The 72,089-nt window shown below is 39.1% G+C and overlaps 1 protein-coding gene and 1 long non-coding RNA gene across 5 annotated transcripts; one reads left to right on the top strand and one right to left on the bottom strand.

Annotated features, from left to right (window-relative positions):
* Window positions 1–36,318: 36,318 nt before the first annotated feature.
* Window positions 36,319–37,012, bottom strand: LOC107810377 (uncharacterized). The gene is made up of 2 exons (XR_001653631.2): window positions 36,881–37,012; window positions 36,319–36,553 (listed from the first exon to the last, which is right to left on the bottom strand). It is a non-coding gene; the product is annotated as an uncharacterized LOC107810377 (long non-coding RNA).
* A 168-nt stretch (window positions 37,013–37,180) lies between these two features.
* LOC107810378 (uncharacterized) lies at window positions 37,181–45,483 on the top strand. 4 transcript variants are annotated; one of them, XM_016635153.2, is made up of 7 exons: window positions 37,181–37,475; window positions 40,884–40,933; window positions 41,015–41,261; window positions 42,858–43,010; window positions 43,133–43,238; window positions 43,324–43,438; window positions 45,215–45,483. In XM_016635153.2, exons 2-7 carry the CDS (start codon window positions 40,886–40,888, stop codon window positions 45,248–45,250), a joined length of 705 nt encoding a protein of 234 aa, XP_016490639.1. In that variant the 5' UTR covers window positions 37,181–37,475; window positions 40,884–40,885; the 3' UTR covers window positions 45,251–45,483. The 4 variants fall into 4 exon arrangements, with proteins under 4 accessions (XP_016490639.1, XP_016490641.1, XP_075110494.1 ...); XM_016635155.2 differs by having other exon boundaries at window positions 37,256–37,475; window positions 42,864–43,010; XM_075254393.1 differs by lacking the exon at window positions 37,181–37,475 and adding an exon at window positions 38,097–40,794 and having other exon boundaries at window positions 42,864–43,010.
* Window positions 45,484–72,089: the final 26,606 nt, after the last annotated feature.

Raw genomic sequence — 72,089 nt, 5'->3', positions numbered from 1 at the left:
TTCGCGGCACCCAGATGAATGGAATACCGCAAGCTATGGGCCTCCTCCAGAATCAACTCCCGAAGTTTATCCACATTGGGCACACAAATTCGGCCCTACATCCTCAACACCCCATCATCACCAATGGTCACATCTCTAGCATCATCGTGCTGAACTCTGTCCTTAAGGACAAGCAAATATGGATCATCATATTGGCGCTCTCTGATGCGATCATATAAGGAAGACCGAGAAACCACACAAGCCAACACCCGACTGGGCTCCGAAATATCCAACCTCACGAACCGATTGGCCAAGGCCTGAACATCAACTGCAAGAGGTCTCTCCCCAACTGGAATATATGCCAAACTCCCCATACTCACTGCCTTTCGGCTCAGAGCGTTGGCCACCACATTGGCCTTCCATAGATGGTACAATATAGTGATATCATAATCCTTAAGCAACTCTAACCACCTACGCTACCTCAAATTGAGATCCTTTTGTTTGAACAAGTGCTGGAGGCTGCGATGATCAGTAAACACCTCACAAGACACACCATACAAGTAAGGCCTCCAAATCTTTAACGCGTGAACTATGGCAGCCAACTCCAAATCATGAATAGGGTAGTTCTTCTCATGGGGCTTCAACTGACGAGAATCATAAGCAATAACTCTACCCTCCTGCATCAATACACAACCAATATCGACCCTCGAAGCATCACAATACACGGTATATGAACATGAAGCTGACGGCAAAACTAACACTGAAGCTGTGGTCAAAGCAGTCTTGAGCTTCTGAAATCTCTCCTCACACTCGTCCAACTATACAAATGAAGCACCCTTCTGAGTCAACTTAGTCAAGGGCGATGCGATAGATGAGAATCCCTGAACAAACCGGCAATAATAACCCGCCAAACCAAGAAAGTTGCGAATCTCTGTGGCTGAGGACGGTCTGGGCCAACTCTGAACCGCCGCTATCTTCTTTGGATCAACCTAAATACCCTCACTGGACACCACGTGTCCCAATAATACCACTGAACTGAGCCAAAACTCACACTTGGAGAACTTTGCATAAAGCTTCTCCTCCCTCAATCTCTGCAACACAGCCCTCAAATGCTCCACGTGCTCCTCCTGACTATGCGAATATATCAGAATATCATCAATGAAGACTATGACAAACAAGTCAAGATAAGGCCGGAACACGCTGTTCATCAAATGCATGAACGATGTTGGGGCATTAGTCAGCCCAAAAGCCATCACCAAGAGCTCATAATGACCATATTTGGTCCTGAAAGCTATCTTGAGAATATCCGAGTCCCTAATCTTCAACTGGTGATAGCCTGAACGGAGATCAATCTTTGAGAACACTCTTGCTCCTTGAAGCTGGTCGAATAAATCATCAATGCGAGGCAAAGGGCACTTGTTCTTAACTGTTGCCTTGTTCAATTGCCTATAATCAATGCACATTCTCATAGTGCCATCCTTCTTATTCACAAATAGAACCGGCTCGCCCCAAGGCGACATACTAGGCCGAATGAAACCCTTATCAAGGAGTTCCTGAAGCTGCTCCTTTAACTCCTTCAGCTTCGCTGGTGCCATACGGTACGACAGAATGGAAATGGGCTGAGTGCCTGGCACCAGGTCAATACCAAAATCAATGTCCCTATCCGGTGGCATGCCCGGCAGGTCTGTAGGGAACACATCGGGAAAATCCCTCACAACTGGAACAGAATCAATACTGGGAGTCTCAACTCCGATATCCCTCACAAAGGCTAGATACGAAAGACATCCCTTCCCAACCATATGCTGGGCCTTCAAGAAGGAGATTACCCTACTAGGAACATAATCAGTCAAGCCTCGCCACTCGATTCGTGGCACACCCAGTATAGCCAATGTGACTGTCTTGGCATGACAGTCCAGAATAGCACGACACGGAGATAACCAATCCATGCCCAAAATGACATCGAAATCCACCATACACAATAATAACATATCTACACGGGTCTCCAGACCCCCAATAGTCACCACATACGATCGGTACACATGGTCTACAACAATAGTATCGCCCACCGGGGTAAATACATGAACAGGAGAAACTAGAGACTCATGGGGCATACCCAAATAACGAGCAAAGTATGATGACACATAAGAAAAGGTAGAACTGGGATCAAATAATACAGAGGCATCTATGTGACAGACTGAAACAATACATGCAATAATAGCATCTGAAGCAATAGCATCGGGTCTGCCCGGAAGTGTATAGAAACGGGCCGGACCACCACCTGATCAACCTCCCCTCTCTGGGGCGACCCCTAGCGGACTAGGCGGGTGGTGGTGAAGTAACTGGCGCTGAAGCCGATGACTAATTCACCCGAACACCTCAAACTGGAACCAACATAGCACATAAACGTGCAATTGACTAATTAATAGTGGACTCCCCCACTTGGCTCGAAACCATAGATAAAAACATACACAATAACTCATAACACATATACTTTATTGCTGCCATAATACCATAGTGAGATTAAACTTAATCCTTCATAAGCTCGTGGAACACGGACCATCTGGTACTTTATATCTTCTGCAAATCTTGCATTCACTCTCGTAGTAGTCAAGCCTACTCTCTTGAGCAACCCAAATTCAAATTGTAAAACATATGTTTCCCTGGTAATAAAGATCTTACAATAAATGACACAAGGGATTACGCAAACTTCAGGACAATCCACAGGAGATAAGCCCACCTGCTTTGCCTCAAACTAACATTTTTGTATACCTTCCACCATCATAAACATTACGCAATCACTTAAACTTCTTGAGTCTGAACTCAGACCGCAATATGAAATTTACTCTACTCCCAACTAGGAAACATGGAAAGATTCTTCACACACCCATAACTCGGGGCTATACCTCAAATCAAGATAAAAATCGAACACTTAATAATCTTTTTATGCTCCAGCAGACCATTCCCGTCGCTTCCAAATCATATGAATACATCTCGCAGTCACATCACACTCATCACGTAACTATCCAGTCATCACCTCCCTTAATAGGGACACAACAGAACATATGGATTCAAAAATACGTGCTCACAAAATCAACAACTCAAGGCTCAAGCTATAGGAAAAAATCTGGCCTCAAGTCTTCCCGATTGGCCCAACATCAACACACAGAGATCACATCTCGCCCCTTGATCGGGGAATCACAAGCCATCGATGCACATTGGATACTGAGCGCTCATGCGTGCATACGAACACGTGGAAGGAATTCAAAGAGTTACTTTTCAAGCTGAATCAAGGACACACGAGAAGAATTCAAGAATGTGAAATTTTTCCTAAAGGTTCTGCAGCCTCTCGAGGATAAATACAAATGTCTCCGTACCGTTCTGCGAGACTCTACAAAACCTGCTCATGACTCGTGAGACCTATGTAACTTAGGCTCTAATACCAACTTGTCATGACCCTAAACCCAACCCGGTCATGATGGTGCCTCTCGTGAATACAAGGCCAGCCGACTCACTTCCAATTCACTTTAAACAATTAAAATAATAACTACTAAGTCTTTAATCAGAAATAAAATCCCAAAATAAGCATTTAATAGTATAATTTGTGAAAAAAAAAGCCAACACAGCCCGACATTGGGGTGTCACCAGTCATGAGTATCTAAAACAATACAACCAGTCTAAAAGTCTACTCCACTACTAAATAACTGAATCAGAAAAGAAATAAGATAGAGGGAGGTTGCACCGGGGGCTGCGAATCGCCAAGCAGCTACCTAGTAAACCTCTGAAGATCTGCTGGAACTATCAACCCTCAGTAGCAGGACCTGTAGCGCCCGAATCTGCACACAGAGCTGCAGGGAGTAAAGTGAGTACTTCCAACTCAGTGAGTAATAAGAATAAACGAAGACCGAACGATAAAAAATCACGTTAAACACAACATTTAGCTATCAGAGGCATAACAAAATCAGTAACACAATTTAACAATGAAATCTCATAAAAACACCTTTTTAAGCAGTCAACAATAGATAGGAAAAACAACTAGGAATGGTAAACACATAAGAACTGCCCCTCGGGCACAATAACATCAAATCAGCCCCTCGAGCAATATCACAGAACAATACCATCCCCTCGGGGTATATCTTATATCACAATGGGTACCCGTGCTCACTGGGGGTGTGAAGACTCCTGGAGGGGCCCCTTACGGCCCAATCGCAATATCATGCCATCTCGTGGCATCATAAACAGGCTCTCAGCCTCATATCAATATCAAGCCACCTCGTGGCATACAATCTCAGGCCCTCGGCTTCATTATCATAATTAGTGTATCACTACTGCGGCGTGCAGCTCGACCCAAAAGTATCCTTACAATACAGGCCCTCGGCCTTACTCAGTCAGAAACTCATAAGCCCTTCGGGCAGTAGTAAAAATATGCAGCTCAGCTCAAAATATCTTTAAAACATCATTTAAGGTTTCTAAAATAGATTAACATAGCTGCGTTTTGAAAACATTCAAAGATCTGGCATGACTGAGCACAAGTATGAAATCAAAAAGTGAGAAAAATATCATTAACGATCCCCTAAGGGTTCAAGCAGTTGGCACGAAGCCCAAATATGACATTTGGCCCAAAGTATAATAATATCAAACAATTAGCTACCAAATATACAGAAAAATAGTCATTCGGGATGGACTAAGTCACAATCCCCAATGGTGCACGATCCCACGCTCGTCATCTAGCATGTGCGTCACCTCAACACAGTCGAACATTGTATAATTCGGGGTTTCATACCCTCAGAACAACATTTAAAATCATTACTCACCTCAAACTAGCCCGAAAAGCTATTCTGCAACACGCTTGCCTCTCGAACCAACTTCCGAGTGCTCCAAATCTACCAAGTTCAGATTTTTATCATCAAATTATACTAAACGAATGAATTCCAATTGAAAAATATCAATTTTACCCACAAAACCCGAAATCAATCGAAACCCGACCCCCAGGCCCACGTCCCGGAATTGGACAAACTTTATACCAAAATGTTCTTCATTATCTCACGAGTCTGTACATATAAAGAACTCGAAAATCAGAGTTCGTTTTGACCCCTCAAATCATCCCTAGAAAGTCTTATAATCTCAAGCCCTAACTCCACATTTTTCTATTGATTTTCATGAATTAAACATTGATATTTTGTTCCTTAATCACAAATAATCGAGTTTTAGGGTCCAAAATCCTTACCTCAATAAAGAACAATGATTTCCTCTTTTCAAAATCGCCTCAAAGCTCTTTTCCTGTTCAAAAATGGTGTAAAAGGGTTTAATGGTCGCAGAGGGTTTATTTAAATACTGCTCACGCATTTACTGTTCACCCGAGTACTGTTCACCCAAGTACTGTTCACCCGAGTTACTGTTCACTCGAGAAACTGTTCATGCTGCTGTGAAAATATGCAGCAGCTTTTCTTCTAGTCTAAATTGATCCGTTAACCTTTCGAGATCCACCCGAGGCCCTCGGAAATCTCAACAAATATATCAACATGTCCCATAACATCATTCGAACTTGGTCGAGCCTTCAAAACACCAAAAACAACATCAAAAAACCAAAATCACATCAAATTCAAGCCTATGAACTTTGAAATTCCTAAATTCCACCAACGACGCCGAAACTATCCAAAACAACTCCAATTGACCTGAAATTTTGCAGACATATCCAAAATGACATTACGAACATGTTCTAACTGTCGGAATTCCATTCTAACCTCGATATCCTATTTTCCAGTGCCGACCGGAAATTGCCAAAAATTATCTTTCACCAATTCAAGCCTAATTCAACACCGGACATCACAAAAATATTTCGGACACGCTCCTAAGTCCCAAATCACCTAACGAAGCTATCCGAGCCATAAAATCTGCATTTCGAGGTCGTTTACTAATAAGTCAACTCTTGGTTGACTTTTCTAACTCTAAAGCTACTTTTAGAGACTAAGTGTCTCAAACATTACCAAAACCATTCCGGATTCGATCCGACCAACCCGATACCACATAACACGGATAAACAAAGCATAAAAAAGCAGAAATGGAGAAAAATAGAGCGGTAACTCATGAGATGACTGGCCAGGTCGTCACATACCTCATTTCATATCTCCTCGATTTGCATGCGTAGTCCGGACATATTTTCGGAAAGCCTTTTTATGGAAATTGATGAAATAATAATTTTTGGCCTAAAAAGTTGATTTTTGTTGACTTCGATCAATATTTTGGGTAAATAGATCCGGACCCATATTTTGACAGTCCCGATAGGTCCGTAATAAAATATGGGACCTAAGCGTATGCCCGGAACCGAATTCTGAGATCCCTAGCCTGAGAAATGAATTTTTGAAGGAAATTGATAAGAATGAAAATGTAATAATTTAAAGGACTTGATCTTGTTGGATCGGACCCGTATATTGGTTCCGGAGTTTGGTACAGGTCCGTTATGATATTTAAACCTTATCTGTAAGATTTGGTGAAAAACGGAATCAATTTGACGTGATTCAGACCTTTGGTTGAGAAAATAGATGTCTTTGAAACTATCTTAAATATTTCATGCAATTTGGTGCTAAATTCATAGTTCTAGGTGTTATTTTGGCGATTTGATCTCAGAGCAAGTTTGTATGATGTTTTAAGACTTGTGTGCATGATTGGTTTGGAGCCCCAAGGGCTCGGGTGAGTTTCGGATAGGCTACAGAGTATCTAGACTTAGGAAAAAGACCTGGTGTTGGATAGTTGCAGAGATTGCAGGTCTTAGCTCTAAGGAGTGCGGCCGTGGAGTGACATTCGCGGACCATGGTAGAAGAACGCGACCGTAGTGGAAACTTTGCAGATCGCGGGTTGAAGAACACAACCACAGTGGGGAGGCTTCGCAGACGCGGTAGGGTAAGGCTCAATTTCGCGGTCGTACCCATAATTTCGCGGACCGCGCCCGGAATTTAGCGGATCTAGAGAGGATCAGAGGGTGCTATATAAATGGGACATTTCATTTATTTTTCACTTTTTTTCAAAATCCTAAAACATAAGAGGCGATTTTTCAAATACTTTTTGTCACGAATCAAAATCCACTAAGGGTCGTGATGGCACCGGAAACCATTGTCGGGCAAGCCAACACCAAATAACTAGAAATATCTCGTTTTTAGATATTTCTAAAATCACTTCTTTTATACATTTAGACAATAAATAATAAATCCCACTGAATAAATAATGGTGCCTTTAATAATTTTAAAATACTGAATAATCTCATAGACATCCTAGAAATCGGTGTCACAAGTGCATGAGCAATCAATAGGAAATCAAATGAAGCATATTAACTGTCCGGAATACGGATTTGGACATGAAGTAAATACAATACACTAAAAGAGACTATGCTGGCTGCGGGTCGCCTCGAGAGATGCAGCTCACCAAAGTCTTTGTATCATCTGTGCTGCTACACCCTATGACGACCTGGCCGGTAGTCTTAATAATTAACGCCCCGATCCCTTATTAACTGCTTTCCCCGAGTTTATTTCTGCTATTTTGATTTGCCAGGATGTTCGGTTTTGAGTTTCGGAGAGTTTTGGGACACTTAGTCCCCAAATGAGAGCTTAAGTGTTGGAAAGTCGACCGTAGTCAGAACAGTGTGAAGACGGCCTCGGAATGGAAATCCGATGGTTCTGTTAGCTTTGTTGGGTGATTTCGGGCTTAGGGGCGTGTTCGGATTGTGATTTGGAGGTTTGTAGCTTAATTAGGCTTGAAATGCCGAAAGTTGAATTTTTAAAGTTCCGATTCGATAGTGAGATTTTGATTCGAGGGTCGGAATGGAATTTGGGAAGTTGGAGTAGTTCCGTAGTGTTGAATGTGACGTGTGTGCAAAATTTCAGGTCATTCGGACGAGGTTTGATAGACTTTTTGATCGAAAGCATATTTTGAGGATTTTGGAGTTCTTAGGCTTGAATCCATGGTTAATTCGAAGTTTTGATGTTGTTTTAGGTGTTTTAAGGATTGGTACAAGTTTGGATAGTGGTTTGTGACTTGTTGGTGCCTTTGGTTGAGGTCCTAGAGGCCTCAGGATGATTTCGGATGGTTGACGGAAAGATTTTGGAATTTAAGTTGCAGCTTCAGCTACTGGTTCTGTCATAACTGCACCTGCGGTTTGGGTTCCATAGGTGCGGCACCGCAGAAGCGGCTAACATGCCGCATAAGCAAAATTGAGGGAGGTTAGCAGGTTTCGCAGATGCGGGAGATTTTCCGCAGAAGCGGAACCACATCTGTGAGTTGGAGACCGAAGGTGCGAAAAATGGCCATTAAATGAAAAGTCGCAGATGCGACCTTGGCTCCACAGAAGCGGGACTGCAGATGCGGTGTCAGCCCCGCAAATGCGGAAATCGCTGGGCAGAACATATAAATTCTTGCCTTCGCGAAATTTAGCCATTTTTCATCTTTTCAAAACGGGAAGAAGCTTGGGGAGCACTTTTCAAGAGGGATTTTCAGAGGAGTTCATCGTGATAAGGTCTTTGGTCCATAAACTCGTTATTGGATTGACTTTTATCAATTTAAGCATGAAAAATTAAGGAAAATCAGTGGTAATTGGGGGGGTTAGGGCTTGTATAATTGGAGACCTTTGAGTGATGATTTGAGGGACAAATTGAGGTCTGATTTTGGTACTTTTGATATGACTGGACTCGTGAGAGTGAGAGATTTCTGGAAATATAAATTTTACCCGATTCCGAGACGTGGGCCCGAGGGGCGTTTTGGTCATTTTACATAATTTCGCGTATTAGCTTAGAATTTAATTGTAGAATCAGTTACTTGAAGAGTTATTTACATTATGGAATTGAATTGAATAGATTTGGGCCATTTGGAGTCGAGTACTCGTGGCAAGAGCGTGGTTTCGGATTGATTATTGAGCCGGTTCGAGGTAAGTGGCTTGTCTAACCTTGTATGGGGGACCTTCCCCTTAGGATTGGTATATTTGGTATTAAAATGCCTTGTATGTGAGGTGACGAGTGCGTACTTGTGCTAATTGTTGGAAATCCGATTTTCATTAAGTAATCACTAGTATGTTCTCCTTTCCTGCTTCTATTACTTGCACTATTAAACCTGTTGTTAGCGTAGGAAAGCATGTCTAAGTGACTTACTTGCTTTAATTGCTCAACCTGCCTTACCTGAATTCTATACAACATGCTAGGCTAAAATCACTTATTGCCTTAATATGAAATTTTGCTATTTTTGTATATTTTCCTGTTGCTGCTGTATTTTTATTTTGGGACTATGAATGTGGGATTCCGGTAGCTCCCCCTTGTCTATTTATTTTGGGACTACGTATGTGGGATTCTGGTAGATCCCCCTGCACAGTTATATGGAACTACGGGAATGCACCTCGTAGATTCCCCCAGTACTGGGTATTTACATTTGGGACTACGGAACGGGATTTCGGTAGATCCCCGCGCACTATGAGTTGGACTATGGGACGGGATCCTGGGAGATCCGTTGGACATGTACATATGTCACTACAGGACGGTATCCTAGAGATCCCCGATTGTTATTATTGGTGTTGAGCTGTATTTCCTTTCCGTGTTTACCTTGTTTCTGTAAATTGTTGTTGTCCTGTACATCCTGTGTTATTTTACTGTTGTACTTATTCATATTGTTCTGTTCTATACTGTTGATCTTTATATTTTATTTAATCTCAGTAGGGTCCTAACCTTCCTCGTCACTATCTAACCGAGGTTAGGTTAGGCTTGGCACTTACTAAGTACCGCTATGGTGTACTCATGCCTCTTCTGCGCATGTTTTTCATGTGCAAATACAGGTACTGCGACTCAGTCCTATCACCCTTGAGGGAGACGATTGCTCTAGAGACTTCGAGGTACATCTTCCGCGTCCGCAGACCAAGAAGCCCCTTTCTATTCTAGCTGCTAAACACTGCCCTTCTGTATTTTCTTTCTTGTTAGATATTCTAGAGTTAGACTGTTAGATCTTCCAAAGGCTTGTGTTTCCGTGAGTTTCCAAGTTTTGGGATAGTATACTTGGTTCGGAGAAATGTTGTGTGTATATATGCTGAGCGGTACTTTTTAACACTGTTTATATCATCCTTCATTCTGTTTTAATTTTTTTATATTCCGCATTTTGGTTATCTTCGGCAATTTAGGCTTACCTAGTTGTAGAGGACTAGGTGTCGTCACGATGGTTCACGGAGGGCAAACCGGGGTCGTGACAAGTTGGTATCAGAGCTCTAGGTTCATAGGAGTCATGGATCACAAGCCGGTTTATTAGAGTCTCGCTGATCGGTACGGAGACGTCTTTACTTATCTACGAGAGGCTATGTAACTGTTAGGAAAATTCCACTTTATTTTGATTTTCTTGTCGTGCGATATTTTGACATCACAATTCTAAAATTCTATCTTCTATTCTCTCACAGATGGTGAGGACATGTGCTACCCAAGATGATCAGGCACCCGCGCCCCCTACTGTAGCCGTCAGAGGCCGGGGCCAGGGTAGAGGTTGAGAATGCACACGTGTTGCATCCAGAGCACCTGCGCAAGCTGCCGCCGAGGTACCACCAGTAGTCCCAGCTAAAGTCCAGGCACCTGACACGCCTACTGCTACTATTACTCCAGCTCTTTAGGAGACTCTGGCACAGTTCATGAGCATGTACACCACTATAGCTCAGGCAGGGTTGCTTCCCCTTGCTGCGGCTATATCTCAGGCCGGGGGAGGAGAACAAACTCCTGTTGTCTGCACTCCTGAGCAGTGAGTGCATGTTGAGCAGGTCCCTGAGATTATTCTTGTACCGCCTGCAATGCCAGTTCAGCCCGAGGACAGGGCAGAGGCTTCCAAGGAGGAGCAGCTGAGGCTTGAGAGGTTCAAGAGATACAAGCCTCCTGTATTCAGCGGTCGGAGGATGTTCTGGGATTTCTAGATGAGAGTTACCGCATTCTCCGTACCATGCATATATCAGGATTGAGCGGGGTATCCTTCACTGCTTTCCATCTTCGAGGAGCCGCCTATGAGTGGTGGCGCACCTATAAGTTAGACAGTCCGGATGAGGCTCCTTCACTGACTTGGACTCAGTTTTCAAATATGTTCCTGAGAGAGTATGTTCCTCAGAGCCTCAGGGATACATGGCGCGCAAAGTTTGATCATTTGCGCTAGGGTACTATGACTGTCTTAGAGTATCCTGTCTGTTACACCAGTTTGGCTAGGCATGCACCAGCCTTGGTTTCTACTATTCGCGAGAGGGTTTGCCGGTTTATTGAGGGCCTTATTCCCAGTATCAGATCTAGCATGGTTTGTGAGTTGGAGATGGATATTTCTTATCAGCAGATGGTGAGAATTGCTAGGAGGATTGAGGGTATGAATGCTAGGGAGAGAGAGGAGAGGGAGGCCAAGAGGTCTCGAGAGTCGGGCCATTTCTCTAGTGTCTGTGCCCCAGCAGCAGGTCATCATGGTAGGGGTTATATGAGTCGCCATGTTCATTCAGTTCTTCCAGCCGCCAGTGGTATCCCAGCTCCTCTTGGACCTCAAAAGCCTTATTATACACCATCGGTATCTAGCGCGCCTCCTGTGTAAGGTTCTTTTAGGGGTCAGTTTAGCAAACCTGTCCCGAGCCAGTCATAGCCACCACGTCCTCTCAGAGCTTGTTTTGAGTGTGGTGACACACGTCATATGGTAAGGGATTGCCCCATACTTGGAAGGGGTGCACCTCCACAGACTTCTCAGCCACAGCGTGCCCCGCAGAGTTCCCAGGCTATGGTTATAGCTCCAGTTGCTACCCCACCTGCTCAGCCAGCTAGAGTTGGAGGTCAGGGAGGTAGAGGTCGCCCTAGAGGGGGAGGCCAGGCTAGATACTATGCCCTTCCTGCCCGTACCGAGGTTGTTGCCTCCGATTCTATCATCACAAGTATTATACTGGTTTATCACAGATATGCATCGGTTATATTCGATCCAGGCTCCATTTATTCTTATGTGTCTTCTTATTTTGCTCCGCATTTGGGTATATCTCAGGATTCTTTGAGTTCCCCTGTTTATGTTTCTATTCCTGTGGGAGATTCTCTTGTTGTGGACCGCGTTTATCGGTCGTGTTTGGTTGCTCTTAGTGGTTTTGAGACCAGAGCCGATTTATTGTTACTTAGCATGGTTGATTTTGATATTATCTTGGGCATGGACTGGTTGTCGCCCCATTATGCTATTCTTAATTGTCACACCAAAACCGTGACGCTGGCTATGCCAAGTGTATCGCGTGTTGAGTGGAGGGGTACTTTAGATCACACTCCCAGTAGAGTTATTTCTTTTCTTAAAGCTCAGCGTATGGTTGAGAAGGGGGTGACGCGTATTTAGCTTATGTGAGAGATGTCAGTATTGATATGTTACATCCCGCATTTTCGTATGTTAATGTTTCGTCGTAAGTTAATCAATGTAAGTTCGGGGATGGGATTATTTTTGAGATTTTCAGTATTATGCTATTTTAAACAAGTGATAAGTAAATTCATGAAGGTGAGAAGGGAAGCAAGTCAAAGAAAATAACGTCCAAGTTGGCATGTTGGAATAAAATATGGCCCGAGCTAAAATATCCGGTATTTTATAGACTAGTGTCATACAAGGTACTACATGACCATGCAAGTAAGGTGTATAAGGTATGTGAAAAGGGAGTAATATTTTAAGCAAATGGAAATAATTCTCAATTATGCGGGTAATAGATTAATTACCGGGTAATAAAACATTACCCGATTAACTAATAAGTGGATAAAAAAATTAAATATCTCACCCCTACCCCACGTGGCAACAAGCCACATTATCAAGAAATGACTAATTCATTCCTTGATTAGGTGTCAAATGGACACAAATCCCTTTGATTCTTTGCAAGACCTTGGATATCCAAGTATTTGGACATGCACCTAACGTCTTCAGTCAATTCTCCATCTTATACATTTTAATTAAAAATTGTTTCAAATGATAATTTTCCTCTTCTCTTTAATTTATTACCGTTCAACAATTAACCAACAATATTTACCGAGCTTCAGTCTTCATTTTGAGTTGGTGATTTGCATTAGAGTGATCACTTGAACAAATATCATTTTACCATGAGATTTGGTTTCACCATTGAAGACTTTGCATTTAAAGTCTTAAGTACAGAATATTGTTCTTGCTTTTTGAAATTCAATACCAAACGTTGGCCTCTTTTTCCATGAGATTTGGTTTCACTCCATTGTAAAATATTCAAAAACAACAATTTGTCTTTGGTTTAAAACCAAAGAAGTTGAGGCAGAAGCAAGTAATTTCGTTCAAGTTTCAAATAATTCAAGGAACAGGTATGTTAAGGCTATCCCTTCTTTCTTTTGGCATGATCCATACGATATGAACGAAACGTGCAAATGCACAAATTCCAAAAGTGACTCTACTCATAGAAGTAATAGAAATATCTATGTTCTTTAATTTCCAGGTGTCATAATATTTTATCATTTGTTCATGAGTCTCAGAAAAATACGAAAGTTGAAAGGATGTTACTTTATGATATTGCTCAAGGGGCAAAATGGTCTTATGACATTCTGAATGATTTTAGTGATGTACTTTTCATGCATTGCATCCACGTGCATTGACCCATGACCAGATGGCATTATATACGCGTATATATGTAAATATATGTATATGGGATATGGGAAAAGGTTATGGCGTTATATACGCACCACCACCTGATCAGCTGGTATATGATGATGATGTTGCCCACAGTGGCTGAAATATGATTCAAACGGCGTTATATACGCATATATGGGTATGTATTCAAATGGCGTTATATACGCATATATATGTATGTATTCAAACGGCGTTATATACGCGTATATATGTATGTATATATATGTATATGGGATATGGGAAAGGTTATGGCGTTATATACGCACCACCACCTGATCAGCTGGTATACGATGATGATTTTGCCCACAGTGGCCGATATGATATGATGGGATGCCCTCAGAGGCTGATGATGTTATGAAACATATACCTATGCACGACAAGACATTCATATGCATATGCATGACACTGAAAGTAATTTATGATTTACAAAGTTATTCAGACTTATGGGTTGAGTCATGTACTCCATATGTCTTCCATGTCTCCTATGTATTTATTTATGTGTCTTACATACTCGGTACATTATTCGTACTGACGTCCCTTTTGCCTGGGGATGCTGCGTTTCATGCCCGCAGGTCCTGATAGACAGGCCGAGAGCCCTCCAAGTAGGCTATCAGCTCAGCGGAAGATGTTGGTGCGCTCCATTTGCTTTGGAGTTGCGTATTTGGTTAGTATGATTTAGACGTCTATTGTTTGGTATGGCGGGACTTTGTCCCGACGTTTGTGGCACTTATGTACTTTTAGAGGCTTGTAGACATATGTCGTGTACGTGAAAGATTGTACGGCCCTGCCGGCCTATGTTTTGAGTTTATAAATAATCATGTTAGCCTATTAGGCCCATATGTCACATGTATATGATGATGTAATAAGAAAGGTACATTACGTTGGTACTCGGTCAAGTAAGGTACCGGGTGCCCGTCGCGGCCCATCGGTTTGGGTCGTGACATGATACCCCTTCAGTTGATTCAATCTTAGTAGTACGGGATTTTTCCGATGTGTTTCCAGCTGGCCTTCCGGGCATGCCGCCTGATAGAGATATTGATTTTGGCATTAATCTGTTGCCGGGCACTTAGCCCATTTCTATTCCTCCGTATCTTATGGCTCCTCCTAAGTTGAAGGAGTTGAAGGATCAGTTGCAGGAATTGCTTGATAAGGGTTTTATTTGGCCCAGTGTATCACCTTGGGGTGCTCCTGTCTTGTTTGTGAAGAAAAAGGATGGTTCTATGCGTATGTGTATTGATTATCGCCAGTTAAACAAGGTTACAGTGAAGAACTGTTATGATTTGCCTCGTATTGATGATCTATTCGACCAACTTCAGGGCGCACAGGTGTTTTCTAAGATTGACTTGCACTCAGATTACCATTAGTTGAAGATTCAGGAGCCAGATATCCCGAAGACTGCTTTCAGGACTCGGTATGGTCATTACGAGTTCCTTGTTATGTCATTTGGGCTGACCAATGCCCCAGTAGTCTTTATGCATTGGATGCACAGTGTATTCCGGTCGTATCTTGACTCGTTCATCATTGTCTTTATTGATGATATTCTGGTGTATTCCTAGAGTCGGGAAGATCATGAGCACCACCTGAGGACTTTGCTTCAGACTCTGAGAGAGATGAAGTTATATGCTAAGTTCTCGAAATGTGAGTTTTGGTTGGATTCGATGGCATTCTTAGGCCACGTGATATTGAGTGAGGGTATTTAGGTGGATCCGAAGAAGATAGAGGCCGTGCAGAGTTGGACCAGACCATCCTCAGCTATTGAGATCCGTAGTTTCCTTGGTTTGGCGGGTTACTACTATCATTTTATGGAGGGATTTTCATCGATTGCAGCCCCCATGACCAGGTTGACCCAGAAGGGTGCTCCGTTCTAGTGGACGGAGGAGTGTGAGGCGAGCAATCAGAAGCTCAAGACAACTTTGACCACAACCCCAATTTTGATATTGCCTACATGTTCGGGGTCTTATACGGTCTATTGTGATGCCTCGAGGGTTGGCCTCGGAGCGATGTTGATGCAGGACGGTAGGGTGATTGCCTACGCATCCAGACAATTAAAGATACATGAGAAGAACTACCATGTTCACGACCTTGAGTTAGCCGCCATTGTTCACGCCCTGAAGATTTGGCGCCATTATTTATACGGGGTTCCCTGTGAGATTTATACTGACCATCGGAGCTTGCAGCACTTGTTTGAGCAAAAAGATCTAAATTTGCACTAGAGGATGTGGTTAGAATTGCTGAAGGACTATGACATCAATATTTTGTATCACCCAGGCAAGGACAATATGGTGGCCGATGCTTTGAGTCGCCGGGCGAAGAGTTTGGGGAGTTTGGCTTATTTACCAGCATCGGAGAAGCCTATGGCGATGAATATTCAGGCCTTAGCCAGCCAGTTTGTGAGATTGGATCTTTCGGAGCCTAGTCGAGTTCTAGCTTGTGTGGTTTCTCGGTCTTCCTTATTTGATCATATCAGAGACCGACAATATGACGACCCTCATTTGCTTGTCCTCAAGGACAAGGTTCAGCACGGTGATGCCAGAGATGTGACTATTGGTGATGATGGGGTATTGACGATGTAGGGTCAGATTTGTGTACCCAATGTTGATGGGCTTCGGGAGTTGATTCTGGAGGAGGCCTATAGCTCACGGTATTCCATTTAACCGGGTGCCGCGAAGATGTATCAGGATTTGAGGCAGCACTACTGGTGGAGGCGGATGAAGAAGGATATAGTTAGATTTGTAGCTCGGTGCCTCAACTGTCAGCAGGTGAACTATGAGCACCATAGACCAGGTGGGTTGCTTCAGTAGATAGAGATTCCGGAGTTGAAGTGGGAGCGAATCACCATGGACTTTATAGTTTCGCGCCCACGGACTTTGAGAAAGTTCGATGCTATTTGGGTGATTGTGGATCGGCTGGCCAAGTCCGCTCACTTTATTCCTATGTGTAATACTTATTCCTCGGAATGGTTGGCAGAGATTTATATCCGGGAGATTGTTCGACTGCATGGTATTCTAGTGTCCATCATTTCAGATAGAGGTACTCAATTCACATCACGGTTCTGGAGGGCCGTTCAGCATGAGTTGGGTACTCGAGTGGAGTTGAGTACAACATAATACCCTTAGATGGACGGACAGTCCGAGCGCACTATTCAGATTCTTGAGGATATGCTCCGTGCGCGTGTGATTGAGTTTGGAGGGTCTTGGGATCAGTTCTTGTCATTGGCGGAGTTTGCTTATAACAACAGCTATCAGTCCAGCATTCAGATGGCACCGTATGAGGCTTTATATGGGAGACGGTGTAGATCCCCGGTGGGTTGGTTTGAGACGGGTAAGGCCAGATTATTGGGCACAGACTTAGTTCAGGATGCGTTGGAGAAGGTTAAGGTGATTCAGGATAGACTCCGCACAGCCCAGTCCAGATAGAAGAGTTACGCGGACCGGAAGGTTCGTGATGTTTCCTATATGGTTGGAGAGCGGGTTCTGCTTCGGGTTTCGCTTATGAAGGGCGTTATGAGATTCAGGAAGAAAGGAAAGTTGAGTCCGAGATTTATTGGCCCTTTTGAGATATTGAGGCATGTTGGGGAGGTTGCTTATGAGCTTGCCTTACCTCCCAGCTTGGCAAGGGTTCTTCCAGTATTTTATGTTTCGATGCTCCAGAGGTATTAGGGTGACCCGTCACACGTGTTGGATTTCAGTTCAGTCCAATTGAACAAGGATCTAACCTATGTTGAGGAGCCTGTGGAAATATTGGACAGACGGGTTAGAAAGCTGAGGTCAAAGAACATTGCATCCATGAAGGTTCAATGGTGGGGTCAGCCGGTCGAGGAGGCGACCTGGGAGACTGAGCAGGATATGCGCAGCCGTTATCCTCATCTTTTCACTACTTCAGGTATGTCTCTATACTCATTCGAGGACGAAGGAATGCTTAAGTGTAGGAGGATGTGACAACCCGGCCGGTCATCTTAAGAATTAATGCCCCAATTCCTTATTAACTGCTTTTCCCGAGTTTATTTCTGCTATTTTGATTTGTCGGGATGTTCGGTTTTGAGTTTCGGAGAGTTTTGGGACAATTAGTCCCCAAATGAGAGCTTAAGTGTTGGAAAGTCGATCGTAGTTGGAACAGTGTGAAGACGGCCTCGGAATGGAAATCTGATGGTTCTGTTAGCTTCGTTGAGTGATTTCAGGCTTAGGGACTTGTTTGGATTGTGTTTTGGAGGTTCGTAGCTAAATTAGGCTTGAAATGCCAAAAGTTGAATTTTCGAAGTTCCGGTCCGATAGTGAGATTTTGATCCGATAGTTGGAATGGAATTCCAGAAGTTGGAGTAGTTTTGTAGTGTTGAATGTGACGTGTGTGCAAAATTTCAGGTCATTCGGACGAGGTTTGATAGACTTTTTGATCGAAAGCGTATTTTGAGAATTTTGGAGTTCTTAGGCTTGAATCCATGGTTATTCAAGGTTTCGATGTTATTTTAGGTGTTTTAAGGATTGGTATAAGTTTGGGTAGCGGTTTGTGACTTGTTGGTGCCTTTGGTTGAGGTCCCGGAGGCCTCGGGATGATTTCGGATGATTGACAGAAAGATTTTGGAATTTAAGTTATAGCTTCAGCTGCTGGTTCTGTCATAACCGCACCTGCGGTTTGGGTTCCGCAGGTGCGGTGCTGTAGAAGCAGCTAACAGGCCGTAGAAGCGAAATTGAGGGAGGTCAGCAGGTTCCACAGATGCGGGAGATTTTCCGTAGAAGCGGAACCGCATCTGCGACTTGGAGACCGCAGGTGTGGAAATTGGCCATTAAATGAAAAGTCGCAGAAGCGGGACCGTAGATGCGGTCCCAGAGCTACAAATGCGGAAATCACTGGGCAGAACATATAAATTCTTGCCTTCGCGAAATTTAGCCATTTTTCATCTTTTCAAAACGGGAAGAAGCTTGGGGAGCACTTTTCAAGAGGGATTTTCAGAGAAGTTCATTGGGTTAAGGCCTTTGGTCCATAAACTCGTTATTGGAGTGATTTTTATCAATTTAAGCATGAAAAATTAAGGAAAATCAGTGGTAATTGGGGGATTAGAGCTTGTATAATTGGAGACCTTTGAGTAATGATTTGAGGACAAATTGAGGTCCGATTTTGGTACTTTTGATATGACTGGACTCGTGAGAGTGCGAGGTTTCTGGAAATATAAATTTTACCCGATTCCGAGACGTGGGCCCGAGGGCCATTTTGGTCATTTTACATAATTTCGCGTATTAGCTTAGAATTTAATTGTAGAATCAGTTACTTGAAGTGTTATTTACATTATACAATTGAATTGAATAGATTTTGGCCATTTGGAGTCGAGTACTCGTGGCAAGAGCGTGGTTTCGGATTGATTATTGAGCTGGTTCGAGGTAAGTAGCTTGTCTAACCTTGTGTGGGGGACCTTCCCCTTAGGATTGGTATATTTGGTAATTGAAATGCCTTGTACGTGAGGTGACTAGTGCGTACTTGTGCTAATTGTTGGAAACCCGGTTTTCTTAGGTAATTACTAGCGTGTTTCCTTTCCTGTTTCTATTACTTGCACTATTAAGCTTGTTGTTAGCTTAGGAAAGCATGTCTAAGTGACTTACTTGCTTTAATTGCTCAACCTGTCTTACTTGAATTCTGTGCAGCATGCTAGGCTAGAATCACTTGTTGCCTTAATATGAAATTTTGTCATTTCTGTATATATTCCTGTTGCTGCTGTGTTTTTATTTTGGGACTACAGATGTGGGATTCCGGTAGATCCCCCTGCACAGTTATACAGAACTACGAGAATGCACCCAGTAGATTCCCCTAGTACTGGGTATTTATATTTGGGACTACGGAACGGGATTCCGGTAGATCCTCGCGCATTATGAGTTGGACTACGGGACGGGATCACGGGAGATCCATTGGACATGTACATATGGGACTATAGGAAGGTATCCTGGGAGATCCCCGAATGTTATTATTGGTGTTGAGCTGTATTTCCTTTCCGTGTTTACCTTGTTTCTGTATAGTTGTTATTGTTGTCCTATACATCCTGTGTTATTTTATTGTTGTACTTATTCATACTGTTCTGTTCTACACTGTTGATCTTTATATTTTATTTAATCTCAGTAGGGCCCTGACCTTTCTCGTCACTACCCAACCGAGGTTAGGCTTGGCACTTACTAAGTACCGCTGTGGTGTACTCGTGCCTCTTCTACGCATGTTTTTCATATGCAGGTCCATGTATCGCTACTCAGACCTACCATCTTTGAGGTAGGCGACTGCTCTAGAGACTTCGAGGTACATCTTCCGCGTCCGCAGACCAAGAAGCCCCTTTCTATTCTAGCTGCTAAACACTGCCCTTCTGTATTTTCTTTCTTGTTAAATATTCTAGAGTTAGACTGTTAGATCTTCCAAAGGCTTGTGTTTCCGTGAGTTTCCAAGTTTTGGGATAGTATACTTGGTTCGGAGAAATGTTGTGTTATATATGCTGAGCGGTACTTTTTAACACTGTTTATATCACCCTTCATTCTGTTTTAATTTTTTTATATTCCGCATTTTGGTTATCTTCGGCAATTTAGGCTTACCTAGTTGTAGAGGACTAGGTGCCGTCACGATGGTTCACGGAGGGCAAACCGGGGTCGTGACAACCCCATTAGGCCGCTAGAGGTACATGTGCCTGTGCAACAAAAATGCACAGCAAGTGTAGTATGAGTACTAAAAACAACATGTACTTAGTAAGTATCCCGTCTAATCTCAAAGAAGTAGAGACGAGAGATCGACTTTGACACTTACTAGTGGTCCAATAATGATACACTAATAATATAATAAATTAAGGAGTTTTATAAACATGACTGTAACTCAATAGAATGAAGAAATTAAACAATTCTTTCTTCTATAGGAAATTCCTAAATTCCTTTTTATTATTTATACATTTATCTCAGGCCAGGGAGAACAAATATCAAATTTATAATTTCTAAGGCAAACATTACAAACATGCGCAAATCATACTGAGGTCGTACGACCCGATCCAATAATATTTAAAATGTGCACTGCTAGAGGGTCGAATGGAGCGAACCATAGATGCATCTATTTAATCTACCGAGGCATTCGACCCGTTCCATAATAGATAAATACATTCAAACAATCAAATCAAGAATTCACCAAGGAGCAATTATTCAGGCAAAGGCAAGTTTCTCTTTTAAAGGTCAAGAAATGATGTCTAGCCTTTTAGAAATTTATTTATACATTCAATATATGTTTAGGCATTTTTAAATTGACAACAAGGTTGCAAATATTACAAGTAAAGCCTACTTTTGGGCCCTAGACTATCCGGACTTAAGCATGATAGTAGCTACGCACCGTCTCTCGTCACCTCGTGCGTACGTAGCCCCCACAATTAGGAGCACATAACCAATTAACTCACCTATGTGGACAATTCCCTCTTACAAGGTTAGAAAGGAGACTCACCTCGCTCCGAAGTTCCATAACCGGCATTCTACGCCCTTCCGAAGACTCACATCGGTGCACAATGCTCCACAACTAGCCAATAATTATGCACATCCATTAATATATGTTCAATTACTCATAATAATCTAATTTATAACAATTCCTAACCCCAATCGAAAAGTTGACAAAATCACCCTTGGGCCCAAATGCCCGGATTCCAAAACTTTTGGGAGATAAAGTTTACCCACAACCTCACGAACTCAAATATATAATTTACTCTTAATTCCATGTCCAAAATCGTGGTCAAAATCCAAGAATACAAATATTCTAGGTTTTCCTCAAACTCCCAAATTTCTACCAATTTACATGCTAAAATCTATACAAAATCAATGTATTTAACTCAAAACTAACATAACCCACTTACCTCATGCTTGGTGGTGAAAATGGCACTCCCAAGTTGCTCCAAATCGGCTCCCATGGAGGAAAAATGGTGAAAATGAGTCAAACCCTTGCTTTTAAAAGAACACACTGCCTAGCCCGCTTCTCGCACCTGCGGTCCACCTGCCGCTTTTGCGGCTCCGCACCTGGGGAAATTTCCATCGCATGTGCGGTCTCAGCTAACTCGCCAAGGACCGCTTCTGCGGAGCCAGAACCACTTCTGCGGTCTCGCTTCTGTGGAAGTTGTGTCGCATCTGCGCCCCCAGCCAAGCCCAGCCATTTCCACTTCTGCGACACCAAAGCCGCTTCTACGGCTTCGCACCTGCGACCAAAACCTCGCAGGTGCGGTTACACCAGATACCAGCTGCTTCAATTCTTCTTCAAATTCCAAATTTGATCCGTTAACCATCCGAATCCACCCGAGCACTCTGGGACCCCAACCAATTATACGAACCAGTCCCAAAACACAATGCGGACCTGCTCGAGGCCTCAAATCACATCAAACAACGTCGAAATCACGAATCGCACTCCAGTTCGAGCTTAATGAACTTTAGAATTTCAACTTCTACTTTCGATGTCTAAACCTATCAAATCACGTTCGATTGACCTCAAATTTTGCACACAAGTCATATTTGACACCACGGACCTACCCCAACTTTTGAAATCGGAAACCGACCTCAATATCAAAAAGTCCACTTCCGGTCAAACTTCTCAAAACCTTCAAATTTTCTATCTTTAGCCAAATGACTCCAAAATGACCTACGGACCTCCGAATTCACTTCCGATCGCGCTCCCAATGCCAGAATCACCATATGGAGCTATTCCCAGACACGAAATCCCAACAGCATCGATAGCATTGAAATGCACTTCAACCCAAATTTATGAAATTCTTTCAAAAATGCTAACTTCCACAAATGGCGCCGAAACGCTCCTGGGTTACTCAAAACTCGATCCGGGCATGCGTCCAAGTCCTAAATCATCATACGAACTTGTTGGAACCTTCAAGTCCCAATTTCGAGGTCGTTTACTCAAAATCCAATCTTAGTCAATTCTTTCAACTTAAAGCTTCTGCAATGAGAATTCTCTTTCCAAATCAACTCCGAACTTCCCAGAATTCAATTCCGACCATGCGTACAAGTCATAATACCTTAAGTGAAGCTACTCATAGCCTCAAACTGCCGAACGACGCACTAGAGCTCAAAACGACTGGTCGGGTCGTTACATTCTTTCCCACTTAAACATACATTCGTCCTCAAACGTGCTAAGAACTGCGTTGGAGCTGTACGAAATCACCGTTTAACACCTCGTGCACCTACCCGTGCTACCACAGTTCAGTTGAGCTCATTAGCTCAAGAAAATCTGAAGATATTCCCTCTTTCTCAAGCAAATAAGCTTAGAACCCAAATTTCAACACCCGAACTTCTCTGTCAGGCCTGCTTCCAACCAATGAACACCATATCAATCATCAAACATTGTACCAAAACATGATTGCACACCCTTGCTAATTTCACACCATGCACCACATCATTCATAAACCATAATAACACTCCCTGATCACAATAACCGATATTTTACGAATCTGGTGCTCACAATGCACCCCATGACATATATAAGTCCTGTTTCAACTCTTACAATATCGCCACGACGGAAGAGATATGTAGAAATTCATAACTAACTATCGAGTCAACAAATCATTGAGGCTATACTCCTGACAAGAATCAGTACCCCATTCTGAATCAAATAATGGTATTTGCTCTTTAATATACTTCATATAATCCGATCATACTGATCCTAGATCCAATAATCTCGTCTCACCAGCACGAACTACTCAGGCAATAAGCCACCCCGGTCATGATCAAACGTCCCATTTGATGTCGTAACGTGCTAATAGGCTGTAAGCTTGAATGTGATACATAAGGAAAACGAACTCAGGAAGGGACTACTCAACATTGCACTGTCGCGGTGTGCAACCCGATCCACACATAAAATTCACATAAGAGGATACACATCGAGCTAAATTGCTCATTTCAACAAAATACCGAATATCGGTCAACAAGCACGTTAAGTACATAATACCATTCCCTGGGGAGACATATAGCGCCATAAGCTAACAAACTCAAGCATAACAGAGGTGCGATACATGTTCTAAAACTAAAGAGACATCCTGCTCACATAACACCATCGCTACGCGGAACCTCAACACATAAGAAAATTATCGAGTCGTTCACAACTCACACGACACAAAATAGCATTACATAAAATAGCCAATGACGAAATAACATCCCACATCCGAATACTCCTTAATAAGTAGCGTTATGCTAAAATGAACACATCCGGCCTGATATAGAGCCAATATTCATACTTAAATCCATTCACAGACTTCAAGCCGATTCTGATCGTACCGAACTAGGTCCATAATATTTCCTAGTCCATAATAACCCCCTTTTTCCCATAACACACAAGAACAACCATCATAACTAGAGTAATCCTCCACAGTCCATAACCCAATAAATTGAGTGCCTTCTAGGCATCAATTCTCAAATTAATTATATCACCACAATCTTCATACTTGGTTTAATTTTTCAATCAATCAAGTGACTATATGCCACACTTATACAACCTTCCCGTGGGGCACGCTCCCACGACCTTCCATAACAAATAACAGGTTTGTACATCCATGCCACCGACCGCACTAACGCTGAAAAATGATCAAGAATCCTTAACCAGGATGCAAAGCCTCCGACACAAAATGCCGATCTCAGGTGATGCTGAAGACAATACCAACCTACTCCAAACATCCAAATCCCCTTACTGCTCATCCGAGCTCGTGACATCCTTGTCAATACTGAACCGCAACTTTGATCGTCACTTTCAAATTTCGTACCGCTCACTGCATCTAACAAGCCAACATGAGATAGTATAAGAATTTCATCACAATTCCTGAACCACTAATATGGTAAACACTTCATCATATGGAAACTTTTTACTTAAACTCATTCCAAGAGAACCATAGCAAAACACGAGTGAATTCTCATAATCGTAGAACATTCAAATACTCCAGTAGTGGTCTAAACCACCATAACTCTTCCGGGATTTGCCTACACATAACAAGCTATAATACTTGAATACTTCCAAATAAAATCAATTACGGCGGCCATCGAGCCTCGCACGTACCGCCACCACTATGCCAATTCAACCATGGATAACTAGTCTAACTTCTTCTAATTCATCCTTAACTTGCCTTAGAGATAATAATAGCTCCATTCCTTACATCGCCAACCTAAATCCGCACTCACCTTGAGTGACCCCATTCCGTAGGACCACATTGTCTCCAAACCCTTGAATTGTTTCAAACCCTCCTTGCACGCACATTAGTATCTTCGACTGATGCACCCATTTTGATAATCCCTCTATGAATCCAAAGTCCTTTGTCTCTTTTTCCTCCCGATGCTACACTACAAGTCGAAAACATCATAGATCATTCCGAGCCTCTTATCATAATCTGCTACCAAAGCTCAATTCTTAACCATACTGCGAGCTTAAATCCTTAGGCACCGCATTTTTAACCTTTGAATTCACTAGAACTATTGTTGAGAGTAATCCACTCTGGCTTGGTACCAAATATAATCAACTCCGAGGCTCCGCTGGCACATGTACACCCATCTCGATGAAGCACCCGACTGAATCACTTCCTTATAAATCACCCCCGTACGAAACACTAATCCTGAGTCTTCCCAAAGCTTGAACATAAGCCAATCAGGCCAACTATAGCACACCTTTACCAATTCCTTTGCTCAAATTACCACTTATGTTCTTTTTCCTTAGCCGAAATAACTTACCAATACGCCGATAACCCAAAACCTCACAAGAAGATAACCATACAAATCAATCGTAGGCGATGGGACTCTCCCACTTAGCTTGAAGCTATTATTACACAACTCTGGAACCCACCAAGATTCTTTCTTCATTGTTGACATGATCTTACACGACCAACCCACCAAATTCCTCGAAATCCTTCTGTTAGCATTTCATGAACACTTTGAATCTCCAGCAACATTCACATATTTGACTTCTTACTGGATAGCCAGTAAAATCCTTCGCAGAAGCTTCGCCAACCACGCGACCGCTGACCTGCTCACAAGAGATAACCCACTTGTAGAAATTACATGTCGGCATCTTCCAACATCGTTGACGGGGTATAATCACTATGACATCAATAACTTATCCTGAGCCCGTACTGATTCACCAACTGTACCAGTCCGTTCACTTCTTATGGACATCAACTAGAAGTGAGACAATATCCTCTAATTTCAAGTTATATTGCATCCTTCATATGTATCAAGCAATTCCCTTTCTGTTGCATCCAATCCCCCGCCGTATAATAGCCAATATTTTAAATTAAGCCCGTGGACCCAATCGCCGTCCACTAAAATTCCCAAATCACTCTAAATGTTTCCTCAAGGTGTGCAGTTATCCTGCCACTGAACCCATATGTTTCTCTACCACTCTCCCATTTTGGCCAACCCCTCTTCTTTAAGCAACTACTCGACTTCCGCTTCTTACACCTGGCCTTCTAGAAATTTAACCACCGTATGACACTTCCCACACGTCCTTCCTCATCCTTTGTTGCTCAGCTGATGCCTTAGATCAAAACCTATCTCGGTAGCACTTGAACCAACAGACCGCTATTAACTCTGAACCCTTCCAAAGATCATCTTTCCCGAGTGTTGATACCCAATTTTTCCCATAATATTTTCAAAACTATGCCTTGGCACCAATTATTATTTTTCATAGAATTTTTGCATTTTTAAAAATATTTTAGTTAATTTGTCTTAGCATTTTATTTATAAAACAATCATTAATTGCATCACAAAATAGTTTTATAATAATTTTTTGTGGCTTAATTTATCATTTGCATTAAATTTCAATTATTGCACAAATAGCCACATTGGTATTTTCAGGATGCAATTGCAATTACTTTGCGATTATAGCCTATGCATTCATTATTACATTATTTTTTACCGAAAATAGCCTTTTATATTTTTTAAATATTAAGTAATTACTTTAAAACATTTCCATGCATGAAAATTATTATACCATTTTATAAAATTATTTTAGCATTTAATTATGTATTTAACAAATAGCCCTTTTTTCATTTGAAACCTAGCCTATTAACTAGCCCAATGTTAACCCCTTATAAACCAGCCCAGGCCCAATACCCACCTGCCCAACCCAACATCCGAGTAAATCCTGGCCGTTGATCATTGTGATCAACTATCCAGATTCCCCCTTCCTAAAATAAACTAACCTATACTCTCCCAAACCCTAATCATTTTAACACCCTCCCCCGTCGTCACCTAATCCCCTCTTTTCTCAAATGCTCTCAAAACTAAACCCTAATCCACCTTCGCCGGCACTCATCTATGGCCATCCATGGTGGTTTCTCACCACCCCCAGGCCTCTAATGACCTCTCTTGTACTGGTATCACCATCTCTAGGATCCTCAAGGGACCAGGGCTAGTTTGCTTATGCCTTTGGTCTTTGCTCGCCTATTTCAGGTTGTTCCAGTTCGATTTTGAGTAAGATCTTCCTATATCGCCTTAGATTTATGGATTTCTAAGCTTGTTTCTTCACCTCTGTGTTGTTCTTCTCGAAACCCTAATTTTTGTCCTTTGAACTCCTCAGATCTATGCAAGATCTGAGATAGATCGAACCTATTTCGTATGAGTTTTACAAGAACCTTCTGATTTTCGAATGGTTTTCCATTTTTCTAAACTAGGGTTTCCCGAAAATTTCTTTTTTAAAAAACTTTTGATAATTTTGAGTGTTTAATCTTCTATTTCTTATGTGTTTTAATCGATTTCGTAAGGTTTGCTCTAACCCTAACTCGTTTATGCTAAAAATCCTACTTTTTCAATATTTTGTTTGGTTTCTAAGTTACTTGTGTACCGACTTTGTCTTATGCTTTGGTTCCTGTGATTTTTCTTTAGCCTAATTAGATGTCTTGTGATTTTTATCCTAATATGCCTCTACTAAGGTTCTTGGTTCGACTCCTTACTGATTCTATGTGTCTATATTCATTTTTGCCTATTCATGCTAAACCTATATTTTCACCCTTAAATCAAAGTTGATTTGAATTCTTGATTTATCAATCTGTTTCCTGACTATTCCTTTCTTGCCTTATTTGAAATTGTCTACGATACTTGCTGACTCTTTGCATGATTCTTTCCTTAATTAAACCCCTAACTCTCTATTCTGAAGCTCTTTATTTTTTGTTTGATTTGAACTCTTTCCTTTAACAAGACCTCTGATTCTTACTTCTTTACTCCGTTTAATTGAAACACTTGCCTTCATTAGTTCCTATCATTACCGTTGGTTGATTTTTCTTAATTAAAGGAGAAAAACTATGTTGAATCCTTGTGTGATTGATTCTGAAATTCCTTAATTGTTGATTGATGATTACTTTACGTTATTTACTCTACTCTCGAGCTACTATATAAACTCTCTTATTTTAACTTCTTAGACACGAACACTAGTTCATATATACTCTCACTCTCTCAAAGGCTCTCTATTCTCTTCTGTTACTTGCAATTCTCACTAATCCAGCCGGATGTAAGCCAAGGCTAGCTATTTGCACCCTCTCTGCTCTATACTTTATATTCTCTCCTTAACTGGTATGTCCTGATTCAATTCTCATTCCAAAACTATGTGTTTTCTTTGTTGATGCAGTTCATTAGTTGTGATTTCTAGTTCTATTTACTATTCTACTGTCATGAGCTCAATATGCAATCAGCATGCCCAGATTATACTGCCTAATTACTGTATCACTCAGCATGTTTAAGTTTGTTCTGTTAAAAGCTATAACTAGTATACTGTTTAGCATGTCCAATTTTGCTTTAGATAATTGCATGAATCATATTTGTTCACTAGTATGTCCAAGCTGCATTGTTTGTTTACTGTCTCACCCAGCATGTTTAAATTCTGCTTGTCCTACACGTGATTAGTATTTCTAAAACTTTGAATGCTTCATGAAGTGCTTGTCTAGTTTGTTCATCTAAGTCTTACCTACTCTACTTCACTAATGAGATCCTGTTAAGACACCTAGTCCTTTCAAGGGTACTCTAGTTGTGTGTATTAGTCATGTCTAAGACCTATGTGTTCTCAACATATCTTTGTAACTAATTGGTAAATTTCATAACTTCTTAAGAAATCTGTGTATTTGTTTGCTATCACTAATGTGCATTCTAGGTGTCCCCTACCTTTTTCTCCTTGTGTGAAGTCTGTTTGCCAAAGTATTTTCTGAAGTTGTTCTGGGATTGGTATTCTGATTTCAAGATGTTCTTTCTCATGCTTTTCCAATTACTATTTTACTCAAACCAGTACAGGTTTTCAGAAAACTCTTTTCATTCCTAAGACCTTTCTTTATACTATTTACCAAACTCTTTCAAATCATTATGCACTCTCACATTACTCTTAGATTACTAAGTTCTGCCCCTCTGGTATGTGTACTGCTTTGATACCCCTGAGATATCTCTGAACTCTGGCATATCAGGGCTGGCACTTCCACACTGCACATAAATCAATTCTTACTTGAGAAAGGTCTGGGTGTGAGCACTGCCGGGGATCCTTGAGGTCCTTAGGGAACTCTGACACACATAGACATGAAATTGGCTATGGAACTGTGGGTGCACTTGAGACTACTGAAGGCTTGGAAATTACTTTGGGCCTACTTCAAGCTCCCATTAAATTCTTGGTTTGTAATAACTAATTGCAAATAAATATTGTGGTAGCTAGTGAAAAAGAGGGATAGTTGTACACTGTGGTTAAAAGTTGGGTAGATAACATGCCTATAGGGTTTATTGTGATTTACATGTGCTATGTTAGACAATCTGCCTATAGGATTTCTTGGTTGAAATAAATTCTACCTGCTCTATTTCATATAATTAGATATCATGCCTATAGAGTGTAAAGTAACTGAGGTTCAGTTTCCATTACAACATGTATTCAAATTCATCTCCTTAGAAATCATGCCTATAGGGATTTCGCTTTGGTCAAATAAGTTCTTCTTGCTTCACCTTATGTTTAATTAGAAATCATGCCTATTGGATCTAAAACCAGTTTAGTTAGACCTAAAATCAGTTTAATTTTAACTCATGTTTGTAGATTCTGAATCAGTTTAATTAACTAATCTATTCATTTCTTTAATAAGTTTTCAACGCTGCATTAATTAACATCACTAGAAATCATGCCTATAGGATCCTAATGACCCGTTTAAAATTGTTTGCTGTTTTACTACATTCCTGATCAATGATTAGATATCATGCTCATAGGACATCACTATTATATGCCTAGGCAAGCCTATAAGGCGATTAAAAATTATGCGACTGTAAAACTATGCTCTATTATTTGTGACTTCTCATGTTCAATAGGTCTAAAAAAAATCAGTAGGCAAACTAGGTCTTTGACACTTTGGGCCTAACTCAATACTGCATATTCACTGCTCAACTAGGTATCCTGTTTTAGAATTCCTCTTAAATTGTTTGAAAACTATTGTTTGAGACGTGCACTTACTTTTTCTGTTTGTGGAGGTAAAATGTGAGCCTTTAATTGTTCCCTCTTTAATGCAGTCCTAATTGTTTTTGGTTGACGCCTAGATTTTTCTCCTTTAAGTACCTTAGGATGGTCTAGAACTACCTAAATTAGAGGTCCTAAATACCTCCAGGGCCACAAGGAAGGGACGGGTAATGCACGCATAGGATATCTTTCAAGGTTGCTAGAACGATTTAGGCTATGACCAAGGGGAGAGAATTGGGTACTAAGGATATGATGACTACGCGCTAATGTCACGTGTACCCCCTCATTGAGGAGTGATTACCAGGCATTATGTAGGTATAATCCTGTAGGCTAACCAACCTAGGACCCCTCTTACCCACCTCCCATTGCTTAAATGAATTTACTTTTTTTTACATATGTTCAAGTTGTTCAAACCTCTCTCTTGCTCCCATAACCTGAATCATACATGTATTTAGAATGTAAAAACATGCTTTTATTTGCGAATATTTGGTGAAATTGTTTACTTGTAAAAAGACTAATTCATATAGTTTAAGTTCGGACGGGATCCACCATTGTGTACCGCAAGGGTTTCCTAATACCTTCCCTTCAAGGTTATTTCGAGCCTTTACCCTAATCTCTGATAATGTAGACTAGTTACGTGAGTTAACCGCTCTAGGTGCCCTAATGCACCATAATCCGTTAGGTGGCGACTCTTCAAATACCCAAATCCCAAAAGGAAACAAATTGTTCCCCCATGAATGTCAAAACCCGGACTCCGCGAGGAAAAAGAGGGTGCGACGCTGAGTTGTCAACATTAGAAACATTGATTCAATCCCAAACCACCGCACCTCGCGATCTCTGACAGCCGCTTCTCCATTGTTATCTCACAATATCCTGCCCCAAAGGCGAATTGTAGAAGATCATAACATCGGTGAACTTAGCATATTCAACGAGGACAACGACACCTTACCACAGATGAAAATAACACCACGCTCGCAAATACCGAGTCTCGTTACTCCATCAACCCAATCTGAACATTCTTAGTCCGATTGCTCTTCCTCCGCTGGAAATAAAATACCGAATCTCTGAATCATGCATTGAGTAAACCTCCCTTCAAGTCATTCACTGCCCGACACGTAGGCAAGCATCCTACTATCACATCAGTACTGCGCGACAGCCGTTCATAAGCATCGTGGCAACCCTCAGAGCTCTTAGAAGCACAACTACTAAGCTGAAACGATAGAATATTCTTCCATAAGGCGACGACAATAGCTCAAACAACCATGGCGGGAGAAACATCCCGCACCATATTTGTAGTACCATTACAATTACTCACTTGCCGATTTATGGCCAGCGCTTCGTGTCGCATAAGATTGAATTGAAAGGAAATGAAGGCATAAGCCTAAAAGGGAATCAAATTGCACGATGAGGAAATCAAGAAGGGAAGTGCTCCTAACAGCCTTGTAGCCTCTCGAAGATAAGTACAGACGCCTCTGTACCGATCCGCGAGACTCTATTAGACTTGCTCATGACTCGTGAGAACTAAGGGAACCTAGTGCTCTAATACCATGTTGTCACGACCCAAAATCCACTAAGGGTCGTGATAGCGCCGGACACCATTGTCAGGCAAGCCAACACCAAATAATTAGAAATTTCTCGTTTTTAGATATTTATGAAATCATTTCTTTTATACATTTAGACAATAAATAATAAATTCCACTGAATAAATAATGGTGCCTTTAACAATTTTAAAATACTAAATAATCCCATAGACATCCCAGAACCCGGTGTCACAAGTGCATGAGCTATTTCTAGGAAATCAAACGAAGTACAATAACTGTCTGGAATATAGATTTGGATAGAAGGCAAATACTATACACTGAAAGAGACTATGCCAGTTGTGGGTCGCCTCGAGAGATGCAACTCATCGAAGTCTTTGTATCATCCATGTTGCCACGCCCATTAGGCCATTAGAGGTACATGTACCTGTGCAACAAAAATACACATCAAGTGTAGTATGAGTACCAAAAACGACATGTAGTCAGTAAGTATCCCGTCTAATCTTGAAGAAGTAGAGAGGAGAGGTCGACTTTAACACTTACTAGTGGTCCAATAAAGATACACCATTAAAATAATAAATCAAGAAGTTTTATAAACATGATTGTAACTCAATAGAATGAAGCAATTAAATAATTCTTTTCTTTATAGGAAATTCCCAAACTCCTTTTTATTATTTATACATTTATCTTAGGCCACGGAGAACAAATATCAACATTTATAATTTCTAAGGCAAATATTACAAGCATGCGCAAACCGAGGTCGTACGATCCGATCTAATAATATTTAAACTGTGCACTGCTAGAGGGTCGAATGACACGAACCATAGATGCATCTATTTAATCTACCGAGGCGTTCGGCCCGTTCCACAATAGATAAATACATTCAAACAATCAAATCAAGAATTCATCAAGGAGCAATTATTCAGGAAAAGGGAAGTTTCTCTTTTAAAAGTCAAGAAATGATGTCTAGCCTTTTAGAAATTTATTTATACATTCAATATGTGTTTAGGCATTTTTAAATTGACAACAGGTTGCAAATATTACAAGTAAAGCCTGCTTTTGGGCCCTAGACTATCCGGACTTAAGCATGATAGTAGCTACGCAAGGACTCTCATCACCTCGTGCGTACGTAACCCCTACAATTAGGAGCACATAACCAATTAACTCACCTATGGAGACAATTCCCTCTTACAAGGTTAGAAAGGAGACTCACCTCGCTCTGATGTTCCATAATCGGCATTCCACACCCTTCTGAAGACTCAAATCGGTGCACAATGCTCCACAACTAGTCAATAATTATGCACATCCATTAATATTTGTTCAATTACTCATAATAATTTAATTTATAACAATTCCTAACGCCGATCGAAAAGTTGACAAAATCGCCCTTGGGCCCAAATGCCCGGATTCCGAAATTTTTGGGAGATAAAGTTTACCCACAACCTCACGAACTCAAATATATAATTTACTCTCAATTACATGTCCAAAATCGTGGTCAAAATCCAAGAATATAAATTTTCTAGGTTTTTCTCAAACTCCCAAATTTTTACCAATTTTCATGCTAAAATCTATACAAAATCAATGTATTTAACTCAAAACTAACATAACCCACTTACCTCATGCTTGATGGTGAAAATGGCACTCCCAAGTTGCTCCAAATTGGCTCTAATGGAGGAAAAATGGTGAAAATGATCCAAACCCTCGCTTTTAAAAGAACACACTGTCTAGCTCGCTTCTCGCACCTGCGGTCCACCTGTCGCTTCTGCGGCTCCGCACCTGCGAAAATTTCCATTGCAGGTGCGGTCTTAGCTAACTCGCCCAAGACCGCTTTTGCGGAGCCAGGACCGTTTCTGCGGTCTCGCTTTTACGGAAGTTGCGTCGCACCTGCGCCCCCAGCCAAGCCCAGCCATTTCTGCTTCTGCAGCTCCACACCTGCGGCCAAAACCTCGCAGGTGCAGTTACACCAGATACCAGTTGCTTCAATTCTTCTTCAAATTCCAAATTTGATCCGTTAACCATCCGAAATCCACCTGAGGCCTCCGGGACCCCAACCAATTATACTAACCAGTCCCAAAATATAATGTGGTCCTGCTCGAGGCCTAATATCACATCAAACAACGTCGAAATCACGAATCACACTCCAGTTCGAGCTTAATGAACTTTAGAATTTTAAACTTCTACTTTCGATGTCTAAACCTATCAAATCACGTACGATTGACCTCAAATTTTGCACACAAGTCATATTTGACACTACAGACCTACCCCAACTTCCGGAATCGGAAGCCGACCCTGATATCAAAAAGTCCACTTCCAGTCAAACTTCTCAAAACCTTCAAATTTTCTATCTTTAGCCAAATGACTCCAAAATGACCTACGGACCTCCGATTTCACTTCTAATTGTGCTCCCAATACCAGAATCACCATACAGAGCTATTCCAGACTCGGAATCCTAAACAGACATCGATAGCATTAAAATGAACTTCAACCCAAATTTATGAAATTCTTCTAAAAATGCTAACTTCTACAATAGGCGCCGAAACGCTCCCAGGTCACCCAGAACCCGATCCGGGCATTCGTCCAAGTCCGAAATCATCATATGAACCTGTTGGAACCTTCAAATTCCGATTCTGAGGTTGTTTACTCAAAAAATCCAATCTTAGTAAATTCTTTCAACTTAAAGCTTTCGCAGTGAGAACTCTCTTTCCAAATCAACTCCGAACTTCCATGAATTTAATTCCGACCATGTGTACAAGTCATAATACCTGAAGTGAAGTTGCTCATAGCCTCAAACTGCCGAACAACGCGCCAGAGCTCAAAATGACCGGTCGGGTTATTACATTTTTTCTTCCTCAAATCATAAGTAAGTGATTCTTAACTCATTTATTTCAATCTTTTACTTCTTTTCACAAGATTTTATCCTAGAATCTAGGGTTTTCATGGTGGAATTGAGGATTTTTGGGTAGAACTTAGGAATTTCGAAATTTAGGAATTTAGACCTCAAATTGAGGTTGGATTCCAAAACCAATTGTATATCCGGGCTCGGGGTGAATGAGTAATCAGGTTTTGGTCCGAATTTTGGGTTTTGACCAAGCGAGCCCGGGGTCGGTTTTTGAATTTTTGGGGAAAATATTGGAAAACCTATAATTATGTATTGGAATTAATTTCTTTAGCGTTAATTGATATTGTTAAGTTAATTATGAATAGATACGAGTGGATTGGAGGTGGAATCGAGAGGTAAAACGGTAATTGAGCTTTAAACTGCCCGTTGGATTGAGGTAAGTGTTTGGTCTAACCTTAACTTGAGGGATTAAGGATCCCCGACTTAATTGATATGTGAAAGTCCATGTATGTGGCGTATATGTGAGGTGACAAGTACCTATACGCCGCCAAATTATCTGTTTAGCATGTTCCCTTCCCCGTTCCTAGTATATTGTTTCCTGTTTTAACTGCTACTTGCTTATTGATGCGTCCATGTCTAATTGCTTCTTGTTAAATGTTGATTTCTCTATTGAAGGTATTAGTTGCCCGTAGTTTCATCATATTACATTGTTGGTTTAAGTTGGCTTATTGATACTTCAAGGTACACTTTGGTTGGTCTCGCTGTGTAGTATTAACTGATGAAGTTTCTGAATTGTATAAATTTTCCATTGTTTTGGTTTGAGGTATAAATGTTGTGGAGGGTTTTGACCTAAATTATGAAATACTTGTTCTTATGTTGTGATTGGTAATGATATGGTGGGATCGGGTTGTACGCCGCAATAGGAGGAATAAGGGTGAATTGTTAATGATATGGTGGGATCGGGTTGCGCGCCGCAACAAGGAGTAATAAGGGTGGACATGTGGGATCGGGTTGCACCGCCGCAATATGAGGAATAATGGTGCTATATTGAGGAGTAATAAGGGTGGACTGGTGGGATCGGGTTGCACGCCGCAACAAGGAGTGATAAGGGTGAATGTTCATATTGTTACTTGTTATATGGTGGGATCGGGATGCGCACCGCATTATTTTGTTATTTATGTATTCTTTCTCTGTTGGGATTTCATTCCGTGGTATTGTAACTCTCTTAAGGATTGATTATACTAAGTACTGGCAAATTATTTGGATTTTGTATTTATTTGCTGCAAGTTACTGTTCCATTTCGTTATGTATTACCTTTTTGCTTTATTATAAACTGTTGCAGGTCATATTGTTTAAGCCCCGCCTTAACCTCGTCACTACTTCGTTGAGGTTAGGCTCGACACTTACTAGTACATGGGGTCTGTTGTATTGATATTGCACTCTGTACTTTCTGTGTAGATTTTGGAGCTGGTTGTGACTGATCGAGAGATCAGGTGCAGGCACTCGTCAGGAGACCCAAGGTAATCCTGCAGGCGTCCGCAGGCCCTGGCGTCCCCTTCCTATGCTCTACTTTTCTATTTTATTTTCTTTCGAGACAGATGTACTTTTCTTTCAGACTAGTATTTGTAATAATTCGTAGAACGTTCGTGGATTGTGACACCAGTTTCTGGGTGGTAATAGTTTTGGAGTTGTTAATAGCGTATAGAGAATCAGTTAATCATGTACTTCCACTTTTATTTATGTTTGAATTAGCTTTTGTTAATCTTAACTATGCAAATGTAAAGGAAAAATGTGATTATAACTCTAACGTTGGCTTGCCTAGCGAGTGCGATGTTAGGCGCCATCACGGTCCCGACGGTGAAAAATCCGAATTGTGACACATATTGGCTTCAATTCCAAACGAAAAACCAAAACACCAATTGATAGCATATTATACATTAAAAAAATGAGACCATAATAGTAAGTCTCTTAAAACCTTGCACAAGACAAAAAAGTTTTCAAATTTTAGTCCTATTCTTCATCTTGACACATCTTGCATTCAGCAATCAACCACTGGATTGTTGATGTTGAAGATGCTAGCCATTTTTTATTCCTATTCCAAGAAAAGGAAGAATAATTGAAGACGGAAAAGTAAAACCTGCAAAAGAAGGGAGAATGATGCTTACTTTGAATTTCAGAGACAACAGATCCAAAAAAGAAAATGCATTGGCATCCAGAAAATAGAGAACATATTCATTAGAAGTTGAACTCCTTTGATTCCGTATGAAAAGCTACAACTATTACAACCACATAATAACAAATATTAAAACAATCATAAAATCCCCAACTTAGAATCCTAGGTTACAATCATAAAATTCACCCATTAATAGAATTAGCTTTCCATCTAAACTTATAAAATAATGAAAAGAAAATTTCTATTCGACTATTGCTTCTCCGACATATAGATTTCAGCACAACTCAGTACCTGAAGATGAAAGACTGAGAAATAGAAATTGAAGAAGAAGACGATGAGTAGGCAAAGCTTTTGAGGAGAGAAAGAAAGATGAAGCAAATGCAAAGAGATTGTCTTGGAGAGTAAATGCGGTGGCTATATGATTGAGAGACACGTTTAAAGTCTAATATAATCTAGAATAACCTAAAAGCTACACATAGTATTTGCATAGCTAGAAAAAGGCCACGTATAAAAATCATGTGCAATGACTTAAGTGCCCTCAAACTTTGTTAAAATGATCCCAAGCACACATGTTTAAACTCTTTCTCTTCTATGATATAGAAAAAATAGAAATTATAGATAGAAATAATACATGGATTAAGTGCTGAAATGACAAATTTAGCCCGAATCGTTTCACCCATAAAGGCTTTCCTTTCGCTCAAACTGTTTGGAGAGCAAGAGTTGGAGATGCTGAATCGCCGATGCTGCTCACTCACTACTGGGCTCTTCCTCTTCTCAATCAATTAGAGACAATACTACTGGGCTCTTCCTCTTCCTCTTCTCAATCAATAAACTGAAATATATTTCTCTCGATCCAGCGCCTACATGTTGTTCTCTCCTCCTTGAGGTTAGAAGTTTTTGAAACCCTAAACTTTTCTTTTCTTCTTTTTTCTCCTTTTGTTTTTTCCTCTTGTGAATCTGGCGAGAGGCGAATTTCTTGGTGAATTTTCTCAATATTTTCAAGTAAATTTGAAGTTTGATTACACCCAAATCTGATGCGGGGTTTGTTTTGTTTGTCCAAAAAAAAAATCCAATAAAAGAGGATTCTTGGATATATGCTCAGTTTAATAATATAAAGCTTTCGGTGGTTTTTGTGTAGCTACTTTGTAAAGTCTGTATGTTGTATTTTTTTGTTACCTCGTAGAATATCCACAAATGTACATATATGTGGATGTTGTGGCCTTAAAGGAGGCTATTTTTGTATATCAAATGTACATGGAAATTTTTGACGTTAGTGTTTTTATAAAGTAGCCAACTCAAATGCACATGAAGGTCAAAGCTTAACTAATGTATTTAGCTACTTGCAGAGAAATTGATGTTTTTAATGTACTTGTCTTCAAATTCTAGAAAATAATCTTGGTATGGTTGGTGGAAATATTTATTTGATTTATGGTTAAACAGAAATGAGAAATCCTGAGGATTCTAACTTCCTTTCACTTGCTTCTGCCCATATTTCCTCCAATTGTAGCCATCTTCTGCTTTCTGTTCTGTGATGGTTGAGTGTAATGTACTGGAGCTGGATTACTCTGCATGTTCTCATGGGAGAAGCTCTGAATTGGAGCCACTTCTGTTTTCACCCTAGTAATTTTCATTTTGCTGGTTGGCATGTTGTTGCCTTGTCATTAAGTCTTCCTGTTTTATCCAATTAATTTATCACAAACCAATTTTAGAGATTTACAATGGAAAGGAAACTTGAAAGAAAAGAAAACAAAACAATTTATGGTTGTTGATGTAAGGCTTTAGTCATCTATGTTTTATTGCAAATTTCAATCTTGCTTCCATGTCATGACCCGCAAAATGCACAAAATATAGTTTCATCGGAAAAACTATCTTTCCAGCAAAGAGATAGACATAATATGGATTCTAGCTAAGAGATATACTTGGATGGTTCAACAATTAGCTGTTATTTAATCTGATAAGCTGACACTTTTTAAAGTTTCATAAAAGAAACAGCTAAATACTAGTCATGTTATACATATTTTACAGAAGATAATAAAAACAATTACCCTCAATTCCTAGCAACTTGGTGTCTGCTATATGAATTTTCACTAATCATGTCGCTCCTTTTAAGCTCATCTCACACCAATATTGTACATAAATAATGTGAACTCGAAAATTCCCAACAACTAAATATGATAGGAGAAGCCCCCCCAAAAAAAAGAAATATACTGATGAGTTTATTGGAGCAGAAGACTGAAACATTGATGATGAAGTAGAAGTCATACTTTGGAAAGAGAAATAAAAAATACTTGAGTTATCCTCCTTTGAATTCAAATTACCAGAACTCCCTGTAGTTGGAGATGGGAGAGTCTGCTGAAAACAATTCAAAATTAATAAAAAGGAAATTCTTGGTCAGACAAGTTACAAAAATTGAGAAAAATTAGTAGTACTTCAACAAAAATGTTAATCATTTTAAAAAAAAAGAAGCAGCAAAGAACTTGCATTGGAATTGCTAAACAGAATTGTTGAGTCCCATGCGCCGATGGACTTAAAGGAGGAGGATAAGCAGGATAAGAAGAAGGAGAAGTTGGTGATGAAGATGAAACCATTGGCAAAGAAGAAGGTGGAAATGACTTGAATTTTGGAATCTCATCTTTGTTTTGTTGATTCATTCTTTAATCAATGAACCCCCAATTCAATGAATTCTTTTCTTGATTCATTGAACTGTTGTTACTCCTCATGTTGTTATTATCATTATCAGAAAGTAGGTCACTGAAAGAAGAAGAAGCCATGAATTGGGAGGATAAAAAGGAATAGTTGTTGGTAAAAGAATTCATAAAAGTGTTCATATTTCCACATGAAGAATCCAAATAATTTTTGCAAGAAAACAAAAATAGGATAAGAAAGAATTCAAGCTTTTTGAAAGGTTATTGGATTCTAGTTTGAAAAAAATTTAAGAGGAAAAAAATGATAAGTGCTTAGATTTTTTAAACAAAAAACGTTGTGTTTGTTTGTGCATAAATTCTTAGATCTTATGTGGATGTTGTGGCCTTAATAGTGTACTAGTCCTATCTAAATTGTTGCATCATATGGCTTTGAAGTGTACGTTGCATCTTATGGCTTTGATTGCAACTGTGTTACTCGGACACTTCAAAAATGTTGTTGGGTATGTGTCAGATCCTCCAAATTTAGTGCACTTTTGGAGGATTCGACACGGATGCGACAACACTTTTAGAGAGTCCGAGCAACATAGGATTACAATGCTTTTACGTGCCAACTATATACCTTGCCTTGCCTCATGTTTTAAGAATAAATTAGAACAAGTTGAACTAAAGAAGTTACTAGAGCATGTAAACACCAAACATAAGGAGTGAAAATATGCCTTCAACTTGACATCAGTTCAACTATAGGACGAGGAAATGAAAGTAAGTAACACGTAAAGTTCCAGTTTATATTGTTGCGTAAATAAAAATGCAGAAAAAATAAGCCAAGGGTATAACTGTTAACAATTATTTTATTTTAAAGTTTATATAATGTATATTAATTTTAATACAACAAAATCAAACATCCAAAGAAATAATTTTTGCATAATTAATTCTGTATAACTTGTCCCTGCATAACTAATCATTATTAATATCTACATAACTCTAACTAGCAACCAAACGACCCCTTAGTTAATATGTGCAATCAAGTCATCACCAAAACTTATTTGGTTTGAGAGTCTCCTAATTATGATAGAAATAGCACGCACTAGTCACTTTTTGTCATGTCTTTGAAAAGTAGCTTTGTGTTGGAGTTTCAATATCATAAGGACTGAAACGTGACTATTTGTGAATTTATTCTTTACTATATGGAGTTTCAGTCTCGATTGGATATCCACTTTTTTTTTGGTAGTATTACTATATGGTATTCGATACTTCTGACCCAACTAATTCACCATCAAAGTGAGAGCAACTTCCTGCTAGAAATTTCTGAGTAAAAATGAGAGGATTTCTCATATCCATCCCACGATATTGTGGTATTCACCCCTATATTCATTTAACCAAATGGCGGGAAATGAGAAAATAAAAAAAACCCGAATCTCAATCTTGGCCCCCCCACCCCACACCCCCAGCTATAAAACCCTTACTCTTCCCTTCCCTCTATTTCTTCACTTTCTCCTTAAAATCCTAAATACAAAAGCAGAACTAATGCAATTCCAAATATCCATCGAGATCGGCAAAAAGGTGCATGATTTCACTATTTCCCCAACCCCCGTTTTCTCAGTATGTAAATCTTGAATTTTACTGAATTTATTTCTAATTTTCCATCACAGAAATGTCCACTTATGCAGAAGATTTCTCTCAATTTGGTATTTCAGTAGAGGTAAATCCCATCCATTTCTACACTTAATTCAAAATTTTCACAATTTTGGGTTTATTTTTGTGTGTATATTACTGTATACAGGAAAAAGACAAACTTGTAGCAGAGGTGATTCGTTATGTATTATTCAAAAGTGAACAAAATTCAGGGTGTCCTATAAAGAGGGAGGATTTAACACAATTGATTACTGGCAAGAATTACCGTCAAAGAAATTTACCTGCTTTTGTTATTAATGAAGCAAAATTGAAGCTTTCCTCCATTTTTGGCTTTGAAATGAGGGAACTTCAGCGCTCTCGTTCGTCTACTCAAAATGCTCGCTCCTCTCAGCAAGGTCTTGTTTTAATTATTGCTCTTAATACTCCAATTATAAATATGAGAACTTTTCTCTTTTGGGTCGTTTTATTTGAGGAACCAGGAGGGGTTCAAGATGCCTCTGAATTTACTGACCATTTTAGTTAGTGGGTTCGAAAATTTAATATTTGTGCATATTTTGTAAATATTTTAATATATATAAAAGTAGTGATACTTTCTTATTTGCCATTTTGCTTCTTCAATGTTTTAGCTGTATTCAGTAATTAAAACTCCAAATTATGTGCCCCAAACTTTGGTCTAGTTGTAAAAGTGCAACACGTGATGTATGGGTTAGGTGCAAGTCAAGGGTTTGAACTCCATTACATACTAAAGTGAAAAACCTAATATTTAAGTAGAGAAGGGTCGAGGAGCTGTCCGGGAATTTCTCGGTTATCAAAAGAAACTCCGCATATGTGAATCTTAGTGTAGCATAGGCCTTTAAAGGGGCGATATGCCATTTTTTCCGTCAATTAGCTAGAGTGTCGTCTAAATTCGCTTTCTGCAATATTTAAGAAAAAGGGCCTTTGTCAAATATTCTTGTTGTTTATCTTAGCCTCGGGCCTTAGATTCTGGTTACTGTTATTGCATGTCATTCATCTTTTGGTTTTTATGCTTCTGTTACTATTACGGTTTCTGCTGGAGTTACTAATGAATTCTTTTTTCTTGTTTTTTATTTTATTTTCGTCTTTCTGAGCCGAGGGTCTATCGGAAACAGCCTCTCTGCCCCTATCGGGGCAGGAGTAAAGTCTACGTACACATTACCCTCCCCAGACCCCACTATGTGGGATTTTACTGGGTAGTTGTTGTTGTTGTTGCCCTTTGTCAAATATATTCAGTAAAGTAAATTGGTAGAATTTTCCGTAGATTTTGATCTTTTTAATTTTTACTTTTAGAATAGAGAGAGAACATAAATTAAGGATACCACTCAGAAATTTTATCAATCCCTAAGCTTCCACCAGATGTCATAGCACATGCATTCAGTCTTCCCGAAGAAGGCAAAGAGCCTCTTCTTGATGTGCAAAACATAGCCGGTTTCAAGCCGGATAAGGAAGAACGGGTTGCAGTAGGTCAATGATCAACACTAGCATCCATTTTAGTGTGAAATGAGGGTCGGAAAATAGCAGAATAGATCCAGAGAATTCATATAGCCAATGCCAACTAGTTTAGGATTAAGCTGTAGTTGATTTTACTGAGTAGTTCAAAACTTGCATTATTCCCATATGGTGTTACATATTCTTTAGGTCGTCGATTTAGCTTCTTTATTATCAAAAAGATGACTTCTGTAGGCATACCATTGAAAACTCCTGTTGCATTCTGTCTGAATATCTCTTAGATTCATAGTAGGAAGTGTGTATATTTGCTCCTTATATTAAGTTATAATCTTCAAGAACAAACTGCAGTTGCAACTTTCATTGTATAAGGACTATATTAGTAGTGTTAGATATTCGGGGTGCAAAATGGAATTCATCTGATCAAGCTGCAAACTTCTTATAGTGTTTGTTAAGCTCATTGGAATCATAGGCTGCATATTTTGTTATTTAATTGTGTATTTCCAATACGACTTCTTCATGGACAGTGGCAGCTGATGCGAAGTCGTATATCCTCATAAGTCAGCTACCCAAAGAAGTATACGAGGCATGTGTGCAGGATGAAAATAAATCACATGTCACTGGTCTTACTTTTGTGGTTATTAGCATTGTTCATCTTGCTGGAGGCAAAATTACTGAAGGTATGTTTGCATTTCGAGTTGTATTTGAACATATTTAACTATTCCTATTTTCTCTGTGTCCGTTACTTGCTAATTTCTGATGAGAAATTAAACTTAAAATTGCTGCCATGAATGTGTTAAAGAAAATCTTTGGCATCAGTTGAGAAGGCTGGGATTGTCTGAAACTGATGAAAGCCATCCTGTTCTTGGAAACCTCAAACTGGCATTGGAAGCACTTGTTCAACAAAGGTTAGAACTGACAAACCAGAGGAGTCCATGTCCATGACTCTCAGTTCTGCTTTCTGGTGTTAACTTTTTGTTTTTGCACATTCAGATATTTGCACAAAGAGAAGGTGAATGGTCCTGAAGGTAATACAATATTTTATGAACTTGCTGAGAGGGCACTAGACGGGCCAATTAATGATGGAATGAAAGAGTATATATCAAAGGTATAATTCAGACTTTTGGCATGTCTTATATTTTTACTATTCTATTATTGCTTGAATGGCGCTATGTCCATGTTGTGCAAGGGTAAGAGGTAACAGAGTTGCATATAACTTAGAGTCTATGTTGTTTATTGCTTCTTTTTCACTATTCATGAGCCGAGGGTCTATCGGAAACCGCTTGTCTACCTTCGGGTTAAGGTCTACATACACACTACCTACCCCAAACCCCACTTGTGGGATTTCACTAGGTATGTTGTTGTTGTATTATTGCTTGAATGACGCTATGTCCATGTTGTGCAAAGGTATGAGTTTAAGAGAGCTGCATAAACCTTGATGGCCAAATACATATGCAGCCCCTTAAAGTTGTCACTAAATTCCATTTAGACACTTGAACTGGGGTGTGCACCTATTAGACACTTCAATTTCAGCAAATGTGTATCTATTAACCACCTTTTTGACACTCCCAGAAAAAATAAAGAGTGTGACGTACAAACGCATCTGATGTGGCAGGTTAACGAATGAGCGAATGACACGTGTAAAATCAGTTACAAGAAAAAGGAAAAGCTCCCTGACAAAATTCTTTTCTCCTTCACCCTTTCTTATCGTCTTCTTCTTTCGTCTTCCATCTATCTTATTCTTTTCTACTTTTCCTTTCTTCATTCTTTTCTGCCTTTTTGTTTCCCTTTTTTTTTTTTTTTTTTTTTTTTTTGTTTCTCTTCTATTTTCATCTTTTTTCTTCGGTTAAAACTCATTTTCACCATTAACAAACCTAGAGAAATGGAAGAGTTTGTTAAGTGAAAATGGTGAAGAAATACTTTGTTAGTAAGTATAAAGAAAGAAGGAAATATCATGTTTTTAGTAGATTTCTTTTCTGTTAGCTTCGTCCTCGCCATTATTCTCATCGTCTTTGATAACAATACTGCATTCTTCGTAACAGAAGCTTCAGTTGAATTTGTGTCCATTTAGATATGCAGAAACTTTTAAGTAGAGAACCTGGTGGATCACTAACAACAACAAGACAGAATCATCAGTTATTGGAGCAGGTGGTTTATTAGGTTTTGAGTATTTACCGGGAGCCACAAACCACAAGTTATGAAGAAAAATAATTAAAATGAGCCATGTAAATTTCGGAATTGAAGACATGTTTATTTAAAGTGCTTCCATAGCTGCTTCTTGGTCTCTGTTGTGGAGAGGAGAGAGGAAAACTAGAAGAAAGACTAAAAATGAAAAAGGAATATAAAAAAAGTAGTAATAGAACTGTATTAGCCATTTTCAAGGCATTAACGCGCTGAAAACGAGTGGGACATACGCACTCCACCACATCAGCAGATTGTGTCTAATAGACACGGTTTGACTCGAGTTCAAGTGTTTAACAGGTACAACTCTTAGTTTAGGTGCATGAAAAATCTGGGCAAGTTTAAGGGGCTGCATATGTATTCAGCCGACCTTGATCATGAAGTTTCAATCATTTTGTTAGTAAACTTTTGCTGCGTCCTTATGGTTCCTGAATAGTTATTTGAGTAGATCTGTGCGAGAAATATATCGTATTGCTAAGGTATCACATCTCCTTGCATCAACATGAATATATGCCTGTTGTCTAGGACTTTGGTGCCCCCCTTATCGGTGAGTTGTGGTGATAACGGTAGCTACACACCGTAGAAAGTGTTTCTAATTTCACATTTATAATTGATGCTCTTTGCAATTTGATAAACTAGCCATTTGGTCAATTCCAAAAATTCAGATGGACTAACAATTGATCCTTGAAATTCCCTATTGCAGATTGTGAACAAAGACATTGCCTCTGTGGATTGCTGACTGGGATTCTTCACAAGTGTTTTTGGCCATAATTCATAACTGTATGAGATTAGTCTTTGAAGCTGTTAATTTGGTAATGATGTTTTAGATTAATCTGAGGGGTACCGTTTTCGTTCTTGGTCGACTTTTGTGAAGGACACCCCATTAGTGTATTTAGGCAGCTGTGTTTATGTTACTGTCCTACTAATTAGTATCTGTTTAGAAGTATTAATACAGCCCCTCTTCCAGCTAAAGTTTTGAATTGGTATTTTTTTGGATATTAGTATATCATGCATCCATCTAAAACATATCTTTTGACAGTGTTGTCAAAGGCTCACTTAAGGCACAATTACGCCCTGAAGTTAGGTGCAAAATTGGTTGAGCACTTAACTTCGCTTGGTTGGTGCTCAAGTGCAGTCACCAAGGCGCTAAGGCACTCATTATGAAATAGCGTTGGCCTGCACAATTTTTCACTTAATTGTAATTTTTTTAGTTCATCTGTCCATAAAATTGTTATTTATGCTTATAATGACTATTCTTGAGTTTCATTTTCTAAACGTTTCTATTGTTTTGCACTTTGCGCTATTTCCTAGGGAACATCTTTGCGCTTTTTGCCTTTTGATAACATGGGTAAGTCATTTGCTTGAACAATTAGCAATCCACGTCGTTGCCCTTGTCCACAATTTAACTTAGTTAATATTGAAGGTCTACATTAACAATTATTCATCCAATAGAAAAATGACCGCTAACAAGCACATGGAAACTGTTGATAAAAGTTAAACTAGTGCTGTCATTCCCACAGGCTATGTAAATGCTTCCCTTTACTGTATTGGCAGCTCCAAATTAGGTTCAAATGCTGTTAGGGGAGAAAACTATTTATCTAACATGTCGTTCGTTACATGTTCCAAGCTAGGAGGATTCCACTACATGTAACAGCAACTAGACGCTCTAACAACACAACTACTTTAGCTGAAGCAATCTTCAATAGGTAAGTAAGGCCAGATTACTCCAGAAAATGCTCAGTTTAGCACGATGTGATAATCTTTTCCAACAACTATCAAGCAGTATGGTGGAATGGATGAGATTCCTCCACCCTTAACTAATGTCTTAGCACTAAGAATAGAGAAATTCTTGGTAAGGAACAATTCCCCTTATGTGGCATGAGTCCGGAGCCAATGTGTTTCAGAAACCGAATGATTAAATAAAAAATAGTTAAGACTCTGAAATGAGTTGGGCTTGGCAATATAAACTCAGAGCATTTTTCATAAAGCACTATGGTTTAGAGCCTAGTAACTATAGTTTGCCTAATTACCATTCGTAGCTACTATTCAATTGTTATCAGCTTGTATCACTTGTATTCAAACTCGCAACGAATAGAATATAACTAATGCGAATACAGAAATATAGAAAAATAATATGCTCTTACTAATAGACCTTCACTAATTAAGTGGATGCTCTAACCAGCTGAACTACGAGAGCTTGTTGCTTTCTCAATTCAGTTTAAAACAAATAATCTCTTGTTCATGGATTTACTATAAAACTCAAATAGTTATAAATGATAAATTTGCTGAAAGTAATGTTTGACGTGTCGAGTAATTTTTCCTCTAAACTCTTATCTGTGTGTTTCTTTGTCTTTTTCTTGTTTGTGTATTTTCGTGTTTTCTCCCATTTAATTGTATTAAATTATTGAAAATGTGTTTCTGCCCATACTCCAAATGAGTGATAAAAATGCATGCTTAAATGCATTAACTGTGAATTGTTTCAATGGCAACTACCTACACTTCATGATATTTGCTCCACATGATCAATATCTCATTTTCATTCTACACTATTGTGACTATCACAAAAGATTACAGTTAAGCATCACCCACTATTTAATACTACCATTACCGGCGACTAACTGTTATCTTTAACCGATCATTGGACAATAAATTCGAAAAACTTATTAAATTCGTAAAAATTGCACGGGCGTTTTATTGGTCGCCCCCATTTAATCTATACCCATTTTCTTTTTAAATTTTTTTAACTTGTACCCATTTTTTAAACAACTTCAGCCCCCTTTCTCCTCCTCCTCCTCCTTCTTCTTCTGCTGCTGTTGGTGCTGCTATGAAACTTCAGTTCATTGGATGATTGCCATAAGTATGTTTATCAGATTATTTAAAAATAAATTATAAATAATTACGTAAGTTAGTAGACAATAATTTGTGAATATTTTCACGTACGGAAAGTTTAAGGTCACACTTAGTGATTCTTTTCATGATAATTATGTTCTTTTCACGTTTATCGTTTCCAAAATTTTATGATTTAGATACGGTTGACAATCTGATTATTTTATAGTAGTCTGATTATAACAAAACTAATAAATCTAAGACAAAAAAACTTCAGCTTATTTAGTGCTGAAATTTTTACAAATGAACTAAATAACTTCAGCATCTTCTGCTGAAGTTTTTAAACAAGCTTTATGACAAAATTAATGAATCCAGGGCAAAAAAAACTTCAGTTTTTTTAGTGCTGAAGTTTTTACAAATGAACTAAATAACATCAGCATCTTCTGCTGAAATTTTTGAAAAAGCTTATCCAGAACAAAAAAACTTCAGCTTATTTAGTGCTGAAATTTTTATAAATGAACTAAATAACTTTAGCATCTTCTGTTGAAGTTTTTGAAAAAGCTTAATGATAAAACTAATGAATCCAGGACAAAAAAACTTCACCTTATTTAGTGCAATTACAAACAAAAACTTCAGCAAATATAGAACAAAACTTCAGCTACTATGCTTAAGTTCAGCAATTACAAATAAAAATTTCAGCAAATAAAGAACAAAACTTCAGCTACTATGCTTAAGTTCAACAATTACAAACAAAAACTTCAGCACACTTGCTACTTCATGCCCGTCTACTAGAATGCTGAAGTTTTGCGTGATTGCCTTTGCTACTTCAGCCCCGTATGCCGAAGTTACGCGAAAAAGTGGGTACACTTGCAATTTTTTTTGCAAAGCGGGCACAAGTTAAATGTGACCTAAAAAGCGGGTATAGATGCAAATGCCCCATTAAATTCATACGACTGGATACCGTATATGATATTAGTTGTACTTATTTTAGCACGATCTATATAGTATTTTTAAATTATGTTAATTTTTATTATGATGTATTAATTAGTAATATTTTCTTTGTGCGATTTTATTATCTATGTTATTGAATATTTTAGTACAATGTTATGACTCATCTCATATTATTATTATTATTATTTTATTTTCTTGGAAAATATATTATATAGTTGTATTCCACTAGGATAAAAATAAAAATTTGGAGCACAAGTTACATATTTTGTGCTATTAAGATTTTACCGGAAAAAAACCCGAAAACACAAAAAAAAAAAAAACCAAAAAACCCGAGATTGAAAAATCTGACTTTATTGGTTTGGTTTATAAATTTAAAAACCAGTGGTTTGATTTGGTAATTAAAAAATCCGAACCAACCAAACCTATGTATACCCCTAATGATTTCTTACATTAATTTTTAAGTCATTGAAATTAGTTGACCAAGTGATTCATGCTAAACCTTGTCTTGGTCCAAACTCCAAAAATTGGCTAATAATAATTCCTTTACCGCCCTAGCTACTACTACTACAACTACTAGTATCGTGGGCACACAACAGCGTTTTATGAAACCTTCCGTGCAAGGAAAATGCCTCTTTCCACTTATGGTTAAACTAAGGAATTGGATGTTAATGATCATAAAATTAATCATACTTATAGATGTAAGAGGTCTTACTATAAATAGAAGTACTAATATTCTTCTCAATAATACATTTTAACTTTAATTGTCCCATTAAAAATAAATCTCAATTACATATTAATCTGAGAAAGACAGAAATCATTCGAAAACTAAATAATTGGGAGCTTGGCTGGTGGATTTTGAAACTTCACGTGGATACATAATTGGTACTTTTAATTTATTATGATCCCTTTTCTATGCTATGGATGCGAAAAAGAAAAAGAAAATAATAAAAATATTCAACAGACTTTATCATATAACTCATAAGCAAACGTTCAACTGCAAATTAAATTAAAATTATTGTTTTACCCCACATGGAATTGATGAACGTGAAGCTTAGAACAGAACTCACATGGAATAGTATGATTTTAGTTGGAGGAAAGTTTCCGAATAAGATGGTGGATAGAAAGAAAAATTAGAACTAACATCAATAACCCACTAGACGAATCTTAGTCCTTAAATCAGTACGCTGCACGAGCTCGGCATGATATCATATTTTTATATTTAAAAATTATTTAACTTTAAGTTTTTAATTTAACCCTTACTGACATGGTTCTATAGCTACAAAAAGTTTATACCATAAGGGGTCGTTTAATTTAACCCTTACTCGGCATGATATGTGTATTAGTAATGCAAGCATTAGTTATGCAAATATTATTTCTTATCTATTGTTTGGTGTGGTGTATTAAAATTATAATGCATTGCATCATTTTTTTAAAAAAATAGTTGCTTACAAAAATGCCCTCCATATTCTCTAACTTTAAGAGACTTTAAGGACAATTTTGTCTTTAACCATGCTAATGCATGCATTAAAGCCTTGGTATTACTAATGCCATGGTTTTCTATGCACTACTTATGCATAGGATAATACCAAGTATGATGTATAATTAATACAAGTATTAGTTATACACAAGTTGAAAAAAGGTACCAAACAAGGTATTAGTAATGCATAGAGCTAATGCTTGCATTATTTTTTCTAATACCTCCTACCAAACAACCCCCAAGAGTGTAAGACTATAATTTTCAAAAAAATAAATAAAAAATTGAGCGTATCTAAGCAAGTACCTACACATAAAATGAAAGAGAGAGTAGTACATAGTAATATCAGTATGCCTATGCCCCTTTTCTCATTTCCCTCGTCCCATTACTTAGGCCCATCCCCAAAAAGGCAGAAAGCAAAAAGATTTTCAAAAAGAAAAAGAAAGGAAAAAACCACCAATTTAATGGCTCAGTAAACTTTAAAAAAAAAAAAAACATTTCCTCTCGAAAGAACTATACTATTACACACCATTTTTTTTGTTCACTCATCAGCAGCCCATCCCAATTGTCCAAGATCCTCACATTTGGCAGTCAGCTCATTCTGAATACAATGACGGACATGCCCAAGCCCAATTAAGTCAATTTATCCTAGGGGAAGTTACATGATATACCCGTTTATAAAACTCACTTTCATGATATACCTAAGTTTTAAAATTACATCAAATATTTCAAAAATATTACACGGTATACCTTCATATATTCTAAAACATATCACGATATTCTACTTTAGAATACAATCCAAACCTAACTTACTATATATTCTAATTTGGAATATAATATTCTAACTAAACAGACCATAATGTTTTAATTTGAAATATATTATTCCAACTAAAGATACCACAACATTCTATTTGAAAAATTCAAACCTAGCTTAACTAATATTCTAATGAAGAATACAATATCCAAACTAAACATACCATAATATTCTAACAAAACGTGCTACAATATTCTAATTTGGAATACAGTATCCAAACCAAATATACTACAACCTTTTAGTTTAGAATACAATATCCAATGCAAATATACAATAATTTTTAATTTGGAATACAATATTCAAACTAAACATACCATAATATTCTAACAAAACATAGTACAATATTCTAATTTGGAATACAGTATCCAAACCAATTATACTACAACGTTTTAATTTGGAATACAATATCCAATGCAAATATACAATAGTGTTTAATTTGGAGTACAATATTCAAACTAAACATGCTACAATATTCTAATTTGGAATACAATATCCAAATTAAATATATCACAATATTTTAATTTGGAATATACAATATTATATTTTAGAATACAGTAGGTATACATGGTAAAATAATTTTATAAAGTAGGTATATAAAATTAAATAAATATTTTAATTGTATATGGTGTTAACTGATATTTTCAATGGGATCCTAGTTGCACTTTTACTGTGATTAAGAATTTAAGATAGCAGAAATAAATTGTGATATAGGGATTTAAACAAATGAGTTAATTTTATTTAGATATAAAAATTGTTGTAGTCTAATAAGTATCCATTGTTTCAGAGCCTTTCATATTCTCAACAACTATTAAGTTAAAAATAAATAAATATTAGAGGACCTGAAAACTCCCAAAGAACGGAAACAAAGCTTTTCAATTCACTCCTCGTTTTCTTTTAAATAAATAAATCTCGACTGAGACAAGTCTTTCTCTATAGCCGACAAGATTAATTTTTATGTCCATTTCATATATCGTAAATTCTCCTCCGTAAGTCCTTTATATTTTCGAATTGGACGGAATCACATAAATTACAATCAAGAAAATAAATTATATGGAGAATTTTGAGAACAACAACAGCAACCAAAAACCCAATTTAATTCTATATAAATAGTGTCTGGGGAGAATAGTGTGCACGTAAACTTTACTCTTGTCTGGTAAAGATAATAAAGTTTGAGAACAATAATAATAATAATAATAATACCTATAATTGGAAGGATAGAGCAATAATCAGTGACACGGTTCTTGCTGGCATTACATGTTTGTGAAACGACAAGGCACCAAATAACATTAAAACCTTGGACCACAAATCATAAAAATTACACACACTTATTATTTTCTTCTAAAGATGAATGATTCAGACGTTGCTGTCTCTGTTTTTCTTAGTAGTTTCTACTTCCCTTGGGATAGCTGCTAGTCCTCATTGATGTTAACCTTAATTTTCCAATGGGCCGGGGCCAAATGATAGCTGCGACATTTGTCAGTCCAACCAACATTATTTCTTGTTTAATTTAATCTCTCTTATGATTGGATTCTTCTGAAAAACTTTTATGGTAGTGGAAGCTAGCAAAATGAAATTATTCCTTTTTGAGAACCCCCACCCCCACCCCCCACCCCTAATTCACAAATGTACATACAACGGATTTAAATTTAATGGTTCAAACTTTAATTCTTAGTTTCTATTACTACTTGTTAGTTTTTTTGCGTTGATAATTTTATTTTTCTTGTTGTTGTTACTGTTTCGTAGCTTCTCTACTACCGTTTTTCCTTTTTATGATTGCTGGGATTATATTTTCTTTGAGCCGAGGGTCTATCGGAAACAGTCTCTTTACCTTCACGAAAGTAGAAGATCTACGTTCACACTATCCTCCCAGATCCCACTTGTGACATTTTACTCGGTATGTTGTTAGTTCAATCTTTAAGGTTCGTATCACCCGATACATTTTACATTTGAAGTTGCTTTGTTTTAGAACTTATATTTGTTAAAATATTGGCAGTTTTTACAGAGATACTTATGTTCCGCGTCAAAGAATATTGAAAGTGATATATGATTATTAATATTTCGCCCATCATTAAGAGTTATGAGATGTTGACAAGACAATAAAGGACATAAGATGTTTAGCCTTTTTTTATTAGACGTGTTTCGTTTAGATTTGAATTAATTAATTAGTCGTATATGTTGAGGACCTCAGGTAATGACAAATGCTTCCTTACATGGCTGCAGCCTAATTAAGGATCATTTCAATTGCCTGACTATTTGCAGTAATTAGTGATCAGTTGCGAGCATACCTAGCATTGTAATCTGATTTTTAGACATGTTTTCCCATACTTTTGTTGTTGTCCATCTAGACGACAGAGTCTTGCAAGGTAATATGCAAATCATCACTCTAGTTAATGAGAATTTAAACTTTATGCGTTCATATACAGGGGCGGATCTAAAGGTGTGAGTATGGGTTCCCGGGAACCCAGTAGCTTTTGGCTAGATCCCGTATTTGTATTAAAAAATCATTCAATGTATAAGAATATTTAGTTGGGAACCCAGTTTTTTAGTCTGGTTATTATAATATATTAATTTAAAATCGATGTAGAAACCCATAAACTAAAAATCTTAGATCCACTTTTGTTCATATATATTATTTGTTGTAATTTTAGTAAACTTTTACACATAAATTTATGATAGAGTAAATATTCACATGCATTTAGGTTAGCACACTATGCACATAATATCTTAAGCACTTCACTTTGCAAAAAGGAGAGGAAAGTGAAGTACTATATAACATCATCGAATACAAGTTCATGTAGTATGTTCGCTTTTAATTTAGCTCGATCAGGTGGTAATCTCAGAGATAAATGTGAGAGTTCTATTGAATTAAAGCAGATAATACGTATAACGGGCTTTGGATTATGACAGATATTATAGGTAAATCGGTGTACCAAAGCATCATATAAATTGAAGTGGTATAATTAGGATCTCGAAATGGTTTTATTATGCGTATTGTATCAGATTCAGAGGTTTACCAATTGTTTGGCAACAAGTGATAACTAATGGAATGGAACCACATATGTTCTACTAGTAATTTATTTAATCTAAAATGAGTTGTATTAAAACAAAATGAGGCACACAAACTAGTAAAATGCAAATTAACAGAATATATTAAGACAAATGGTTTCAAACTGGTAAAACGACTCACAAAAATTGCTATCAACAGACAAATTTTTACGACAAGTCTGAGGTTTTAGTTGTCTCTTTTGTTTGCATTTCTCAGTATCCACTTTCCAATTAACTCCATGACACATAGGGATGAGATCTTTCAGGGAGCTGGCAAGGGGCCAGGTCCACTGGCCCTCCTCTTCAATTATTTATGCGGCGGTTATGTGATTATAATAATATGAGATTTTAGAATTGAATTTAAAATCATTTTTATTTTAAATATTCTTATCCATATATTGCTATAACAAGTATTTACATACCACTTTATATTCTGCATGAAGTAATACATAAATTATAATATAATGGTATCGAGATATGTTGATTCTCCCACATTGGTTGTTGATGCACGGTGCATTTGGACTCCTTATATGATTTTGAGCATTAATCCTAATTGCAAGAGTCAACTTTTAAGGTTTAGTTAGCCCAAAGTCCTTTCATAACTAAGCAATGATAAACAAACTATTACATCTGTAGTATATTGGACCTTATCAAAAAACTGAAACCCCTTCTCCCCTCCAAAAACGAAACTTCCCTCTCTTAAGAGTTCATGCGAGAACACATAGACTCCCAACAATTTCCTTTCTTTCAGGACTCTTATATAGTACCAGTGTGCAGTTACCATAAGGAAAAATAAAAATTTCTCAAAAAAACTCTACAAATCTCTAAGAATATCAGTAGTATATAATATGTATAATATTAATATATATTGTGTATAATATTAATGTATAATGCATAAAAATATCATTATATATATAATTATTTTATGTGCATCACAAGTGTATGGGTCAAAATCTGATCAAGGGGACCTCGTCTGAAATAAGGCAATCAAGTATCAATTAGGCCGAGGTCGTTCTTAAGAAGCAACACTGGCGAGCCGAGCAGCTAATGTCGAGGTCGAGCACTCAGATCGGCCAAAACGGCTAGTTTAGCAATAAGATATTTTAAAGAAATATTCTGAAGAATATTCTTTGCCTTTGTATTTTCAGTAGGTAAGGGATATGTCCCATATAAGTAGGAATAGAGAGAGAAAGATGAGGTATGTAATATTCTATTTGATAAGCTGTCTCTAGAAAAATTGACTCTCAAGTAACTATAAACACTATCTTTACACAAGATTCGATTTGTCTTTGTCCCACACTTTCTCACATCAGATTCAATAAAGTTTCCTATATTCCCACGTTTGGTTACCTTACATCACTATCAGAGGGAGAATCATCCACCTCATTAAACATTTGGGTGAATCATTCTCTCTATTTACATTTATTGCCATTTATCATATTTATTGCCTGTCCTTATCCCCTCGTTCATTCATTCATAACAATATCACTAAACACACTTTTTGTTCTTTAATAGCTTTGAATGTGGTTTTTAGACTATTATTATCTATCAATCTTGGATCTAGGATTTATTATATTTAACTAAAATTAATCCATTATCATTTATTTAATTAGTTTAATAAAAAGGTTTAACATTTTTTGGACAAACAATTTGGCGCATTTTGTAGTGAATTTTCTAGTTAAAAGTTTTAGTTTTTTCTAGATCTAAAAAAAAAGAAAATGCAAAACGCACAAAACTTTGCAAAATTCTGTATTTCCTTGTTTGCACAAATCTAACATGGCAGGCAATGGAAAGGAAAAGAGAAAGGCGATAGCGGATCTCACCGCCAATCTCCTCAACACCATTAACGAAGTAGACGAAACGGATGGGGAAGACATAACACCAAACACCTCTCCTAGGCAAAATAGCTCACCTCCACCTCCCGACAGCCTCGCGACCTCGCACGGAAAAAGGTGCTTCTACGTCCACGACAGAAGAAGTTACTTTAGGCGTGGTTGACAAATACGCTAACTGGCTCCCTCGACAAGCCCGCTCGGAGGTCGAATAGGGAAGAAACAAGAGCTGGTGTCGCATCAGCAGCTGACGAACAACACACTCCCCCCGCATCAGGTATTACTCATATTGTTAATGATACAGGTAACGATACCCTCACAACCATTTTGAGAAAAATGAAGGAGATGGAGAACGAGAACAAAATGCTCCGTAGCCAAATGAAAAAGCACCAAGAAAGGGTAGAAAAAATACCAGGTGCCCCAAAACTGCTGCCAAAAAGAGACGCCGGTCGTTTTGTCGAGCAACCATATAGCGACGAGGCTGCACCACACGCCATACAAAAAACTTTCAAAATGCCGCCATACTTGAAAATATACGACGGCACGGCAGACTCGGAGGATCATGTAACCCACTATGTCACTGCAGTGAAAGGCAACAACCTCGCAAAAGAACAATTATCATCCATATTGTTGAAGAAATTTGGAGAGACCCTAACCGGCGGGGCCCTGACTTGGTACTCGCAGTTACCTGCACGCTCCATAGAAACATTCGAGGAAATGGCCGGCAAGTTCGTCACCGCCCATGACGGGGCCAAAAAAGGGGAGGCAAGGGTGAACGACATATTCGCCATTAAGCAATCGCCTGGCGAAGGACTTAGGGACTTCCTCGCCCGGTTCAACTGTGTAAGAATGACCCTTCCGAATGTATCTAAAGGAATGGCGGTAGTTGCATTCCAGAATGGGCTAAGTAGAAGTGGGCCATGGGCGACAAAAAAATTGCTGAGCCGTCTCATGAAATACCCTCCAACCACTTGGGACGAGATATACAACACCTACTGTGCCGAAGTTAGAGCCGATGAGGATGATCTCAACGGACCTACCCAACGTCTGACCTCGGTCCAACTGAAGTCTAGGAAATATCGGAGAAACGATGGAAAGAGGGATCTAGCAGGATCCCGACCTAATCGAGAAAGACATTATCCTTATGTTAGAAGCACCCTCATGCCGCCTCCATACCATGATGAAGGTCCATCCAGGATGCGATCGGGAATCCACCGAAATGAAAGAGGCATGCCCCCTTATTATCAACTTACAATTTTTGTGTTTCCCCCTCTGAAATATTCTACGCACTGGAAAAGCTCGGCCCAAAGGTAAAATGGCCACAGAAGATGAAGTCAGACCCGAGCACCAGAAAGTCAAATGCCCTCTGCAAATTTCATCAGGAACGAGGCCATAAGACCGAGGACTGCATCGCCGTTAGATAGGAGGTCATGAACATGTTTCACCAAAGACACCTAACAGAGGTGATGAGCGATCGCGAGAGGGCCAACTTCGCCCGAGGGCGAGAACAACACCAGGGACCGCCCAAACCACCTTCCCCAGTTTGGACCATTTAAATGATCATCAAAGGAGGTGACGACGCATCCATCAACATCGTGAAGTTCAACACCACCCACAAACTCAAGCGGGCGATCACCCACGAACGGTATGACAAACTCAAAGAAGGTATCATATCTGATAAGCCAGATACCCACGGTTTGGTCTTTCCTCACTATGACACCCTTGTTATTACTTTACATGTTTTTGATACTGATGTAAGACATATTATGGTCGATGATGGAAGCGACACATGCATCATCCATCCTTGATCTCTCACCCAAATGAAGCTCGAGAACAAGATAGTGCCACGCTGTATCACGCTAACAGGTTTTAACAATGCAGTTGAGCATACAACTGGAGAGATCACACTGCTCGTCCTGGCCAGCGGTGTCACCTTGGAGACCACATTCCACATCATGGACCAGGATATGGCAGACAATTCCATCATAGGCCGACCATGGATACACACCAGGAAAGCCGTCCCCTCCACTTTGTACCAAATCATTAAATTTCCCACCTCTTGGGGAGTATTCTGCATCCTAGGAGAGCAACGCACGGCCCAAGAATACTACCGCATCGCCCAAGACTGCACATACACCCAAAGGTTAAAAAGAGAGGCCAAGGAAGCATAACAATTAACAAAGTCAGGGTTAGATGGCGATAAAAGGGAAGACGTCATCAGCGACCCTAAAATCATACAAGCCACAGGGTCAACCGTAGAGGACCTCGACCCCGTCCAATTAGACGATGATGACCACATCAAGAAAGCTTTCATCGGCCATAACTCCAAGACCTAGGTAAATTTCACCAATTCTTAAAATGTAACGTAGGCCTATTTGCCTTTTCCCATGCAGACATGCCAGGTATCCCAAAGGAGATAGCAACTCACAAGTTGAACGTCGACCCATTTTGCCCCCGATAAGGCAAATTAGACGAAAGGTCAACTCTGCAATAAACAACGCAGTTCATGAAAAGGTCGAGAAATTGTTAGTGAACGGTTCTATCAGAGAATTGAAGTACCCTCAGTGGGTCGCCAATGTGTCCATGGTGAAAAAGAAGAACGGTAAGTGGCAGATGTGCGCAGACTTCACAAATCTGAACAAACCTGCCCAAAAGACTCTTCCCACTACCCTACATCGACCACTCATCGACGCCACAGCTGGGCATGAACTGCTGAGCTTCTTGGATGCCTACTCGAGCTACAACCAAATCCTCATGGAGGAGGAGAACCAGGAAAAAAACCACCTTCCTCACCCACTAGGGGACGTACTGTTATAGGTTGATGCCGTTCGGGTTAAAAAAACACGGGGGCAACGTACCAAAGGCTAGTGACCATAATGTTCAAAGATCAACTCGGTAAGACCATGGAAGTATATATAGACGACATGTTGGTCAAGTCAAAAATAAAGGAAGACCATATCGACCAGTTGAGGGAGGCCTTCGACATACTCAGAAGGTACGACATGAAATTAAACCCCGAGAAATGTACTTTTGGCGTGACATCTAGAAAATTCCTCGGCTTCTTGGTATCACAACGAGGCATTGAGGTCAATCCCAAGCAAATCAAGGCCATAGAAGGAATCCCATAAAATCTAACCAGCAAAAAACAAGTGCAAAAGCTGACCGGCCGGATAACATCCTTGTCAATATTCATCTCGCGGTCATCCGATAGGTGCCAAAAATATTTTGGCGTACTCAAAAAGGATAACAGACTCCAATGTAATTCCAACTGCATCAACGCCTTAAAAGAGTTGAAGGACTATCTGTCTACGCCACCGTTGCTCGCTAAGGTAGAACCCGAAGAATGCCTCCTTGTCTACTTGGTCGTGTCCGATGTCGCAGTAAGTGCAGTGCTGGTATGAGAAAATAAAGGTATGCAATCTCCAATCTATTACATTAACAAAACTTTGGTCGGTGCTGAAACGAGGTACCCCCACCTCGAGAAGTTAGCTTTGGCCCTAGTTGTAGCTTCACAAAAGCTTAGACCTTATTTCTAGTACCACCCCATCTCAGTGGTCACGACTTTTCCTTTAAAGAGTATCTTGCACAAACCCGAATTGTCAGGAAGATTGGCCAAGTGGGCCATAGAGCTGAGGGAGCACGATATAACCTATCAGATGCGAACAACCATAAAGTTGCAAGTTCTTGTCGACTTTATCGCCGACTTTAGTGCGAAGGTAATGTCTGAAGTCGAAAGGAAACCTGCTATTACTTCCACTAAAGTACACGACCAATGGGTTTTGCATACGGATGGTGCTTCAAACGTATTAAGATCTGGACTGGGACTCGTGCTCGAGGTCCCAACAGGCGAAATGGTTTTCCAGTCCATACGATGCCCTGATATGACTAACAACGAGGCAGAGTATGAGGCCATGATTGCAGGGTTAAAGTTGGCACTCAAGTATGGGGCACGACGAGTCATCCTTCGATGCGACTCGTAACTCGTTGTCAACAAAGTCACAGGGACTTTCCAAATTAAGGAGCAACGACTACAGAAATACCAAGCCAAAATTTACAAACTACTAGCTGAGTTCGATGAATGCCAGCTCAAACAAATATCCCGAGCACAAAACATCGAAGCAGATGGCCTCGCTAAACTGGCAGCGGCCACCAAAAGCATAACCGAAGAGAGGAACATGGTTACTCCCCTCCATTCATCAATAGATCAATTCAAGGTACGATCTATAAACCTGACTTGGGACTGGCGCAATCGTATTATCTCATACTTGCAGGACGGAGTACTCCCACCCAACAAAAAAGAAGCCAAGAAGCTTCGAATGAAGGCATCTAGGTACAACATTATCAATAACGACTTGTACAAAAGAACAATGGTGGTCCCTTAGCAAAGTTCTTAGGACCAAATCAAACGCGACACGTCCTCGATGAAGTACATAAGGGCCACTTCGGAGCTCATACCGGCAACCGAGCTCTCGTTAGGTGCCTTATACGAGCAGGCTACTATTGGCCTACGATGAAAAATGAGGCTACCGACTTCGTCAAAAAGTGTGAACAATGCCAAAAATACTCCCCCATGATTCACCTAGCGGGCGAACACCTTTATTCAGTCACCTTGCCTTGGCCTTTCATCAAATGGGGAATGGACATTGTCGGACCCCTCCCAGCGGGACAAGGTAATGTATGATTTCTTTTAGTTTTAACTGACTATTTCTCCAAGTGCGTAGAAGAAGTTGCATTCACCCAAATACGCGAGCAAGAAGTAATCACGTTCATATGGAGAAACATTACATGCCGCTTCGGCATCCCCAAAGAAATCAGTTACGACAACGGTCCCCAATTCACTGGAAAAAAGACCACCAAGTTCTTCAAAAAATGGAACATCAAAAGAATACTCTTTACGCCATATCATCCCGCAGGAAACGGTCAGGCAAAATCCTCCAACAAAACAATATTGAACATCATGAAAAGGAAGCTCGAGAACACCAAGGGACTGTGGCCAAAACTACTGCCGGAAGTGCTATGGGCATACCACACTACACTGAAAACGAGCATAGAAGAAACACCATATTCACTAGTCTATGGGACTGATACAGTAATACCAGTCGAAGTCGGTGAACTAAGCCTAAGGTATTCAAATGAGAGCAGGCCAAGCAACGATGAAAGCAGAAGGCAAGACCTCGACAAAGCCGAAGAGTGGAGAGACATGGACTACATAAGAATGATAGCTCAAAAACAGCAGGCAGAGCGGTACTACAACAAAAAATCTAAAGTCAGGCCACTCAAAGTCGGGGACTACGTGCTCAAAGCCAAAACACAAGCAAGCAAAGACCCACGAGAAGGCAAACTGGGAACCAATTGGGACGGCCCTTACAAAATCACGGTGGCAATAAGCAAAGGGTCATTCCATCTAGAAACAGTGGAGAGAAAATTACTACCAAACAATTGGAATGTCACCCACCTCAAATACTTCAACTTCTAAGGATAGACGTCTCCTGAGTCGTACTCTTTTTCCCCTACTCGAGTTTTGTCCCAATTGGGTTTTCTCGAGGAGGTTTTTAACGAGGCGACGAAGAGAGCGTCTTGAAGTTAAGTATAAGCTCATCGCTCGACCTCTCAACTACTTTTCCAGGTCGACCAATGAAGGGACTAGATAGACTAGGACTTCTCCAATGTATGGGACTTCCCCAATGTATGCATGAAAAGAGCAAAAACATGTAAACTTCTCCGATGAATGTATAAACAAAGTGAAATACACAAACACACGTGTTTTTTCATCTCCGCCAAGTTCATACATTATGCCAAGCTAAGAGTCAACATTTGAATCTGCTCGAATCGACACACATTCAACCTCGTTTGAATTTATTAACATTCGACCTTGCTCGAATCGACTCACATTTGACCTCGTTCGAATTTATTAACATTCGACCTGTTCGTATCACTTAAGAGTCAAACATTCGACCTCGCTCGAATTGACTCATATTCGAACTCGTTCGAATTTATTAACATTCGACCTTGTTTGAATCACTTAAGAGTCAAATATTCGACCTCGCATGAATCGACTCACATTTGACCTCGTTCGAATTTATTAACATTCGACCTCGCTCGAATCGACTCACATTCGACCTCATTCGAATTTATCAACATTCGACCTCGTTTGAATCACTTAAGAGTCAAACATTCGACCTCGCTCGAATCGACTCACATTCGACCTCGTTCAAATTTATTAACATTCGACCTAGCGCAAATTGACTCACATTCGACCTCGTTCGAATCACTTAAGAGTCAAACATTCGACCTCGCGCGAATCGACTCACATTCAACCTCGCTCGAATTTATTAACATTCGACCTCGTTCGAATCACTTAAGAGTCAAACATTTGACCTCGCTCGAATCGACTCACATTCGACCTCATTCGAATTTATTAACATTTGACCTCGTTCGAATCACTTAAGAGTCAAATATCTGACCTCGCTCGAAGCGACTCACATTTGACCTCACTCAAATTTATTAACATTCGACCTTGTTCGAATCACTTAAGAGTCAAACATTCGACCTCGCTCGAATTAATTGACATTCGACCTTGTTCGAATTAGCTAAGAATCAACATTCGACCTCGCTCGAATTGACTCACATTCGACCTTGTTCGAACCAACCAGCATTCAACTTTGCTCAAATTAATTAACATTCGACCTTGTTCGAATCAACTAAGTCAAGAACTCTTACAAAGGAAAATCATTCAAAGAAAAGCGAAAAGAGCCAAGAACATACAACAAAAAGTCATAGTCATTCCATTCCAAAAAATAAAGTATCTTACAAAGGGCCAGAAAGATGTCCCCACCAAAAAAAAGGAGAAAGAAAGAAAAGAGCAAAAAACTAAGTACAAGAAAATCACACTACATCATCTCCGCCTGTGCTATCGCCACCTTCACCACTGGGCCCAGCAACACCATCTTCACCTTTGCTCGCGCCATCAACATACTCATCGTCGTACTAAGCATCAGATGCAAGCCAGTCCAAGTCCTCCTCCTCATCGCCGTTCCCCGGCATGGCGGGGTCATAACCACAAGCAAGCATGGCATCACGTGCCTTAACATGGGCATCTTCGAAGTCGGCCCCAGGAACCTTCCCCGCCGGCATCAAATTCCTATTTATGTCCAACTTTGCCTTAGCATGGATCCACATCTCATATAATTCATGAGGAATGTTGGTGAAAACAGAAGCATGAGAGGAAGAAGGCCGATCCAACAACTGTGCCTTCTCAGCCTCAAGAGCGACAACTTGTTCACTTAGGCTCAAAACCTCTTTCTCATGCCCACCAATTCGCTCATTAAGTCGCGTCTCCCTCAGTGCAGTCGTTTCCGCATCGGTTGAACGTTCAAACTAAGGATGCAGATAGAGCTCTCTAATATCGCCGCCTTTTCCAAAGCCGCTACCCGAGCTTCCTCGGCCCTCACCAACTCTGCCACCTTCTCCGTCAACTCACCACTCAGGCCGGCAACTCTAATTGAGCTTTTCTCAAGCTTAGCCCGCAAGGTCACCATTTGCGCTTGAAGGTTGACGCACTCGGCCACGACCCCCTTGCTCACCTCGAGCTCGTCATCCTTGGCCCTAAGCATCCCCTCGAGCTCACTACATCTACTAATAGTTCGCACAAGCACCTCATCCTTCTGACCAACTTATCTCTAAGGGACTAAAGGTTACCACCTGCTCTAAACCGTGCACACATCTCACTGTACTTGTCACGATAACGGACGTACTTCGAAACCATATTCTGAAAAACAACCTTCCGCCTCTCTTCTCAGCGGGCACTCTCGATCTCCAAAATGAAAGTCTAAAAAAAGAGAGAGAGAATAAGAATAAAATTAGTAAAGATAGAAAGAGGAAAAAGACGCAAATTGCCGAAATGATGAAAGAAACTCACCCTCAAAGCCATCCCAGATATGCCCAGTGACAGGTCAGAATCTCGGAGCACCTGAAGGGTCCTATTTTCAGCGGCAGAGCAAAGAGGGGAAAAAGGAGGGAACCATGCTCACCGTATCCTCTAACAAATCGTAGTCCAAAGGGATCACGGTCGAGCGATAGGATCCAACCGTTCTTACCTCCACCCGAGTAAGCCCTTCATTGAATATCCTCGCTTCCTCGGGGTCGACATCAGAGATAGATTTATAATTATCTATGATTACACTCTTCACCCTCTCCTCAGCCGAAGAAGGAACGTTGTCCTTCCCAGACGACGATGGATCACTCCTCGAAAAGATCACAGCCGCTTTTGGTCGCTCCCCTTCTTCCACGGAGGTGATCTCCACGTCTAAAAGAGGCACAGTCTCTATATCTAAGGCCGTACCACCCTTCAGCTTGGCCGTGGTCAACTCAGGTTCATCCTCCGCAGGCTCCTCCTCGATCACTCTTCCATCAGCCTCTATCCTCTGCCTTTTCAGCGGAGGCTCGTCATCTTCGCCCTGGTCCAACTCATCGACCAAGTGAAATACTGTAGAAGCCAGAATCTCCACTAGCGGGGCAGCAACTTGGCAACTAGGACCATGCGAGGTCGGGGTCCGAGGAGTAACAGCGGTCTGAGCAGGCTCACTTGCAACCACAACGAGTACGTGCCCGACCGAAATACCTGAGTAGCGAAAAGCAGGCTTAGGAGCCCTCACCTTCCTTGAAGCCTTCCGACCTACCAACAAAGAAAGACAAATAAGAAACAGAAGGAAAAAAAGACGATACAAAGGTCAAAATTTCTAAGATCAAAGCAAGGTGACTCACCGGCCGTAACCTTGCGCCCAAACCTCTCATTAAATTGTGACCACTCAGGAATCCCTACCGTGTGAGGCAAAAGATGACTCACCCAGTCACAAATGTCGACGACTGGTGAAGGAGGATCCCTCTCAACTGCAAAAAGAGAAGGAGAACGATCAGATCGCCAAAAATAAACAACAAAGTCATTTGGGAGAAAACACTTACGAGCAAAGTTCCACTCCTCGGGGAATACGCTGGGGTTCGATACCACGTGCTCTGTCATCACGTAGAAGAAATTGGCCCAAAACCGACGATTAGTTTTATCGTCCATCTTCACCACCAATCCCTTGGTCCCAAGGTGGCACATGTAAATCATCATGTTCCTATGAAAACTTGGGGTGAAGAGGTGAAGCAGATGTCGGAGAGAAATATCACGGTTAGCCAGCTCCGCGTACTTGATAAGTATAAGGAAAAACTTGTATATGTACGGAGAGAGCAGGGCCGAGCACACACCATAATAATGGAAAAAATCCTCCGCCAAGGAAGGAAGAGGAAGTGTATAGCCGACAATGAATGAGTACACATAAAATGCACAGTACCCTGGGCGATGTACTTGCACTACATCGCTACTAACAGGGATAAGTTCGATGTGGGCCGGGATTCACCACTTAGCCCTAAATGCAACGAGCTCCGCCGCATCCATCTCAAAAACGACGGGTTGAGGTTCACCCTCAGGTGGGTTCTTGAAGTCTGACATAGCCTTCCTCGAGAGTGGAATTATCTCATCCACGATGGAGAAATTCTCGTCTTCTACTATAGCTGCTCCTTCTTCGTGAGGAGGCATGTCCACAGCCAAAGCTACAGGATCAGAGGGGGTACTAGCCATTTTTTTGATTGTATATGAAAAGGAAATTCAATAGCGAAAAAGATGACAGCAGTGAAAAACGCTAAAGGGAGGAAGAAAATACAGGTGCAGGAAACTTAAAGAAGAAGCAAAAGCTTGGAGTTTCAAAAGCTTCAGAAATGCAACAATTTAAGTAACAAATTCCCATCGCTATTTATAAGAATATGGGCACCCTGATCGAGAAAGCCCAAATGCCGCCTCATTAATTTTGAAACAGAAGAGGCGCGGGAAATAACGTAACGTATTGGGAACATGCGCCATAATGGCGCATGATAAAATGACGTCATTTCAAACTGACGTAATGGTCAGATGTGGCTCTTGAAGCGCCCTGTCATCACCTCGCCATAAAATGATCACTCCTCGGCCAACGTGCTTAGATTTCTCAAAATTGCAACTGACTAAGTCCGCCCATCAGGCTCATTCGAAAACAACCCTGCCGGACGGAGGGAGGGACTAACTGTATGGGTCAAAATCTGATCAAGGGGACCTCATCTGAAATAAGGCAATCAAAAATCAATTAGGCCGAGGTCGTGCTTAAGAAGCAACACTGAAGAGCCGAGTAGCTAATGTCGAGGTCGAGCACTCACATTAGCGAAAACGACTAGTTTAGCAATAAGATATTTAAAAAAATATTTTGAAGAATATTCTCTGCATTTGTACTTTTAGTAGGTAAGGGATATGTCCAATATAAGTAGGAACAGAGAGAAAAAGAGGAGATATGTAATATTCTATTTGATAAGCTCTCTCTAGAAAAGTTGACTCTCAAGTAACTACAAACACAATCTTTACATAAGATTCGATTTGTCTTGGTCCCAAACTTTCTCACATCAGATTCAATAAAGTTTCCTATATTACCACGTTTGGTTACCTTACATCACTGTTAGAGGGAGAATCATCCACCTCATTGAACATTTGGGTGAATCATTTTTTCTATTTATATCATATTTATTGCTTGTCCTTATCCTCTCATTCATTCATAGCAATATCATTAAATACTCTTTTTGGTCTTTAATATCTTTGAATGCGATTTTTAGACTGTTACTATCCATAAATCTTGAATGTAGGATTTGCTATATTTAACTAGAATTTACCCATTATCATTTATCTAATTAGTTTAACAAAAAAGTGTAACTCGCTTCTGTGTGGAAACACAAAATTAGGAAGAAAATAAAAATAAAAACTGTTAGAAGGAAAAACTGGAATAAAAAACAGTAAACAATAAGAAATATTCCGAGTCCACAATTTTCTTGTGCGTCCTTAAGAAATTTTAACCACCTCACACGTTGCCAAGGTAATGGATTAAATCCTCCCAGGATAAAACAGAATAAACCTTCCTGCAACAGTGGCAATACAAACTACAGGATACCAACGAACTCAAAGAACGGAGCAAAATCACACTTACGAATTTGAGAGAGAGGGACTGCGAATTAGGATGCAGTGTATTCAGAAAGAAACAAGTTCTGGAGTGTTTGTCGCATTTAGAAAATGGAGCCTTGCCTCAGAATTTATAGGCAATTATCAGAAGAGGTGTCTGGAAAAGGTGCCTTTTCAGAAGAATACGCTGCCTGCCGCGGTTCTACCGCGACCGCGGTAGAACCGCGGCTAGAGAGACCCTCTGAATCTTCAGCAGGATTCTGGCGTATTTTCAGCAGTGATTTGGCATTTTATTAATTATTAAATAATTAAATAAATTTTTTCCAAAAAATAATCTTATTGATCATTTGACAAAGCCAAAGCCGAGCCGCGCGAGCGACGACGACGTCGCGAGGGTTCATTCTCTTCAACTCCTTTTAAGAGCTTTAAGAAGTGATTCTATATATAAGCACACAAATGTGGTTGTCCCTCACCAATGAGGGACAAAGTGCAAGACAAAAGTTCACTTCTTCAAATTTTTCATTTTCCCTCCATTTTATTTCCCTCCATTTCCAATTCACACTTCTTCTACTTTAAAGCCCAATGGCTTAAAGTCCAACACAAATCTCAACACCTTTTGGTCAAACAACAAGTGTAATGTATATTATGCTACAAATATATGTAGTATATAATGTGTATAATATCATTATATAATATTTATTTTTCATGCTTTTACAGCCTCTTTTCAAAGAAAAATTAGGAGTACGGGAAGGGAAAATAGGGGAGAGGGTTACAAGGCGGGGAATCGAACCCTCACTAACAAGGTGAAAGTTCAGGTAACCAATCAACCGAACACAAAAGTTAATCCCATTACAACTATATTTTTTTTTATTATACTAAAACATATAGTAATATATAATGTGTATATAAATTTAAGGTATTTAGTTTTTCCCGAGATTTGAAATATAAAAGAGAAAAAACTAAGAAAAGAAATCCTGAAAGAATTGAGAGATGGTAGAATAAGCCATAAAGAGGAAAGATCTTGGAGAGGCTGTGGTAAGTTTTTGTTCATGGAAGAGAAAGAAGAGACCAAATTAATAATATTGACTTAAATAATGATGAGGATTAATTGATTTCTTATTGCAATGATTGGTAAAGATGAGAGATCTAGCGTCGAAAGATCAAACAATATACCGATTCCATGATGTTACTTACTATTAATCTTGAGCGTAATAATTATAATATGCTAAAAATGTAAAAAAATCTATTATTTGTAAAATAAACAAAAAGTGATGATATCATCTTAAATAATTAGCTGCGTAAGTATTTCTTTCTTTTGTTATAGTATCTGAGCCAGGCACATTCTAATTTAGTATTCATTCGATGTGGGACTCTCATATTATGTTGTTCACGCTCTAATTGCTAGGCCGGGTAGGGGTAAGCATCGGTCGGTTCGGTTCGGTTTTGAACATTATCGGTTTTGCCTATTGATTATCGGTTTACAAATATCATAACCCGATAACCAAACCGATAAGATATTGGTTATCGGTTATCGGTTAATCGGTTATATATCGTTATCAGTTCAGTTATCGGTTTACCCGTTAAGATAAAACAACTAAAAAAATTTGCAATATATAAAACAATGAAATCAAACTGCCAGAACGTGTAAACTGCCAAATTTTGTTGTTTCTTAACAAAAGCACGCTCCCACTTCTGTGCAGTATCTACTGATGTCTGGCGGAGAACTGGTGAGTCTTGCGTCTTGACTCTTGGGGGCTGCGACGGAAACAAGAATGAGAACTGAGAGACAAACGACTGAAGACTGAAGAGTGAAGAGGGAATTAGGAAAATAAATAACCCTAATATATACTTAAGGGTAAATTAGTAAATTACATCATTCTTATTGGGTTATCGGTTTTTACCCAATAACAAAAATGCAAACCGAGCCCGAACCGATAACCCAATAAAAAAAAAAAATTTAATCCGTTACCGAACCGTTAACCCAATAACCCAATACCGATAACCCAATAAAGAATTAACGGTTCGGGTTATCGGTTTTACCCGATATATGCCCACCCCTAAGGCCGGGGGTGTTATTCTCCACATCAGTGTTGGTGATGGTGCACTTGGAGTTGGACTCTTAATATGATTTTGTACAATGCTGTCTTCATGAGCTAACATTTGGAGCTAAGTTTAGTTCAGATGTATTTCTTTGTCAAAATCACTAATGCAACATAGTATTTCGATATAATATTAAACTCCGCATTACAATATCGTCTTTTTCTAAAGGTATTAAAAGACCTTTTTTTTTGTTCGGAGCAAGAAGTTTTATTCTAGAGCTTTTAAATATGAACCTCTCCTGTTACCAATTGGCTTTCCAATATTATTTATTCAGAGAATGAACTATGCTTTGTTGGCAAAGTAATTATGTTCATTTCTGTCTCATAATCTTAGCTTAGATTCTCCTCATTCAACACAAGAGAAACAATTAAATAAAACGCGTGAACAGATGAGACATTATTAGTACAACTAGTTGTTATACAGTGAAAATATAATTTCTATAGAAAGTTTAGAAATGAATCCAACCTCAAACTAGTTAGATCAGTTATACAAATCATTCAAATCTAATTTTGCCGTTTCATTTCTTAAAAGATTAATTGTAATACTAAAAATATACTTTCTCCGATTCATAATAAGTGATCAATTTATTTTTTTTATTTTGGTCCAAAATAAGTGTCCATTTATGTAATCAAGAAAAAATTCAATTTGTTTTTACTCTTTTACCCTTATGTGCATATTCCTAAAAAATTTTCTTACTCCTCACATTAATGTGCATATCCCTAAAAAAAATTCTTCTCACATTAATATTTAATTAAGGATAGTGCCAAAAGCAAATTGGTCACTTATGGACCGGAGGGAGTAGTAATTATATATGTCAATCAAAACTGTACCCCATAATTGAATAAGGTTCGGTATTGAAACATGAAATCAAGAAATAACACAAATATCAATTATAGGGGCTACTCTTCAAACATGAAATCAATAAAACTGTATGCGGATATCATTTAATGCCGCCTGGAAAACACTGCATTAAGTATGTTGTGATTATTTATAGTTTACTCCCATTTTTCCGCAAAGAAAAAGTGATATTAATTATATTCTGATATTCTTTGGTTGTAATTTTACGGGAAAACTTCGAACGATGTTAACAACAAAATGTAAATGCTCACCTTATACGAACTAATTAAATTGTAACTACCACATTAATTTTATGAGTTCCACGCAAAGTGGCATTAACATTTTGCATTGTTTATCGAAAATGTAAAGTCTTAAAAGCTTTTTTTGTTTGGAGCATGAAGTATTATTTATAGAACTTTAAAGTATATATGAAACTTTAAGTCATCAATATTTCGCCTACTAATTTTAATTCAGAATGAACAAATTAAGATTTCATGTTGCTGAAGTTATTGGCAAAGTAAGTTCATTTATGTCTCATAATCTTATCTTAGATTATTCTCATTCAACTCAAGTGCAACAATAAAATAAAACGCGTAAACAGATGACTTTTAGTCCCAGTACTTATTAATTATACAATGAACACAAGTTTTCTGTAGCATACTTGGAATTGAATCCTTTAGTAACACAAGTAGAGCACTAATAAATAAAGTATACTCCTTCCGGTCCAAAATAAGTGATTTTTTGGCTTTTTTCTTGTGGTTCAAAATAAGTGGATTTTCTAGATTTCAAGAATGAATGAATTATTTTTTTCTACATTGCCCTTGGAGTAATTAATGTTGGAGTATGTGTTAGGAGTGTTTATGTGAAGAGACAATAAAGGTTAATATGGTCAATTTCATTGCTAATTAATGTTAAAAGGTGAACTTTTTAATATGTGTGAAAACAATCAAAAAATCACTTATTTTGGACCGGAGGGAGGGAGTATATTTATTCCGACACCCTTGACCTAGCTAGGAAAATAAGGGGAGTAGATGAATCAAACATCTATATAGTTCGGAAAAGAAGTTAACACTAGTTCAAAACTTAGCATCTCATTCAAAACCCCAATTGAATAAGGCTCAATAATGAAACATGAAAGCAAGAAGTAACTCAAACATCAAGGTGGGGGCTACCCTTTTTTTTTTTTTTTCATTTAGTATACAAAACCTACTAGCATCACTAATCTAGATAGTATACGAAACTTACTAGCACCACTAATCTAGATCATGACTACGGTCGCGGATAGCCCAGTAGAGGTGGACTGATTCACGCACCGCACTCAAACTTGAAAGTTTTAGTTAAGGATGGACTGATCCATCCAAAATAACTATATATGTTTTCTTTTTCTTTATTCATTCGTCATTCAAATTCCACAACATGACTAATTCTGATTCATGACGTATAGGGTACGTTGGATCGGAGAGGCTTTTCTTATAGGAATCTTTTCATTTTCAAAGCTTGAACTCGAAATCTCTAATTAACAGTAGAAAGATCCATCCGTCGCACTAGTGGTGGGGCTACTCTTGATATTATAGTACTATGTTGGACTCATGTGCTGAAGAAACCTAAGTTGAGGACTGGGGGGAGGCAAATGTATGAAAGATTGAAGTGAAAAATTGATGGCTGGCCGCATATGTGTCAGTGTAACTACCACAAAGCAAGTGTTGTGCTTCTTCATTCATTGCCCTTACCAACAGACAGCTCTCTCTCTTAAATACATGGGCCTTTCTTTTCCCATTTTGGTGTATTTCTTCATTGATTTGAGATGTCCTTGATTGGCTCATCTTGTTAGATGCCTATACATTGACTATTACAAACACTTCACATATAATGCATGTACACTTGTGTGTATACACAATCGGAGTTGAACCCATAGTCAGAAAAGAATTATAAAGTTGATCTTAATAAAAATCAAGCAATGAACAAGTATATGTAGTTATATTACAGTAGCCGTCTCGCCGGATAGCTATATCGTTTAAATACGTTCAATTGAATTCCCTTCGTCAGAATATAATTATATTTATAGGTTTAAATCCCAATTGCGATACTACTATTTTTCGGATTCTCTTGTTAGACTTGTTTCTCCACTGTCTCGCTCCCCTTGATCTCATAAGCAAAAAAAGCCAAAAAATATCGATCTACGAGATGAGTTGTTCTTTTGTGACCAAAGCTTCATTCCAATTGGGAAAATGGTATATCAGTTACCTTTAAAAAATTTGGGTTGCAAGGTCAGGCTTTGGTTAATAAGCATATAATTAATCCTGCGTCAAATTAGTCAAATAATTGTTAGAAAGACTTTGAGGAGTCATAATCTAATGATATTTTTTTATCAACCCATAGCATGCAAAAGCCCAGTTTCTTAATACCATAAAACCAGTTTTGGATGAACTAAAAGATATTATATATATCCAGTTGAATTTTACAAATTAAAAACTTTCTCCATTTCATTTTATGTGCCTTACTGTGGGTACTGATCACGCCCAACTCTAGTCCTAAAAAGGATAAGCGGTCGCTGCAAATATAATCCGGTCTAAAAGTCCGGAGTCGAATCCCACAGAGAACTAAAGCTTAGCTATATCTGTTTAATATCACTAAAAAGACAAGTTTGAACAATTTTCTAAATTATAAAGATTGAGATTTATATTT

Source organism: Nicotiana tabacum, chromosome 1, assembly GCF_000715075.1.
Source record: "Nicotiana tabacum cultivar K326 chromosome 1, ASM71507v2, whole genome shotgun sequence".
NCBI classification, from domain to species: domain Eukaryota; kingdom Viridiplantae; phylum Streptophyta; class Magnoliopsida; order Solanales; family Solanaceae; genus Nicotiana; species Nicotiana tabacum.
Note: the sequence above shows the minus strand (reverse complement) of the source record. Positions and strands in the feature narration are given on the sequence as shown.

What these genes read in the sequence shown, in the direction of transcription:
- LOC107810378 (XM_016635153.2), top strand. Translation starts at nt 40,886, where the DNA reads ATGTCCACTTATGCAGAAGATTTCTCTCAATTTGGTATTTCAGTAGAG. An exon ending in GAAGCACTTGTTCAACAAAG is followed by an intron (nt 43,239 to 43,323) that starts GTTAGAACTGAC and finishes TTGCACATTCAG; the next exon opens with ATATTTGCACAAAGAGAAGG. An exon ending in TGAAAGAGTATATATCAAAG is followed by an intron (nt 43,439 to 45,214) that starts GTATAATTCAGA and finishes TCCCTATTGCAG; the next exon opens with ATTGTGAACAAAGACATTGC.